The sequence below is a fragment of the Caloenas nicobarica genome, chromosome 2, assembly GCF_036013445.1.
Source record: "Caloenas nicobarica isolate bCalNic1 chromosome 2, bCalNic1.hap1, whole genome shotgun sequence".
NCBI classification, from domain to species: Eukaryota; Metazoa; Chordata; class Aves; order Columbiformes; family Columbidae; genus Caloenas; species Caloenas nicobarica.
In genome coordinates this window covers 63523768-63584715 of record NC_088246.1, presented here as the reverse complement: position 1 = coordinate 63584715, position 60948 = coordinate 63523768, and the positions used below count along the sequence as shown (strand labels likewise).

Genomic DNA, 60948 nt, shown 5'->3' with positions numbered 1-60948 from the left:
GCCGCAGCAGCGCCCACAGAAGTGCCCGTGCATTAAAAAAAAAAGCAAGAAAAAAAAAGCACTCGTTGAAGGGCGTGGCAGATGAGGGAGCAGTCGTTCCTTTCGGTGGGCCAAGACAGTGTTCACCGGTCGCTTCCAACGGTGGGCCTCTGCAGAGAGCACCTTCTGCAGTCTTTTCCGCTGCCGCTAGTGAGGCAGCGATGGGGTCACCCTCGAGAACGCGAAGGCCAGCGGGGTCCTTGCTGAGGCGGTGGCGCCGGCGTGTGACGCATTTTGGCTGCGACCCCTCACTGCGATTGGGGCTGGGCGGAGGGCGGCGTGTGGCGGTGCCGGTGCGGCGGCACGATGATGCCGGGAGAGACGCCGCCGCCGCCGCCGGCCGGGACTGCAGCCGCCGCCTGCACGAACTGCGGTCTTCTCCAGCAGGTAGCAAGGGGCCGCCGTCCCTGTGGCGCTGGAGAGCCTGCCTGGGGCGGGGTTTTTGCTGAAGAATGCGGCCGTGGGACGGCGGGCCGAGCCGCCGGCGGGTGGGAAGCGCTGGGGCCGCAGTCACTGCTCCCGGTGCAGCGGGAGCTCGGATGGCGAGTGGGGCAAACGGGCTCTGTAGAAGGAGCAACAGTGGCGAGCTTTAGCCGGGCGAAACGCCAAAGGGTAGCCGCTGTGTCTGGGCGTGCCCAGCGGGATCCGCCAGTGGATTCTGGGCGTATCCTTTGGAGCTGCTTGGATGCAGTGGCAGGAACGTCATCCATCGTTCACCTCCGTTCTTCAGCGCGGTTAAGCTGTTTTATAGTATAACGCTTTGGGCAATATCTGTTTCACCTTTAAATGACCTGCTGAGAGCTCAGAGGGTGGAAGAGGTCTTCTGACATGCTTAGAATGAGAATCTGGGAAATCTGTAGGTTTAAATGAGCTAGATGCTGTTTATTGGTAGTATTCTACCAAAGCTTAATTTGATTTTGAGATTAAAAGTTATGGGGATTTTAGTTATACACTGAAATCTACTGTAAAGGCAAAGTTTGAAGAGCTTTTATAGTAAACCATCTAAGTATGCATACTTTCTTACAGAGCCTGCATTCTCTATATGTATTTTTATGAATATATCTTTTGTGAATTAGTAACTTGTTCACTAAGAGAGCTGTAAAAAGAAGACAGGTTATTGTATTCTTTAGAATATTGGCAATCAGTTTAGGGGTTATTTACAGTACTGGTTTTGGGAGTGAAACGTCTTTACCAACTTGAGACTCTTCCTTACAGAATATAAATGAATATGTAGCGGCATTAATTGCACTGAAGCAAAAAATGATTGATGGAGAGTAAGTACAATTGCATGAGTGTTTTTTTGTTTGTGTGTTTTAATTTGGTTTTTATAGCTCCCAAGTTCTTTAAGCAATGCAGCAAATACATTTTGTGGAACTAAGTCCCCCTTAAAATCAAAGTAATTTCTTCACAAACAGATCCTAACTCTAGACTGTAAGACTTCTTTAATTTATGCCCTAAAACATCTGTGTGTAGTGTTAGTAAAACAGGGCTATGTTGTGTAGCTGTAATAGCTTATATATTATTACAAATACTAGCAGAAGCAGCTCTTTGAAGATATTTATTTTCTTTATCTGTTGTGAAGAATATAGTATGAGAACTGAAAGTCGAGTACAGGTGTATACAAACCTTTTCAACAGAATTTAGTCCAAGCATTAAAGTGTGAAATGCTATAGGATCAGATATCAGAATACAGAAAGTGAGGCTGAACATCAGTCAGAACAGTAAGATTCTAAAATGCTTCTGATACTTTGCCTTCTCTTCTGCAATTGCTTCCACTTCTTCTCGATAACAATCAACATATAATTGCATGGAATAATGTATTGAGATATGTATAGCTTCATACTATGGCTTAATATCCTTGCTATGTCTCATAATTGTAATGGTTTATTTCTCATGTACTCTTTCCCTGATGTGTGTCAGTCTGGCTTTAGTGAATCTAAATTTCAGTCCTGCATTCTTGTTTCCAAAAAGTACCTAAGAGAGCCTTCACTGTCTTAACTGGGGCACTTTTCTTCAAAGCTCCTTTACTTAGTGTCCTTTTCCTACCTCCAGACTTTGTGTCCCTCTGCTTTTTGCCAGTGCATACATTTATTGTGGGAATTACTTCTCCTTTAACTACTTGTAGCTCAGCTCTTCTTTTTTGCCTTACTTGTTTACTGTTAACTGTTGCAAGAGAGAGTAATGCAGCCCTCTCTGTATTGAAGTATCTGCCATGGTATTTCTCTTTCTCTAGGAAAACATCCTTTTAAGTTTGGGAACTAGGATTTTTTTGGTGATTATTTATGTATTTTTTCCCTTTTTTTTTAAGCTGCAAATAGTTAATGGCTACAAATTCATGTAATTGCCAGTTGTGGTTTTGTTTGTTTGTTTTTCCTATTTTAAAGCAGCCTGATTTGAGGTTTGAATGTCTTAATGAAACAAAAAGGTTATATAGACTACTATCAGAAAATGCAAACCAGTCTTACACTTTCTGTATTTATCTATAAAGCAAAAGAAAAGGTATCCTAAGACCTGATTGTCAAAATCAGGTGAGAAAATGAGTAATTTTGTTTTTCTTGCAGTCGTTTGCTGACAGAGTATCAACAGAAATGCACTGATATCCTTTTTCTACTAGTGTTCTAACAGAATTAGTATATCAACATTTCTTATAAGAGGGCTTGAGGCGTTTTGTTTAAGATTTACGTTAAGAGATGATGCTTCTAGTAAAAATCAGACTGAATAGCCTTTGTAAAGAAAATAAGACTTTGGAATTAAGACTGTCCACCTAAGATCCAGCTTTGTCTAATATATAGCTTAATATGGACTACTTGAAATCTGCGTTGCTGAGAATGACTCAAGTGTTTTCATGTAACAGAAGCAGCTCTGCTTATTCACTTCAAAAATATTGAAATGTTTCAAACACTTAGTTCTGCAAGTCCTATGTATTTTGGGTGGAAATTTTTATTGGATGTTTCTTTACAAGTGGCGATTGGATTGAAATATACTTAAGGATGTTTGATAAACAGTTTTTAATTTCTACCTTAACATGAAATTACAGCTTCAATTTGCTGAACGGTAAGTTTGATTTAAATTGTTTACTAAAGATGCTATGTTCTCTGTGTCTTTGACAGTTTTAGGAGTCTGATGTAACAGCAATGGCCCTGGGTCTAGGCTGAGCTTTTAACATGGTCCTTTCTTTTACCATGCTTTCTAGGCCATAGTTAGCAAAGATACCATTGATGAGGAGATAAATCTGACCTTCTACAATACCTGAGTGAACTTCTTTCCTGGTCCTGTGTTACATAAGAGTCTAAAGTGACTGAGTGGAGATCTTTTGGTGGTGGTTAAATGTAAGCGTGTTTGGGACGGCCCTATTTGTATGAAGCATTTTGTCTTAGAGTTGTGGCTCTGTGCCTTTGCTTATTCTGCTTGATTATAGAGGAAGAGGCATCATATAATCTTTACAGACTCTGTCCTACTTGCTGAAAAATCCCACAGTTGGATTCTGCTCCTATTTCACAGCGCTACCTATGTAGAGACACTTAGTCCTGGCAATTTAGTGTAGGTAGCTGGGCAGTACTCCTGTGTGGCACATGCCATCTGCTTCCATCTAGCTTTAAGCTATTTTTAAATAGATCTTGAATTTTCTTTGAATGTAAAATGGATGGAAAAATGAGAGAACACTTGCCCTTGGGTATCTCTCACAGCATTTTTCCCCAGGGGAAAGCAAAATACTCAGACACTTGCCTGAAGAATCAGAGCATTGAATTTGAGAGCACCCATGTTTTTTGGCAACTTTTTTAAACATTGCACTTGCCATTTCAGAGAGATCTCTGCTCTTCGTTGCCAAGTGGAGCAGATGCTACAGAAAATCGTGCCGCTGGAAAAGTGCCAGGAAGAGTTGAGTTCCTTGAAAGCAGAGTTGGAAGAGAAAAAGGTGTGCTTGTAAGGTTTAAATAACTTGCACTTTTTCTGTTGAAGAAAATGTAAATAATTATTTTTCATCTTAAGGAAACAGGCTTTAATGAGCCCAGTTGTTATTTCCAGCTCTCTGGGACAGGCAGCTCTGGATTTAGATGAAATTAATTACATGGCAGCAGGTTTCAGGTAGGCAAAAAGTTGAGGCTTTTGTAGTTCCTAAGATTTTTGATCAGATTATTGGCTTTTATTTCTTTATTTAGGAAGTAAGAAGATATGTTCAAATTCTTTTGGTTTTCTGTTCTTGTCTTATTAGATTACTGAACTCTGTATGACTTATACTACTAAAGTGTGCAAAGAGGATCTGTGCACATGTGAGCCAACACAGGCTGGCCGTGGGAACAATCACAAACCTCAGATGAAATGCAAAGAGCAAATTTATTTTTGTTACCTTGCCAACCATGGGATCTCTGAAAAAGCACCAAAGCACCCAGGCAGAGGTACACGAGTAGGAATGCAGGCAGTGCAGAGCTCAGTCCTTGCTAGAAGATCAGTGAGCCTGCTGGTTACGCCTATGTATCAGGGATGCATGAAGGCTCAGTTTCTCACACTGATCTTTGCCTGCAGTAGAGCAGGAATTTCAAGGATGCTCGATAAGGTGCCTCCAAGTCTTTCACAGGACTATGTTATCTAGACACAGAGGCTCTAATTTGTCAAGCACACAAGGCTAAACAACAATTAGTGTGATATATGTGTTTTTCTATACCCCATCTGCAGTCTCTTCAGTGTATTTACAGCTCTTCTCACCAAGCTTCTGTTATATTCCCACAGTGCAGAACAGGATTTTGCTTCTGTTACCATTTTGAACACAAGTTTTTACATTATTAGCTATTTGAGTTTATTCCTAATTTCTCTCTCATCCTTTAGTTGAGATTTAGTCTACAGAAGAAAAGCTTTTGACTGTTCAGATTTTCTAAATATATGTATTTTCTAGACATTAACTATTATTTTTACAAAAAATAGCCCCCTCTCTTTCTTGTATTTTTTTTCACACCAGTACAAGGTAGGCTGTGAACATTTGTCTTGTCACTGTACCTAGTTTTTCTTCTATGTCAGAGCCATTTTTTAAATCCTCTTCCCTCAGCAAACATTAGTAGCTGATGTCCTGATGGCACTTTTTCAGAAAAAGCAGGACTGTATGTATGGTGTATAATAGTTATGCTCTTGACTTCAGATTTGAGTTCCTATCCAGATAGGTTTTGGAGGCACGTACTCAAAAGATATGTAGATACAGATTTATTTATTTGTTTATTTGTTACAACTTTTGACTTTAATTACAAAGAATACCCTGACTTTTCAGCTTGCTTGTTTTCTCATTGAATATACTTTTTTGGCTATGTACTGTTTTCATTAGAATAGGTAAAGTCCATGCAATCTTTTTTTTTTTTGTTATCAGTGAAGACATGTTTTAACTGTGCTTTCCTTCTCCACAGAGTTCTCTCAAGATTTATCAGCAGAGCCAACTGGAATACGTTAAAATTAAAGAAGAAATAGTAAACAGCGATGCTCTGTGAGTGATGCTTCTTTTTTCACAACGTTTCTTTCCCCCTATTACCTCATCCAGAACTTGGTCTTGTACCTTACCTAGTTACGCTTTCCATTTTGCTAAAATTTTTATGCTTATGGGTTCTTTGAACAGGGAGTTGATGGAAGAATGGTCTTAAATTTTGTAGCAAACACTTTGAAAAGTGGTATTAGTTCCATTATTATTGTGTCTTGAAGTAGCTTTTGGTGATTATTTAGCAAAGGCTTTTAAGAACAGGATGAGGTTGGAGAAGCTGTAGTTTCTCCAGTTTTAAGTGGTTCTTAGTCTTGGCCTTTCAACAGAAGGCTGTCCGTTTCTGTTGTGCTGATAAGCCTCTGAGGCCAGTATGTAAATGATATTGTTAAAGTGATCTGCACTTAAGATCAGCCCTTAAAATAATTGCTTTTAAAGAAACAGCTCAGCCGGCTCTGAACTGTCCACCTTGTTTGGAAATCGACAAGAGGGATTTGACACCAAAAATGTGGAAGCCATTTTTGCTGCCATAGTGCAAAATATTGTGAAGCTGTGCCTTGATACTTGTCAAAGTTTGTTCTTCCGGTAACCAGTCACTCAAAGGCATCCTTGCCTGGACTGTATGTGCGTGTTATGTCTTAAAGCTCTTGATGTACTCTCTAGTGAATTTGTCCAATTGCTTTTTAATGCTGTTATACTCCTGTCCTCTTCTTGGTTTTCTGTGCAAAGGTAATTATGTTCTCAAAAGACAACCAGCTAATATACAGCTGGGTGTTGTGAGTTTGTAGTTGTGGTTGTTTTCCTCCATGTGCATCACTTTGCATTTATCAACACCAATGATTGCTCTCTAGTCACTTGGAATTCCAAGACCCTTCTGCTGTTTTTTGTAGTCAGCTTTTGCTTCTGGTGTGTTCCAGCATACATCCCAGTGGAACTCCCATTGGTGACTCCTCTCTCGCTTCCTCCCTCCCTTTGGTGTTCCTAAGCTATTTTGGTGTTACCAGCAGGTCAAAGGAGGTGATCATTCCCCTCTACTCAGCACTGTTGAGGCCATACCTGGAGTACTGTGTTCTGAGTTTCTCTGTACGAAAGAGATGTGGGCATACTGGAGAGAGTCCAACAAAGGGCCACGGACATGATCAAGGGACTGGAGCGTCTCTTCAATGAGACACCCCAGTGTCTTTACATGGTTTGTGAAACATGCAGTACTCACAAGCACAGCAGCAGGCCACTATCATCCAACAGATTGTACAAGCAGACTAGCATTGTTGTCACCTGCTGTTGTCGCTTCTGCCAGACTGCCCTGATTTCACATATAGGTACTCTCTTTCACTCTGTCCTGTGAGCTTAACGGCGCTTTAGCACAGCGTCCTATCTAAGAGCAGCAGAGAGCAGCTACCCCGTTGCTAACTGTGTCCAAAGAGGGAACTGACCACCCTAACGTGCTGACATATACTGTGTCAGTGTAGATATGTCACCTGTCTCCTATCTGTCACTCATATCTTCAAGAAGAAGGATCCAGGGAACTACAAGCTGGTCCGCCTCACCTTGATCCCTGGAACAGTGATGAAGCAGCTCATCCTGGAACCCATTTATAGGCACATGAGGAACAAGAAACTCCTCAGGAGTAGTCAGCGTGGCATCACCAAGAGGAAGTCATACTTGACTGACTTGATGAACCTCTATGATGAACTGGTGTGCCTGGTAGCACTAGCAGTGGCTAGTGTCTACCCAGACTTCAGTAAGGCCTCTCCCACCGTCTCCCATAAGAGCCTCACAGCCCCTTAAGCTGTTGCTGTAGGGCCTGTGTAAGCGGACAGTGAGGTGGCATGAAGTCTAGTTGGAAACCGGTAACCAGCAGTGTACCCTGGGGGGATAGGAGGAGTGCCGCATACTCAGTCCAGTCCTCTTTAGCATCTTGGCTAGCGATCTGCATGATGGGACAGAACGTACTCCAGCAAGTTTGCCAATGACGCAAAGTTAGGAGGAGTGGCTGATAGACCAGAGGATCATGTTACCATCCAGTGTGAGCTTGACAGGCTGAAGAAAAGGGCTCTCAGGAACCTCACGAAGTTCAGCAAGGAAAAGTGCAAAGTCCCACGCCTGGTGAGGAACAATGCCACACACCAGTATATGCTGGGGGCCACCCAACTGGAAGGCACCTGGGCAGAAAAGGACCTGGGGGTCCTGGTGGACATCAAGTTGAATTTGTGCCAGCAACATGCCCATGTGGCAAAGAAGGCTACTGGTATCCTGGGCTGCATTAAGCAAAGCATTTCCAGCCGGCTGAGGGATGTGCTCCTTCCCCTCTGCTCAGCACTGGAGTCCTTTGTCCAGTGCTGGGCTCCTCAGTACAGGAGGGACATGGACATACTGGAGAGAGTCCAGGGAAAGGCCACAAAAATGATTAAGGGATTGGAGTGTCTCGCCATTGAGGAAACGCTGAGAGAGTTGGGACTGTTCTGTCTGAAGAAGAGAAGGCTTGGGGATCTCATCAATGTCTATAAATATCTGAAGGGAGGGTGTAAAGAAGATGGAGCCTGGCTCTTTTCCATGGTGCCCGGTGTCAGGACAAGAGGCAGTGGGCATCTTCTGACCATCAGGAAACTTTTTTTTTTTTTTACTGTAAGGATTGCTGAGTGTCCGAGCACTGGCACAGGTTGCCCAGGGAGGTTGTGGCCTCTCCATCGTTGTAGATATTCAGGAGCCTTCTGGACATGGTCCTGGGCGATGAGCTCTAGGTGGCCCTGCTTGAGCAGGGTGGGTTGGACGAGATGACTTCTAGAGGTCCCTTCCTACCTCAGCCATTCTATGATGCTATAGCTATTTTATATACCTTTGACGTTGAGGCTATTTTAAGCAGTAGGTCACATGAGTTCAGTGATTTGAGCTGAGTTTCTTCAGAAGCAGAATTCTCATGAATTGTTCATAAAATGAATGTTGGTCTACAGTTACTGTAAAATAATGTAGGTAAAAATTTAGCTCTCAAGTACTTTGGTCCAATCTACCATTCAGAGCCAGCATCAAAGTTAGGTTGCTCAGGACCTTGTCTAGTTGAGTTTTAATATTTACAAGGACGGCAATTCCCCAATTCTGAGCTTATAACAAGTGTGATAACTTGAGATAAATACATCCACTGTGAAGGAGGTTTTAGATATGAAATCACTTCTACAGACAAGCTCTGAAAGAAGTACTCAAAACATTAGACTGTTCCAGAAGTAAGGTTGCTCACTTAAATTAAAAGGTCACATTCTCTCTAAGGATGAAATCAATGTGACAGACACAGTTGTTGTTTGCATTTATATTTTTCAACCTTTGAGTACTACAAATATAACCACATTATGGTTTTTGTAATCTGGGTAGGTTATAATACTGTATGGATCCTGCTTCTGAATGCAACTTCTGTTAGCAAAGCTTTTCTGAAGTTGTGCATGCATCTTAAAGATCAGATAGTACCTCGAGTTGCATGGCATAAGAGGAGTTCTGCCCAAATGCATCATCTACAAACACTGCTTTTTGTGAATTACTAGTTTTAACATCTACCTATTTTATTTCTTAATGTAACTTAATGTGTTGATGAAATCAGTCAGCATCCTACTGCACATTTAAAAGTAAATATTTTGTCTGGAAATAACATTGCAATGATAAATGTTGGCAGTTAGCGTCTGTCTGGTTATTCAAATTCTTAGTTGTTTGTATCATAGAATTTCTGTCTTGAGTTGAAAGGGACCTGTAAGGGTCAACTCCCTATAAGTTCAACTCCCTGCTCCTCACAAGACTACCTAAAACTAAACCATATGACTCAGTGTTTTTCAGATGCTCCTTGAACTCTGGCAGGCTTGGTGCCATGACCATTTCCCAAGGGAGCCTGTTCCAGTGACCAACCACTCTCTCAGTGAAGAACTTTTTTCTAATGTCCAATCCAAAACTGCACACAGTACTCAAGGTGGGACTGCACCAGTGCAGAATAGAGTGGGACAGTCACCTCCATTGGCCAGCTAGCTATGGTGTGCTTGATGCATGATGACATGGTTGGCCTTTTTGGTTGCCAGGTAACACTGTTGGCTCATATTCAATTTGCCATCAACCCACACCCCCAGATTTCTTTCCGCAAGGCTGTTCTTCAGCTTCTCATCCCCCAATTTGTACATATAACCAGGATTATTTCATCCCAGGTGGAGAATCTGGCACTTGCTTTTGCTAAATTTAATACAGTTGGTGATTGCCCACCTCTCTAGTCTATCTGGATCTCTCTGTTAGGCCTTTCTACTCTCAAGTAAGTCTACAGCTCCTCCTAAGCTTATATCATCAGCAAACTTACTTAATGTACACATTTGCCCCCTCATCCAGATCATTTATAAGAACATTAAAGAGCACTGGCCCTAACATTGAGCCCTGCGGAACCCCACTGGTGACTGGCTACCAGCCTGATGTAACCCCACTTACTAGAACTCTTTCAGCCTGATCCCTCAGCTAATTGCTTACCCAATGCATCATGAACTTGTCTAGCTGTGTGCTGGACATTTTGTCCAGAAGGATACTTTAAGAGACAGTATCAAAAGCTTTGCTAAAATCAAAAAAAAACGACCTACTGGCTTCCCTTAGTCAACTAGATGGGGGACCTTGTTATAAAAGGAAATTTAGTTAAACAGGACTTTCCCCTTGTGAACCTGTGCTAGCTATGACCAATGACTGCATTGTCTCAAGTGTTTTTCAGTAACTCCCAGAATAACCTTCTCCATAATTTGACTTCAGCAAAGCATTTGACACCGTCTCCCACAGCATCCTCACGGCAAAACTGAGGAAATGTGGACTGGATGATCATGTAGTGAGGTGGACTGCAAACTGGCTGAAGGAGAGAAGCCAGAGAGTCGTGGTCAATGGGGCGGAGTCCGGTTGGAGGCCTGTATCTAGTGGAGTGCCTCAAGGGTCGGTTCTGGGACCAATACTATTCAATATATTCATCAATGACTTGGATGAGGGAATACAGTGTGCTATCAGCAAGTTTGCTGATGACACCAAGCTGGGAGGAGTGGCTGACACGCCAGAGGGCTGTGCTGCCATCCAGCGAGATCTGGACAGGCTAGAGAGTTGGGCGGGGAAAAATTTAATGAAATATAACAAGGGAAAATGTAGAGTCTTGCATCTGGGCAGGAACAACCCCAGGTTCCAGTATAGGTTGGGGAATGACCTATTAGAGAGCAGTGTAGGGGAAAGGGACCTGGGGGTCCTGGTGGACAGCAGGATGACCATGAGCCAGCACTGTGCCCTTGTGGCCAAGAAGGCCAATGGCATCCTGGGGTGTATAAGAAGAGGGGTGGTTAGTAGGTCGAGAGAGGTTCTCCTTCCCCTCTACTCTGCCCTGGTGAGACCTCATCTGGAATATTGTGTCCAGTTCTGGGCCCCTCAGTTCAAGAAGGATAGGGAACTGCTGGAGAGAGTCCAGCGCAGGGCCACAAAGATGATTAAGGGAGTGGGGCATCTCGCTTATGAGGAAAGGCTGAGGGAGCTGGGTCTCTTTAGCTTGGAGAAGAGGAGACTGAGGGGTGACCTCATCAATGTTTATAAATATATAAAAGGTGAGTGTCACGAGGATGGAGCCAGGCTCTTCTTGGTGACAACCAACAGTAAGGCAAGGGGTAATGGGTTCAAGCTGGAACACAAGAGGTTCCACTTAAATTTGAGAAGAAACTTCTTCTCAGTGAGGGTGACGGAACACTGGAACAGGCTGCCCAGGGAAGTTGTGGATTCTCCTTCTCTGGAGACATTCAAAACCCGCCTGGACGCCTTCCTGTGTAACCTCACCTAGGTGTTCCTGCCCTGGCAGGTGGATTGGACTAGATGATCTTTTGAGGTCCCTTCCAATCCCTAACATTCTGTGATTCTGTGATACTTTTACCGGCCACCAAAGTGAGACTGACAGGCCTGTAATTACCAGGGTCTTCCTTCTTACCCTTCTTGAAAGCTGGGACAAACATTTGTCAGCTTCTAGTCAACTGGGGTGTTTCCAGACTCCCAGGCCCATTGAAAAATAGTGGAGAGAGGTCCTCTGATAACATGGGCCAGCTCCTTTAGTATCCTGGGATGAGTCCCATCAGGCCCCATAGACTTACATGCATCCAGCTGGAGCTGTGAGCCTTGAACAGCTTCAGAGTTGCTGGGAGTTTATCATCCCTCTAGTCATGGTCTTTCAACACAGGACTCTGAGGCTCCCAGAGCCCGTTATTGGTGTTAAAGGCAGAGGTGAAATGTCTCTGCTTTGCTTACATCCCTATTTGCAAGGTGACTGACCTCATCAAGTAACGGACCCGTATTATCTCTGATTCTCCCGTTGCTGTTAAGATATTTTAAAAAGCCGTTTTTGTAGTCCTTCAGACTACTGGGCAGCTTGAACTCTAATCAAGCTTTGTCTGCATGAATCTTCTCCCTGCAATGGCAAATGGCATATCTGTAGTCCTCCCATGTCACCTGTCCTTGCTTCCAATGTCCATACATTGTAGATGCAGTACTTCTATGCATTGGTCGGAAGACAATCTACAGAGAAACAGAACTGCATTACCTGCTATTCTTTAAAGAACCCACCTTTATTTTTTTCCTGCAAAGATGTTTTATGAGGATTTCTTTCTAAAATTCTCACCTGTTGCTTGACTGTCAAAGCCATCATCTAAATATAGAGTTATTTATGAACCTGTTCGGGCTGAGAAGGCCCAAGAGCATTGGTCTATTACTTTATAGCATAAATGCTTTGACTACTGAACGTGCCAAAGGTGGCTAATCATCCTGTTTGAGTGGATTTTCAAATGTATTCCAGTTAATACCTGAAGTGGTGATTAAAGCTTGCACATCCAGAAAGGCTTAGGCTGTAAATCTCATGTCATTATACAAAGTGATCAGTCAGCATTGGTAGCTTGTGTTTGTGAGGACAGAGTCTTCTACTTGTCACAAGAGTTTAAAAACTGTTTCTGGGATATTGCGGTTTAACAAAAGGAAATAATATAAGTTGTTTGTTTGTTTTATTTTCCAGTTCTTTGTATGTTTTACTTGTAAGGTAGGGTTGGAAATGCTGAAGTCAAAATTGTTCAGGATGCCTCAGTTTTTTGGTTTTGGTTTGGCTTTAGTAAACACCTGGATATTCTGAATAAAAAGCTGTGGGACATAAGTGATCCTGAAGGCTGTTCCTGATTATCTCATTACTTAGGTCTTATTGATTGTAAGCAAGGTTTAATTGTTCTTAAGGAGTAAAACTAACCTGTCTGCATTGCATCATAGAAATGCAGAACAGAAACCAGTTTTCTCGGATTGTGTTTGTAACTTCAGGTTATAGCTGAAGGTATATTTATGTACCTGGATTAGTGGACTGACTCTCTTAAGAGCAAACTCTGCCTGTGTAACAGATACAGCTGTTTGTGTGAGAATGTCACCAACATGCCACTGATGTAAGTTTTCAACTTCAGGGACACATTGGTCTCACAGGTCCTGGATCTAAGAAGTATGTTTTCTCTGAAATGGCTAGATTTACTTTTTTTCTTGGCTTTTCATGCAACATAGTTCTATACAAAAATGATGTGTCAATGCCTTGTTTTTAACAGGAGAAAGAAACTGGAAACAAAAGTGAAGAAACTTGAAGGTAACATTCTACATTGTGTTACTGTGCTGTTGTCCTACTCTGTCTCTTGATTTCTTTTTTATCCAAAAAAGTAATTGCAACTTTCTGAGGCCTCAAGGAACAAGGCCTTAGTCAATGCTTAGTCTCTGAATTACATCAGCCTTCCTGCAAAATGTTTCTTGTTGGGGGTCTTAGGCACATGGTGTAAATGAAGTTGGAAGGGAACTTCTGGTCATGAAAGCCTCAAAGGATGGAGTCTGTCCAGGCAACCTGATGCACTGCATGACTGTCTCCGTGGTGATAAAGCTTGTTCTTAGTGCCAGTTGGAAACTGTTGTTTCCACTTAGGCCTGATGTCTCTGGTCCTTCCACCACGCACCACTGAACAGTCTCATTCCATGTTCTTCATGCTTCCTTGTAGATAGAAGAAAGCTGCTCTTGAATCCCTTCTAAGTTTCTGTTGTTGTTGCTTGTTTGTTTGTTTGTGGTTTTCCCTCTCAAACTAATTAAGTCAAGTTCAATGAGCCTGTTTTCGTAGGGCTTGTGCTCTAGTGTTCTAATAATCTTGACAGCATTCTTCTAGTCATGTTTATAATAATATTTAACTATGTTGTGATCTTGACAGGTTTTCTGATTTTTAAATATTCTGGTAACTGGTTTTTGATTGGTTTGTTTGTTTTGCTTAAGTAGAGATAAAGCATTTGCACTGTGTTTTTCTTGTTTTGCTAGAGAGGGTGGATATTCATAAAGCATTCTGATATTTAACTAGCTGTACTGTTAGTTGTCAAGGCAATTATTTTAATTCATGGCACACTTACAGCTGTGCTTACCACAGTTTAAAGTACAATGAACTGAGTGACTTGTATCTTAGTCTTAGAACTCCCCCCAAATCCTACTGTAAAGTACAGCTACAGGGTGTTTATTTTGATGAGCATTTTGGAGTTCCATTACATGGCAGCAAGATTTTTATATCCTCCTAGCCCTAAAATCTCAAATTCTGGCAGAGCTAGAACAAAACACTGAGATAGTTTGCATTAGGTCCAATTTGAGTGACTAGTTTATCTGTTGTATTCTTTTCTGTGTTCATTAAATATCCCAGAGCCCATATTTTGCTTTGGTATCTTTTGTCAATCTCAAGTTTTTCCGTAATTATTTTTGTCAACCTACAACCTGAGCTGCTTTTTCTTTTGATATGGCCTGTGGCCTGATCTGATCAGCAGGCAAGCTCCATCTGTCTTTTCTCTGCTGTCTGTGTATATATGTCACCGAGCTGATCTTTTAGGAGTTCTGTCAGGTATCCCTCTCACTTCAGAATTTCTCTAGGAACCTCACATTCAATCCCCATTTACCTGCCCTGTACTCTTTAATCCCATGCATCTGCACTCTTCCCAGCTGCCAGCTAGACATTAAGAGATAAGGTACTTTTTTCTGTGCATTAGTCTTGAGTGCTCTCTTTCTAATGCAGATGGCTATGGTGTCTTTATCTTTGAACTAGAACCCTCTTTTAAATAAGAGAATAAACACATGAAAAAAACATTGCACCTCATTCTTTATTTTGTTCCCCTTTTTCACTTGGCGTATATTGTTCTACAGTACAGTATCATTACAATATGACCCCTCTCTTCATTCTCACATGTAAGCGAGGAAAGTAATAAATGTATTTCAGTAGTTCAGAACAGTACTGCAGTGGAAGTTGACATACTTGTATGTATGAATTATTGTCTTAAAGAGCCAAAATATAACTTCAATAGATTTGTATTTCACACTATCTTTTTTTTCCTGCTAATTTGATTTGCAGACTGGTGACCAATACTACTTAAATTAATTGTCTCTTATATTGTCGTTTCTAACTTGAATTTTGGTTCTGTTTCTTGAAGAGGCTGCAACAAAGCATGCACAGGACTTCAGACAACTGAAAACTGAAAAGAAAAAGCTTGAAAAGGAGCTAAACAAGGCGCAAGTAAGACTTTCCTGGTCTTTTGGATGAAGCTTCTTTTAGTATTTCTGGGGGGAAAAAAGGAAGCTGTTAGTATTAGAGATACTGAAATAGTAAAAATATGTTTTTTGTGGATGTTGAGTAACTAAACATAGCAATTCACCTTAAGAGAGAGAAATTTTCCAGCTGAACCATGACCTTTGAAACATTCATTTAGATTTAATGCTAATTAAGAACAGATGCTCTACAAACTGTGTATGGCATGAAAAAAATAATATTAATTAATTTTAACAGGGAAAACTTGATGTTGTACTTAAAGAGAAGTGCAGACAAGGTAAGTTTGCACCTTTGATTGCCTTCAGATTTATGTGTGGTTTTGTTCCATTTGAACATTTCCTTCCCCCCCTCTTCTATTTAATAGTTAAGCATGCAGAGACCCAGAGTTCAACTGCAGATCTTACAACAGATATAGACAAAGGTAAGAGTTTTTGTAAGACCATTCTGTGTGTGGAACCAATCATTATTAGTTTATTGCAGCTGTTACGGAGTTGAGTTTTTGGAAACTGAGGATACTAATAGAAATGCTGTAAAAGCAGACGTGGTTGATAGAAATATGTTACACTGATGAAGGACTAGTGTCATAGATGGCTATTTTCACTTTTGCAATAAGGAAAATACTTGATTAATTAAAATGACTAGTCTACCCCATGCATGTGTGAAGTCAATGGATGTGCAATTATAAAACACAATTCAAACACTGAGAAAAATACAAATCCGAATGTCTTTGAAGCTGATTGAAATCATAAAGGAAGCATGCAAAACAAAAGACACAACACAGGAGTGTAATCTGCCACAATTTCTGTATATGTCTCTGTAAATCAAGTGGAAATCCAGGATGTATACCTGGTTTTTATACTATGGCCTTTTTTTTTTCTCCTCATGATCTAATATGTCTGCTACGAATGATCTGAATCTGTGTAATGGAGCAAACTCCTAAACTTTCTCTGAAGTACTGAGGTCAAACTTTAAGCAAATTTATTTTTTGCATTTTTGCAGTCTTTTAAAATATTGGTATTGCTTTTGAATTGTTTAGAAATTCCGAAGACAATTTTCAGGAAAAAAAAACTTCCCTGTTCCATTTCTTGCGTTGCAGTATTTGTACGTGAAGTTTGTTACCAAAATTAAACTTTTCTGAAAAAAAGATAGACCTTGTCAGTTTTTGTGTATCTTGATGTATTTTTACTGCCTTTTGGATGGTACTAAATTGATACCAAATTTCACTCTTTTTAATTAATGGCAAAATGGGAAAATATAGATCTGAGCTCTAGTTTCAGCTTCAAATAGCAAAAAGGTTTTATTACTAATGAGAAGTTGTTAGTGTTGTTAATAGCTGTCATGCAAAATTTAGCTGTATTTTTTTAATATGTCTCTTCATAAAACAGCAGCAGTTTGCTGTGGTCTTTGACTTACGGAATTGTCTTAAAACCAATAATCTCAGTTCCTAGTTGTTCGATCTGATGATAGCTTTGGCATAAGTAGGTGAGGTGCTCGTGTATTTTGTTGAGTTTTTAGTCTGTTTCTCCCTTTCCACCTGCCCTTCTTATTCTGGAAGTAGGTTGTTTGGTATCAGCTAGCAATAGTGCTGTTAGTACTACAGACAACGTCTACTAAAGTTGTGGCCTGATAATTAATTCAGATACATGTAATGCACTGTCCCTCCTTGGTGAGACTAAGATGAGTTACTGCTGAGTGGACATAAAGAAAGAATGTGATATAAATATTTTCTTCTTAAAATATTTCTTCCCCCATTTATGTTTGTGACACCTGAGTTGTTTTGGAAAGCTGTTTAATTTCACTAATGCTACGTTCAAATTTGCTTTTAAATTTTACTCTAGGGTCTGCTACAAGTTCTTGCCACTCTCACTATAGAAAGGAAAAGATAAAACATTCTGAAGCTGTGTCTTCAGTCTGCTGTGTGGCTATCCATTCCCTCCATGGCATCTAATGTTTCTCTTTCTCTGAAGATAAAATGCCCCCATGTCCCTTGTCTTAATTTTTGTTGTGGGTATTTTGTAATTTGTTATAGGCATGTCTCTGTTCTGAGTAAAAATAAAGAAACATAAATTCTTAGCTCTCTGAGAAATTGAGGTTTTCCTCAATTTATAAAAATATTTATTTTAACAGAAAAAGTAAAGCTCTTGTTAGAAGAACTCTGGATGTGCATTGACAGCGCAACAGGAAAAAGGGAGAATCAGGAAAATGATCCTGTCATAGGTGAGATGGCGTGCAAAGTACTGAAATTTTCTTGAAGCTGTCTCTTTTTCTGACCAAAAAAAAAAAATTGATGTGTTTTTTCAGCTTCTGTTCAGGATAAGGCATGCCCTGAAAAAAGAAGACTGACTGTTACAGAAGGTAGGTTCCAGCAAATGTGAATTTATTAATATGCAGGTGCATTAACTTAGTCTTACTGGGATATCAGGTTTGTATACTGTTTGCATAACACTTCTATGACAGACTTAAATACTCTGTCTTAAATACACTTATATGACAGACTTAAAGACTCTGTTGATTGCCTGGTCAAGTACATCGGTGATTAGAATATTTGAAAATAATTGCAAATATAAATTAGTACAGCCAAGTAAACTGAAATGCTTTCCTAAGTAAAAGCTGTTACAATTGAGAAATCAAATTCTTTTACTATCAGCTGCTCTGACTATTTCTGAGTAGTCAAAACTCACCTTTCATGTTTATACCTTAATTACTGTATCATTATAAACTCTGCAGTATATATGGTGAATTATGGGATGCAAGTGCCCTTTTTAGTCTGAAAAAAACACATGGTAACATAGTTAGATTGTAAAATTTAAGAAGCTGTTATCACCATTTTCTTCATTCCTACCTGCCTGAATATTCATAGGTAATGGTGCATTACTTTTTGTATTTGTGATACAGAGAAACAAAACATAAAATTTAGTGATAGCTTTAATTTTGTTATTTGATGTTCAGTATAACAAAAAATAATTTGAGTAGTTATTCACATGGACATTCACAGCAGACGTGAACTGCTTTAACTTCACATAACAGATGTAATTTTCCTTCTGCCCTCAAGAGGAATAGGTGCCTTGAAACTGCATTACTACTTCTGTAGTTCTCTCTCCAGAGTGTACTTATTAATCTTTCATTTTTCTTCTGTTTTCTCTACTACTTTGGTTTTCTGTAACTCAGGGTATAAAGATATTTTCTGGGATAAGTACCCTGCCTTATTAAGAGCTTAGAAGGTGACCTGTTATCCTGTCTTCCCCGGCCTGTTAGGTCTGAAAATTTGCCACCAGTATAGATCCCAATGAATCTAGTTTCAGATTGTGTTCCAGTGAAATCCACTTAAGAGGTGCCAAAATATAAGGACCAGCTCATAAGCCAGTTTATCAGCCTCAATCCCACCAGTTTAATGCAGCAGATCTGTGGCTTCCATTCCAAAACTGATCTAGGCAGTTGTCTCCTGAGATTCTGAATTTGTTTTCTTGATCAAGGGTCAATCAAATGACAAGACCAAGCACAAGAAACTGAAGGGTTTGAAATATGTGTGATTTCAGGGCTATCAGGTTCTAGTGTCATGCCCTTCCCATCTACCACAAGGGGAACTTTAGATTCTGAGAGCCTTGTCCCATCTTTCCTATTCACATCTCCCTCCCTTTCAAAAAAGGAAGCAATTGTCCATAACCGTCCTTTCTAGTCAGTTCCCCTTTTGCTTTTGTTAGAGTGGCTAGATATTGAGGAAATACATCTTACTTTCTGTTGCTTTGGGTTTGTTTTTTTTCCCTCTTTAAGCCTAGGACACTGTCTTGTGGTTCTGCCTCTCATGAAAGTGGCCGTTACCTTGGATTCACAAGAGCAAAATGCTTATGGTTACAGATGCAATCTTCTAGCAAAAAAAAAAGATCTTGATGAGTTTGCTCTAATTTCTTGTCTCGTATTATAGTGGTTTCATCTTAGAGGGCAAATCAGCTTGTTGGTAGTATTGCTGAAGCATCTTTTCCAGAGAACGTCAGTTCATCCCTGTGCGTGGATCTAGCCTTTCAGAAAGGTGCCTCTTTACATGATTTCTTAGTACACTCAAGTGTGCTGTAAAATATCCAAAACTTTGCATTACAGCCAGTGCCTTCTCTGTTCCACCAAGGCTGATACCACTTTGAATGGCTTTCTTGAAGAACATGCTCACGTATGAAAACTGGAAGACGCATCAGGCTTTACATTCACAGTTTTTTCCAAGAAATGTGCCATTGTGAAAGCCTCATAGAGCAATGAGGTTTTGCCAAACTTAATGTAAAAGCATTTTTGTTTGGTCTTGGTAGTATTGTTACAAATCTGCCCAGAATAAAGTTGACTGTACCTGGAGCTGACCAGCAGACCAATAACCTTAGACCATAATCTAAAACACTGCTGTTTAAGACTTCAGAAAACTGTTTCCCATGTAATTTGAGCATAAAGACACCTATGTTGTCAATGGGCATGTGAAAAAGTATTAGAAGAATCTTGCAGCCCAGTGCCCAAGATTTTGGTAATTTGGATTCTCCAACATGAACTGTTCATGTGCAGGCTTATGGTGAGAGGAGATGAGGAAAGATGGAAAGACCACATCTGGGAGGAGCTGAGCCTCTTCAAGTAGTATGTATAATGAGGTTCTGAGCTAAATTCTTGCTGCTAGAATAACTGTGTAAAGCTGGTATAGTTGACATTATCTTGAAAGGGTTGTCAACTGCTCAATATCTTTCATTGTCTTAGTGGTTCAAAGTCCTTTCTGCACAGGTATGTTGTGGGGGAACCTCACTTCTAATAGTTTTTTTAAGGGTTCAGCTTTAACTAAGTCACAGCATTAAAGGCAAAATCTTGTACAGTTAAACTCAATGTTGAAATTTAAAGAACAAGCACTTTAAAAGCATATGTGTATTAAATCATAAAACTACAAAATGGCTGAGAACTACCTTTCTGTGTTTATGGCAGGGTATAATTGTAACCGGCCTGCAAGTGCAGCTGCTGGCTCAAAGCTTCAAGTTGCTTTAAGCTGAGAATTACAGCCTGAGTGGTGAATGTAACTGCATGCTTGTCCTGCTCTTCCCCAACATCAGCTATAAATCGTTGTGCTGTACAGACCTTTAGTCCTACGCAATATGGCCCTTCCCAATTGGAAAAGTTGGGAAGAATAGTCTTAATGATCTTAAAGAGCTGATTTCTGTAAGGAAAATATTTCTGAAGGTGATGTTAAGTGCTTCTTTTTACTGGTCTATGGGAACATCACTTGAAAAGATGGTAATGCATTCTTATTACTATGTTATATTACCTCTATAAAGATTTTTTTTTTAATTGTTGTGTCTTAGAAACTGTACAAATCCACCAAAAGGTCAGGAAGTGTGATGGCAGAACACTACCATGGCATTCTTCACTAGAAATTGCTGGAAAGCAAAATTCTGTAACAACCATGCCACTTCAAGTGAGTACTGAGCCTTTTGGAGATGACTGTGTGGAGAACAGGACTACTGAAGAATGTCTGTATGGTGGTGAGGATAAAACTGTAGATGTGATAATACAGACAGATGGGGCACACAGCAATTCGGACTTCTCCGATCAGGAGCTAAAGGCCCCAGGTGGAAGTGTGATGGATATACTGAATTGGGCCAGGCCTCTCCCTGCTCTTCTTTCTCCAGTACAGCTTTCACCACTATCTACACAGGTGAGTTTCAAGATGTGTCTGACTGGCACTACCTTGGTCATATAATTACTGCAAAAATAATGATTTTATATTCCTGGGCTTTTTTATTTTTTTGAATATCAATATTAGTTACTTATGCACTGAAAGGCTCTCTGTGTGAGTGTTTAGATCCATACAGATACTCTTTACCTTCTAGCATACTGCCTGTGGAAGGGGGCAAAACATAATTTTCAGAAGTATATTTAAAACAAAGTCATCCATGTCTCAACTGCTGTCATAATTTCTTTTCCCAGTGTTGCAGACTTACAGTCCCAATTCCTGTTGGGCATAAGCATGGCTTTCATAGAAAAATTCCACAGCTTGAAAGCCAAGGGGAACCTACTCAAATGTTGCTTTCCAGTAATCTTAGAATGCAACTAGGTAGGTAAAGAAATCTCTGACTTTTCTCAGAGGTAGTGTTTGCTATGAAGAACAATGATGGAGATGGATGTAATTCTGTTGATCAGATTTAATCTCTCGAAACCACTGCATGTCAGGGCCACCAGTGTATTTGTTTAGAGAAGTAGATCTTAAAACTGATACCAGGCTTTGGAATATTAACTTTGTATTTTACATTAAAGGATACATTGTTTGGAGAAGTCACAGGCTCCAGCGAGGAAGAAGTTGATTGGAGTGCTTCTGCAGTGGATGTTATTTTACAAGAACACCAAGTTCAGCATCAGAGTTGTAATGCATTCAGCCTCAATGAGGAGTGTAACAGACAGAGCAAATCATGTGAGCGTGGTCTTGATGCAGAAATCTCATGTAACCTGAGTTGGAATGAAAAAAAAGTTCTTACTGGTCCAAAGATGTCAAGCACGGAGGAGAGAGATGCTGAAACTAAGCAAGTTGAAGCTGCTACTTTAATTAAAAACATGGAAACTGACAAAGATTGTTTGGAGAAGTCTGAGAATATGGAAACTAAGAAGAGAGAACTAACTGAAGCAACAGTACATGAATTGGAAGCTGTTGAAGAACAGAAAAGAGAGAGCAAGGACGTGCACAGTGAAAAGGGAGGTTCTTCAGCTGATTCCATGTTACACAGTTTCAAGCCTCAGAATCAGATGGAAAAATGTAGTGAGGTAGAGCAAACAGAGGAGAATGTAATCTTAATTAGAGCTGCTAATTATGAGGGTACACATGAAAAGCATGGTGAATTAATGAAAGCAGAAAGAGATGGATTATCAGAGAGAGAAACTCCCAGGGCAGTATCTGTTCCCCTAAATGCTACTCATTTGCCACCTGAGCAATGCATTTTGCTTCAAGGTGAAGATTCTGAGGAGAAATCTGATGTGTTGATACAGAATGAAGTGGTTGAAAATGAATCAAAAAATGTAGTCACAGTAACTAATATGACAAGTGATGTAGAGGAAAACATAAACCAAGTGATAATTGGAAAGGAAATAAAAGCTGCAATACAGACGGAAGGACTCTGTGCAGAGGCAGGTAATAAGAGAGAGCTCTCTGAAAATGTATTGTCTGATTTCAGTAGCTCAAAATCCTTCTGTGAAGTGGAGTGTCTTAAAGACTTAATGACACAGTATGATGGGGAGGGAATAATTATGGAGACTGAGGCAGACACTGGAGCTGTTGAGATGTCTGCACACTCTCAGTGCTCTGAAATAAAACATGACAGTGAAGAGATCCTGGAGAAACAATATGTGCAAACAATAAAAGATGAAGTGGACAGCGAATGTGAAGCAGAGACTGTTAAAGTCTCTAGACATTACTTAACTGTATCTGCTATTGAAGGAATCAGAAATTCATTGTCTATGGATGATGTAGACAAAAATGTAGGTGTGGAGAGGACTGCTTTGTCAGCCTTTCCAAAAGATGATGAACAGCTCAAAGTTGAAGACATGAATGTAACCAGACCTGAGAGTATTGATCTAGCCGCAAAATTTAACAGAGAAAGTGTTCTAGAAATCTCTGAATCATCAGAGCTACTCCATAGTGCAGAAAATGGAAAATTAGTACATAGAAAGGAGGGGGGACATCTAAAAGGCAAACCACACCAGGAAGAAAATAGTAATAATTTAACACAAGGGAAGTCAGACTTGGAAAGTATACTTGCACTACCAAAGATGACATGCATTATTGATGCAGAAAGCGGTGTAGCTAAGTGTGAATCCTCTGTGTTAGATTTTACAGAAATAAAAGGTGAAATGGAGCAACCTCAAAACCTGTGTGGTACATTAGAATGTCAGCTGTCCAAAACTCAAAAGTTTAGAGGCTTTGAATCTAAAGAGACTGAATTAAAAGTTAATCTAGAAGATTTTGGAGAGGAAAGCAGTGACATGTTAGAAAGAGTGGATATGATTGAATCAGTATTAGCAGAAAGTAATCCTACTTCTCAGGCACAGTTTGCAAAACCTCTGAATCAGTTCTTAGTAACTGAAAATGTTAAATGTGATGAAGTAAAACGGAAATTAAATAAACAAAGTGAGGAATTGGTGACTGAAACTTGTTCCAGTTCACTTAACTGGGAAGAGAATGTTGTGAAGAAAAATAATATTTCAGAGATCATCTGCCAGCCTACTTCAGAAATGGATTTTAATAGTGGCTTGACTTTTTCTACTCAAGGGGACTTGGAGATGGTCTGTATAAATACTGAAGAAACAGATTCTTCTGTGCAAGTGGGAATCAGCTTGGAATCCACCATACCTCCTGATCTAAATTTCAGTTTTCAGAAAGTTGTCGGTTTCGTTGAAACTGATTTCAGAGAAGAGGCTGCTTTTTCCCATACATGGAAAAACAAAAGAGATAAAAATTGTGCTAAGGGTACTGCACTTAACTGTTCTTCAGAAAGCTTGGAAGAGGGTGCTGAGGTCCTATCTGCTGAAAAAGACAACATGTGCGAAGAGCTGGACTGCCCTGAGAGGGAATATGTACACAAAAATGAAGTGAAAATTCCAGATGAGAAGGAACAGCCAGTAGATAAAGAACCTCAGGCATCTGTTAAATCACAGATCTTAGATGCAAACTCTTACAATAAGAATACTTTTCTTCAAAAGTTTGATTGTCAAGAATCAGGATGCAGGACTTCTATGTGGGAGGTTAGAACAGATCCTTCTAGAACTGGTTCACTAATAGCTGGAGGAGAAAGCAAAGAATTGACTAGTTTTGAGGCATCTGGGAAAAATACTATAAAAAGGTCTAAAAATGATTTTGATATGCCAGAGCAGAGCAATGAATCTGAAGAGAAAGCCTGTTCTGTACAAAAAGTTAGGAATGTGAAGTGTTCTGAACGTGTTCCCATGTTCAGAAAAGAACTGAGAGCTTCCAGGACAATTGCAGTGGGTGCTCTGGAAACTGGTGCAATTGCTGATTCTGATTACCACATCTGTGAACTTCATTCAACAGTGCACCCAGGAAATACTTTGACAGTTGGTCATCTAAAAGCAGACACTGTGGTGGATATAGATACACACTGTGAAACAAACACCTTTCCAGATGCTGCAAGTGAGTTGTCAAGTGTGGTTGGGGAGGGTTATCCTAAAGACTCTCTCTCTTGCAAAAGAGAGTGTGTACTAATAACCTCTGAAAATACTGAGGGTGCTAATAAATGCATAGTAGATTCTAACAGAGCTGGATGCTTCAATGACAGTGAGGAAAGTCTTTCAAAAACTGGGACATCAAAAGAAAGCCTTGTAATGCCAAATGCTTCAAAAAATAGACTACCACTATGCAAGATGTTAACCAGACTTTCAGAAACTTGCAGACCAACTGTAAAAAACAGTAAATTAAATACAAGAATGTTAGCACTGGGTAATTTCTTAGAAGAAAATGATTCTGAAAAACTTCAGTCAAATGTGGAGCAAAGTCTACTACACGGTGTTTATATGGGGGTCTCAGTGTTTGAAGAATATAATAGTAATAATAGTAAAACTTGCATTGCTTGCAACGTAGGAGAAAATAACACTGATGTTATCCTAGACGGTAGCAGTAGGAAAAAAAAAAAAGTCAAACATCTTCCAAATCCAGCTCTATCTGATGTAGAGTGCAATTGTCAGTCAGACAGGCAGCCTTCTGAGCCACAAAAAACAGTATTTGAGAAGCTCTCTATGTTGGAGTTGGAATCTTGTGAGGATGTTGCTCTCAAAAAAAGCAATAAATTGGAATGCAAAGAACAAGAACCATCTGAAATCTTGACTGTTTCAACCAAGACAGCTGCCCAAGTAATGCATGCCAAGCTATCAAAGAGGCTCTTTCAAGATAAAAGAAAAACAAAGACTCCCAAAGTTAAACAAACTCAGCCAGTACTTGCAAATGCTGATACTTCTATGCCAACAAAATGCTCATCCGAGACTATAAATAAAATAAGGCAAGAGATGGGTCCTCCTTTGCCCCCCTTGCTACCACCTTTGGTTGCTACTCCTCCAAAAGATGCATGTACTGTGTCCCCAGTATTGTCTTCTACTGGTCAATCCTCTTTGCTTTCCCCTCTTGATGACCTTATATCTCCACTACGTGACACTCCTGTGCCTCCTCTCATGTCTCCATTAACAGATACTCCAACAGCAAAATCTGCTCTTTTATTTTCTCCTCCCTCATCCTCAGAAATGGCAGTAGGTAGAAGGATTTGCTCCTCACCTTTGAAATTTTGTACTTCCATTCCAAAGCACGCACTTCCAGTCCCAGGAAGATTTCCTCTGTTTGCAGCTGATAGTGTTGCTCCGGGCGCTCCTCCGGAGAACTCTGTGAAAATATTGGACACTATGTATCCAGAGCTGTCTGCAAGGGCAAGGACACTAAACATTCTGAAAGGAAATATTCAGCTTAACCGATGTGCTTTTCCAGACAGCCAAAGTTTGCCAGGGCCTGTGGCTCAAATAGGCGGGTTCAAAGCAATTGCATCTACATCAACTGCTTTCGTTAAAACTGGGAGCAATTTGAAATCTGACAGTAGCAAAGATCAAGGCAAAGACGCGCAAAATCAGCAATTGTTTTCAAGCTCATCAAATCATCTTGAAGAACGGACGTTATTGCCAATATCTATGCCAAGAAGTGCAAAGAGACTGAGGTTGGACAGTGAACCACCTAAGCTGGAGCCCAGCGATATTGCTGCTATCGGAAATACTAAAAATACAATCTCTGAAATGCAGGAGGCTTTCCATGACAAAAGCTGTGAAACTGGTGATTCGGGACACAGTTCCAGTTTAGAAGCACCACTGTCAGTAAAGATGGTTATTGATCCTGGCTGCCAGAAAGTTTCTTTGGCGTTGAAGAAAATTGCTGAATCCTGTTTTGACTTGTTACCAGTTATTAAAGGTCATGTATATGTCAGCAATATCTCAAAGATTCCAGTAATGAGGGATGAAGAGAAAGAAGTTGTCTATGAGTTTGGTATGAAAAACAAGGTAAGTAGCATAGTTTTTTAATTTTGTGTTTTAATAATGACTTTGGTGCAGGTGAAAAGAGTATAAGTACGTAGTATTTGAATTCTCAGTTGTTCATGCAATCTGCAGTGCTGAAGTCTTGAAAGGTTATCAGACATCTAAACTTGTATAACTTAAGAAAATATAGAAATTCACAAGAAATTACTGTTCAGTGGTGTCCAAGATGCAAAACTGCATTTGAAAATACATCTGTTTTCCTGATGTATGCGTAAAACACTATTTTTGCAGAATTTTTTGTAATGGGTATCATTAACAATTGTAGAAGGAGTTCATTCAAAAAGTGTGAGGTTCAATTACCTTTTTTAGTTTTTTCAATTAAATAAGATAAACTGCATTGTATATACAGTAGTGACATACCTTTTGGTGCCATGTTTACCTTTATTATTCAACATCAAGTTGTTCAAATGAAGTTTATTGGAAAAATCTTTCATTAATCTGTTTCTCAGAACTGACAGCATCAGTGTTGATCAAATTCACTTTGCTGTCTTTCTCGTAGATATTTTGTAGTCTGCAGGAGAGCAATTCACCAATTAGATGCATAGTAGCATTTTGCCCTGTTTCAGTTCTTGGACATAATTAAGTTCTCCATAGAAGTTGCTGCCAAGTTCTCGGGATGTCGTTGTCAGCGGTTGCCAAATCTGGTAACTTCATAGAAGCAAGGCTGCAGCAGCTTTATGTTTCCAGGTCCAGCCAGTGGCAACGCTGAGTACATACTCCTAATAGGCACATGTGCACGTAATGTGTGCCTAATCTTGTTCCCTTCTCTGGCTGATCAGGATGAGAGCCTGGTAGTGGAAAACACATACACACATATACAGATAGTATGGATCCCTCCAGTAGCTAACATTAGACACTCAGTATACCCAGTAGGTGGCTCCTGTTCTCCCCACTTGTATCATGCAAAGACAGACTTACAGACACAGAAGAAAACACATGTCCCTCCAGTAGCTGGTCCAGACCTATGTATGGCCTTACCTGCATCTGACCCTCAGAGCCCTGGGCTTTCAGGTTCTGGTTGCTCATGAAGCCAACACAGAGACTCCTGGTGTCTACCTGGTCTAAACCTGTGGCCTCTCCAGCACCTGGCTGCTAAGCCTCTCATTCTACTCCCCACTTCTAGCCCTCCTTCTAAACATCCTATAGTAAGTCTTGCACAATCCAAATATTCTCCTTCATTGCATCTCATACCGAGTCCCATGTTACTGTAGACAGTAACACCCCCTCCCCACCTCCTGTAGTGTGTAAGGTCATCTGGGGAAAGACTCTGCTGTTGACTAATCTAGTAAGTCTCACACCTGGACAATGGGCTGTTTGTCCTCCTGTGACAGCTCTGAGAGTAGCCAAGTCAGGGTGCTCTATTTGCTCTGATTAGGCTATTGAGGTTCTTCTACCTGTCATTATTCCTCTCCTCACTTTTTGTTTAAGGAAGATAGCTTTTAATCACATAACTAAAGGATTTATATTTAAAGAATAGTAGTACTATTCTGCATCTGTTGAAGGCATGTTTACGCTGGGAAGTTGCTCTTCACTCTTTTTTCTCTCACTGGTTGCCTCTTGTTTACTTTTCTGCATTTTTATATGTATGCAAAGAGTATTCTTGAAAATAAGATAGTAGTTCTTTTTGCTTGTCATACTACTATAATGTATCAAACTTTCTCAAGGATATAATAGTCTAACAATATATTTTGTGCCTTATAGCATTTAGCAAAGTCCTTGCTGCATGCTATTCTCAATAAACTCAAGGCTCAGAAGAATGCCACAAATTACAATTTCAATCAGGCTCTATGTCGAGTCTATATAGGAATTTGTCGACAGTTGGGAGATTTGGAAAGAGCCCGCCTTTTCTGCTATAGCCTACTTAAAGAAGGTATAGTATGGCTTAGTGGTCTTGTATCTTAAATATGCTGTGTGTCTGCTGTAGTGTTCCAGAATTATTATGTTTGTAAAAATGAACAAAAATCCTGTGAAAGTTCCTTAGAACTTTTTTTCTGTTCTAGAAGAATTTTCCTTTCTCACAATTCCTCCACAGCTGTGTCTCAGTTTGGTGATGACCTGTGCTCTTAGTAGTCTACTAATTTTTCCAAAGAAATATTTAGGATCCTTTGTACTTTCATTTTTGCCCCAGCATCTCCAAAATTATAATGTGATTCCAGGGAGTTTTGTACTTTTTGCTTATGAGTATTTTCTTATTTTAACTGAGTAAGCACTGATTCATAAACCAAGTAGGATTTAAAAACCTATATTGGCTTAAAATAGTGTCAGGAGTTGGACAATACCTTGCCAGTACATTTGTACAATATGTCCTCTTTACAGTTATATTACTTCCAATTATCCCAACTCTTGCTTCATTGAGAGGAGTTTTTTTTTGTTTGATTCCCTTTCTCTCTCCGCTTCCTTTTGTTCCTGGTAACAAAGATAATATATACATACTATCACTGTACTAAATTAAGAGTCTGTCATAGTTCTGGAAGGACTTCACTTAGTTTGAAAATACTGAGCCATCCAGGGCTCAAAACAGTATAGTGGTATCTGTATTTCAAATTAAAATAACATAAATTAGGGAGCACTGAGGAGCAAAATGCTACAACTTTTGACTGCTTCAGTTAGTATTTATCTTCCATATAACATCTCTGTTTTTTTTCTTTTTTCTTCTTTTTCTTTTTCTTTTTTATCTGATTAAGGATTGTAATTTTATTTTGTTCTTAATTCACTTTTTTGTTGGGTTGGAGTATTTTTTGTTTTGGTGGGGTTTTTTTGCTTGGGTTCTTTTTGGAATTCATGGTTTCTTATCTGTTTTTCTATCCTACATGCAGTCCATCATAACTCTCCTTTCACTTTTTTTTTGTTAATAGTTTTAATACTGCACCATGTCAGAAACTATTACTTGTCAGAAATCTTTCCTTAGTCTAAATTAACAGTTACGCATTTAGTTTTGCAGTACCTTGGTATATTCCCCTTTTTTTCCTTTCTTCTTTCTGGATAAGGTCCATTTGGTTTGGTTTTAATTTATTTATTTTGATTTTATTACAATGCTTTCATTTTAGGGTTTTCTCTTTCATGTAGCTTCACATATTCATTCCCATCAGAATTATGGCAACACAAGTGTGAGCTGTGTGCCAACCACACAATTGCCAAATTGGCTATCAACAGTCAGTACCATGTCATTAGCCTTGCATCATCTCTTTTAAGTGTTTCAAATTCATGGGCAGGCAATTCAAGTTGCAGCATGTAGACAATTCTAGTTTAGCAACTGTCCTCATTCTGACCAAAAAAAATTCATTCTTCTGTGACGAGGGGCTTCAGAGTGGAGAAGGTACATCCAAGACACTGGATGGAACTCCATAAATTTTTATGCTCAGTGAATCCATTAAAGCTTCTTGATTTGATATATTTTCATATGCTCTCTAGTTCTTAAGATCTTTCTAAAAATGTAGAAGTTATGCTGAAGTAAAGAGAGAAGATACATTTATCTTAGCAGTTATCTTTGTTTTTTGTAGCTTTTTATAGTGACAAGTGTTTCAGTATTGCAGTATTGTATTAATATTTCATGCATAAAAGTAATACCTACTTCTAGCTTATTCCAGTGTGCTTTTTATCGCTTACAGTCTACACACCCATGTTTTATCTTAATATTTTGCCTTGAATATCTCTGCTTTGATGTTCAGAAGGATCTGTTATCTTCCTTTTGATGGCCTGGAACTCTGTCCTCTCTTGCTCATATAGTTCTGGATATATGGTTGTCAGATACTTGCTCTGAATTAATTCAATGAATGAGGTTTCTTCAATTGTATCAGTAGCACACGTTATTGTGTCTATGGAATTAACAAATTTTGACATGAATCATTAACATACACTCACAAGTTCTGTAATTTCCCTGACGGAGCCTGGGAAAATGGCTGAGCAATATCAGATTTTGTATTTGAATTGTAGGAAACGTCTTTGTGAAGTGTTTTTTTTTCTTTTTTATCATGTAGATTTCATAGGTGTATGGGTGCAAGGTGTTAGCAAATACTGTGGATTTGTACTGAAGACCTGATTTTCACATTATTACATGTCAGGATTATTTTTTCATTTGAACTAGCTCTAGTTCGATCCAGTGATCAGAGTGCTCATTTGTGACTGGAGTGTATTAGGCAGGCTTCTGGAGTGCATCTTCCAGTTTAGTTTCATCCTAAAATAATCTGGTTTCAGTGCTCCAAACCCACACTCGTTAGTGAACTAATGTACAGTAAGAAGGATGAAGGGAGACTAGCTTCAAAATGTGAAAGGAAAGGTCCTTTTCCGCTGTTGTTACACAGGAAAGTCCAGTGAAGCTTTTTTTTTTTCCTTAAAAGAGTGAAATTACAATGAGGTGGCTTAGGGAGGGGATTTTTTTTGTCTTGGGTCTTGTTTTCTTATTTAATCTCAGGACTGAGATATTCTAGTATGACTCTACTTCCCTGGGCTGCAGTTGTTACGTGACTTCTATGCCTCCTTCCCGAGTTATCTTGCTGAAGAGCATACTAGCTTTTAATGCCTGAGTATGTTTGTTTGTTTTTAAATGTTAAAAACTTACTTTGTTCTCTCTTCTTTTCCTTAGACTTTCCAGACTCAGAAAAATTGGTTTTGTTTATCACAAATGTATGGTCTGACATATTTGTCTTCCAAGGTGCAATTAACAAAGCTATGCAATTAGTTGTCAGGCGGAGTGCAAGCAATGAGATGCTGGCCTGTTTGAGTGCTTATCTCAACTGGGAACAGGTAACAAATGCTTTCATTCTCAGTATCAGTTTCTATCATTATTGGTCATTTTGCTGGCTGAATCGAATCAGGCAGCTTACTTCTGATGAAGGGTGTGAACATACCCTGTGAATCTCCCATGGACTTTGTACAATTGCACAACTAGTGCTGCTTCAGGCCTTTTTCGCTGTGATTGTCTAGACCATACTAGAACGCAACACTTTTCTTGTTTTCCCTGTTAAATACTAATCCCTCTATTAAACATTAAAAGTAAACATTGTTTTTAAACTTTGACTGGAATGTTCTTAAGCTAGGGAATTCTGCCCTTCTGTGGAACTGTGACTTTGATGTTCTTTGAGGTGTTTTGTTTTGTTGGGGGGTTTTAATATGTATTGGGCTTGTCTGTCTTTCATAGTTTTCTGTGTACCAGGGAATGGTTTATCACAGTTAATTTTAAGATGAGCCTGTCTCTTTTTACTCATGTGAGGTAGACCGTAAGTACTCATTTATCACAGATTTGTGTATTTGCTTGAGGGCTAGGGCCCCAGTTATTTTGAAAACCTTGTATCAGGGGTGTCAAACTCATTTTCATCAGGGGCCACATCAGCCTTGCGGTTGCCCTCAAAGCGAGGCTGATGTGGCCCCTGGTGAAAATGAGTTTGACACCTCTACCGTACATTAATCCTAGGCTTGCTTGATGGAAGTGCTATAGTTCTGTAAATATCAAGTGAACAAAATCGTCTTGATTCATAGCTCACCTATTCCCTGGCCTAACATGCTGCTCCACAACTGCCTTGGAGACTGCAGCTAGACTTACTGCTGTCAGCATAGCCTTTAGGTGTTGTACGCACTGGAAAAAGCATGATGATTTGGACGGTTTTTTGGGGTCTAAAACCAGGCCTTGATTTAATGTGATACCACTGGAATTACAACCCTTACAAACCTCCTGGTTTAGTGCAGGTTTACAGTGGAGTGCGTTAAGAGGGCATAGATTTGTGTCTATTTCTTTTTTATTAAATCATAGTTGTGGTGTAGCATTAAGCTCTGGTATTCAGAGTTATGCTGTGCTGCAGTCCCTGTTTAGCAAATAATTTGCATTCTCCATTCTATTGGGTGACAGTTTTCAATCTCATGCCAACAGAGATGCACATAAGTATGTCTCAGTAAATGTTCCTGGAAAAATTAATTCTGTGCACTCATACTACCTACTTTCTTTATGGATCTCTATGCAATATGAGAGCTGCTGCAGCTGGGGAGAAAAGCTCAGGAATTTCTATATTGGACATAGCAGAAGACATCATCCTATCTGTAAGATGTTTTTTACTTAGGTGGAAGTACAAGGGCAAATTTCAAGTGGATTGTAGTCGACAGTCTGTTATACATATAATTTTATGAGAAGATTATTCTACTTATGAAAGTAAAGCTCATGTGGAATGGGAAGTTAGTTCTTGGTCAAAGTATGCCATTTTAGTGACTTGCACCATTGCAGAATTTGCCAGTTTTATGAGCCTTTGTACTGAGAAGAAATGCTTAGCATCCACTATGTTTGTGTGATAAGCCTAGACTTTTTTCTTAATACTTTAGATATACAAAGAATGTTTGCTTTTAAATTTCTTTGCTTGCCTTAGCTATTTCATTAGCAGAATTACTTCAGATGACATGTTTTCAGTTATTACTACCTCAACTATGGAAAGTACTTGCTTGGAAATTAGCCTGTAATGAACAATAAACACTAACAAATCTCAGAAACAGGAAATAATTAAAACCAAAACAGAACAATTTAGAAAGTGAGCAGGATTAGTCTAATCTTCTTGCATTGTAAAACACTCTTCTGACCTTAAAGCTTCATTGAGAGAAACAAAAATCCCCAGATTGTAGGAGAGAGGAGAGTGGGTGTAGGGTTTCTGGGTTTTGCTGAGTTTTTTTTTTTTCCCAAATTCTCCTTTTCATAAAAGCATCAAGAAGAATACTGACTACTTGAAGATTTTAGTTTATGTCCTCTTTTTGTTTGTGTTATGTCAAACCCAAAGTTGAATTTATGGTGCAAGATGCTGTGAACAATCAGAATCAAATATATGTAAAGAATTGGGTTCTGAGTTGGTAACTTTTCATGCATTAAGATAACCACTTTCTAAAATTCCAGAGTTCCTCTTTAGATGCTGGTGTTATGGTCTCAAACCTGCTTTCAGAAATGCAGTCATGTCCAAAAGTAGAATTCCAACTGAGTGAGCAATATGGAGAAGATCTGAGTGACAATGCTTGGCAGTACATATTTGCTATTGATCTACTCTGCTCTCATCTGAAGTGGGATTGGACACATGACAATGTTATAAGGTATTGTGGCAATTTTCTGTGTGGGTTTTTTTGTGGATTGTTTTCATGTTTGGGGTGTGTGTATGTATGTTTGTTTGTTTGTTTTCCCAAATTTGATACCTTTGACTTAGCTTCTAACATAATAAAACATTGCATAGATACTTAGAAATGGGGGTGTTCTAACCTGAGACCTAGACGTGTGTGTGTGCGTCTTATTTTAAGATAAAATGAGCGGTTGATGAGGCAACGTAGAATTTTATGGAACCGTTCTAATAAACAATTGCTTTTAAAATAGCTATATAGGGAAAATTGTGAAATATTTTGAGATGGATTGTTTGTCAATGAAGCAAAATTATTGTCTTCCTCTGAACTTAATTGTTGGGATTCCCCTCCTCCTCATCACTAGAAAATGAGGGTGGAACTTTTGATGTGCTGAAAGTGAAATGTAACCATACTTATTAGTGTACTATCCTGATTTTGGTCTGATTTTAATTCAAAAATCATTATAATACTTCGATTCAATGCATGGACTGCTACCATACCTAACTTGGTTTGAAAGATTTCATTTTGATACCTATACTTATCTGGTAGTCCTTATTTTCATGTAGAGGTTGTATAACCTCATAGAATCTCCAAAAATATGGCATTTGTTTAACTATGACATAATGTAGTCATTGAGTATAAAGTAAATGCAAATAGCTTACAATCATAATCAAGTCTTTTATACAAGTTCCATGCTTTCAAATACTAAAGAAGTTATTTTTAGTGAAATACTTTTAAAATGAATACAAATCATCTTCAGTGAAAGGTATGTCATTTTAACTAAAGACATATAGAGTTGATTGTCCATGTGGAGTCGCGGTGATAATAGGTAACTAGGTCTATAAGCATAATTTTAAGGATGAAAAAGTCTTATCTCAGGTTCTTTCAGGTTTAAAAAGAAGCATCAGATCCTACTTGTAACACACAAACTGTGAATTTTCAGCCATATAAGAAGCTTGTATAACGCATCAACATGACATTTGAAAGTAATGCGATTTCATATACATTTATGAAGTCAGTAGAGTAAGCCCTTGACTTTAGGTAGAGATGCAGAATGTTGCAGGGAAATGAATGGAAGATGACCAGGAATACTATTCTGAACAGGAATGATCCCTCCAGAAAGCTAGTTTTGGTTGCCTGGGTTTAAAACTATCTTTACATTACTCAGATTTGTGGATGCTTGGAATATTATGAGTTTCTCTAGAAGGTGAACTAAAGATGCAAGTGGAGCCATGGAAATACATGGTAAACAGAAGAACCATTTGCATTCATTATTGTATAAATATTGTACCACCCCTTCATGCAGTATCAAGTTTTCAAATTCATTTGTCTTTTACAGCAAAGTGCTTTGGCCTTCTATGGATAAATGGGCAAAGAATAGAAAGCGACATGAAACTGCTCTGTCCATTCCTGATAGTGTTATAGCATTGACACTAAGGTTAATTGGTAAGTGATCTAATTTCCTAGCTGAACTTCTGCTTTGTGTAAGTATGTCCTTTGAAAGTTTCAGCCTGCCTGGAAAGTGAATTGAAGTATTTTTGCGTTTTTTGGGATCTTGATTTTTTTTTTCACTTTCTTCAAAAATTTTCACCTCAAAAGCCAAACTTTTACAAACCTATGCAGGTATTTTCTGTTTGTCAGCCTGTGGAAAGCATGTACTTAAGTTTTGAGAGATGTTACTCTGATTTCGTGGTAACAAATACCAACGTTTTATGTATTTAAAATTAAATAATCTATAGCTACATATGCTTTATAGGAAAGTATATAAAATAAGGTTTTATATGCAACTTGATAGCTCTTCTTGCAATTTTAAGTTAGGTTTATTTATTTGGGATCTAGATGGCGTTCAAGGTAAACAGATAAACTTTGGATTTCAATAAGATATTTTCAGTATGTAGGCTATATAATATTGTTTGTTAAATAAAAATTGCATTCTTTGAGAGTTTTACACTTACAAATTGTAAACGTGCAGGAGATTGGATCAATCTGAAGAAAAATGGCTTGGGGTCTTTAGTCACAAAAGGAATGGGACAACTGTTGTTCTCAAGAAACATAGTAACAAGAATGACTAATTTTTGTAATTGAAATTTGCATTTTCTGTTAATTCAGCAGACACTCAGTAAGTCTAAAAATTAGGAAGTTGACTGTCTAAATGTCAGATACATAGTAACCTTTTTTTCTTTCAGGTCGCTTGGGCCAAATAGGTTTGAAGGAAGGATATCTTGCTGCGGTGAAGAATATTAGTTCTGTAATTGGAGTTTTTGTACAGCATGCAAAAGAGGAAGGTAATGTTTATTTAGAGAAATTTAGCGTAATATGCACAATATGAAGTTTTGCCAATGTGAACAGAACACACACAAATTGAGACACATGTGCCAAAACACTGCACTGCCCTGGTGCAGCCTCACCTGCAGCGCTGTGTGCAGCTCTGGGCACCACAGGATCAAAAGGATATAAAGCTACTGGAGAGTGTCCAGAGGAGGGCTATGAAGTTGGTGAAGGGTTTGGAGGGGAAGCCGTATGAGGAGCAGCTAAAGTCACTTGGTTTGTTCAGCCTGGAGGAGACTGAGGGGAGACCTCATGGTGCCTACAGCTTCCTCACAGGGGGAGGAGGAGGGGCAGGTGCCGATCTCTTCTCTCTGGCAACCAGTGACAGAACCTGAGGGAATGGCAGGAAGATGTTCCAGGGGAGGTTTAGGTTGGACATTAGGAAAAGGTTCTTCCCCCAGAGAGTGGTGGAGCACTGGAACAGGCTCCTCAGGGAGGTGTCACAGCCCCAAGCCTGAGAGTGTTCAAGAAGAGACTGGACAAGGCCCTCAGACACATGGTGTGAATTTATGGGTTGTCCTAGGCAGGACTAGGTTGGACTCGATAATCCTTGTGGGTCCCTTCCAGCTCAGGACATTCTATGATTCCAGAAATATAGCCTGCTTGTGCAGTTTTATGTCAGTGCATAACAATACAGTTTCCAGTTTGAGTCCCTTTCTGTTCTGAAGTTAATGAAGCATGTGTATTACCTTCTGTTTGAGATGGAGAACAACTCTGAGATAGTTTCAGCCACCTTGGAATTACACTACTTCATGTACCAGCACATCAGCTGCCTCAGAGAACTTAAAGGGTGATCTTAACTTGAGCAGTAATACCTAATTTGTTAGCTGAGGAGCCCATGCTGAAGCTTGCTGCTAGCAAGATGGTTGTACTGGGAGAGGGTTGCAAGACAGTGTAAATTCCTGACTGAGACAAAGCAAGGCAATTGGGGCAGCAGAGATCTGTATTGCTGAATTATTCTGGATGTTAAGTACTTTTTGCAGTGAAGCACTGGTGGATGTTAGGAAGCTGTTTTGAGACACTTGTAATCTTCCTTACAATCTCAAGTTCTTTCAAGTAAGTGGTATATGTCTGTGTCTGTTTCAGACTATGTAAACCTGAGTTTTCATAAATGTCTGATCACCCTTAACTAGAGTAAAATCACTAGCTGCTTAAATCTTGTATGTCCTTTGAATATGGAAAACCTACTGAATTCAGAAAACTGGAAAGTGCTCTAACAGTATAAAATGAGATGTTATGGAATTCGTATGCAGGTTGTCATCTTGCTACTTCATGGTTTTAGGCATCCCAGCTGTTGATGTGTTTTAATTCCAACTCTTGAATGGTTTCTTTAGATTCAGTTTTCCCTGAAACATTACTGCATATCCAAGTTTCTGTAAGCTCATTTGTGTTAACTTTTTGCAGGTGTTCCCTGGGGTGTGCAGCTGGCAGCCATATATTCACTGTTTGACTTGGCTTCAAGTAATCCAGAAGGTATTGTTGAGGCCATCCATGCTTGGAGAACAACAGTTCTTAACAATATCCCTTTTGCTGTCACAAATGGCATAGCTGAAATCACTTCTCTGTGTAAAATGATGCTAAACTAAAAACTAGGGAAGTGGGCTGATGTAAAGGAAGAAGTGCCTTATTTTACTAAGCAGTAGTCATTTCCACTTAAAAACAATACAAAGTGATGTGTCTTCGCAAGCTCTATGGGTTTTTTTTGGCTTTCCTGTTTGAGGGAAGAGTTTTTTTAAAAATAAATAAAAATACTTGCTTTTCCTAATAACTGATCAGTGATCTGAAAACCAGTGCATCTTTGACTCCTGAGATATTTCTGGTTTGATGTCAATAAAAATCAGTAATAGTTTGACATGACAGAAGACTAAGCCTGGCTGAAAACCTGGCTCTATTATTTTGTACTATATCTATAAAGTAAACATTCAGATAGCAGAACTTTGCCCAGATTCTGCTTTATTTTTGTTTGTGTAGTCTCATAAGCTTAATTCAAAATGCTTGTGTAAGACAAGTAGGAATTGACTTTTCGTGTAACAATCATGTATAGAGTAACAGAGATATTAAATCTCTGAACTTGTATCTATGGTATATTCTGATAATGTGTCTCACATTTGATATTATTCCACTTGAGGAATTTTGCTTATGTAAATAGGAGGTTGGTTCAAAAAAGTTCATGTTTCTAAAGATAGCTTCACTACACTCTGTGGTTTTGTATCTTTCATAATAAAAGAAGCAAACGCCGTTGTGGTCTTCTTGGTCTTTTTAAATAACACAGAATGAACTGTTGTTTTTAGCTTATGTAAGTACTACTTTTGGAGGCAGGAGGAAAATACCTGTGAGGTCTTTTCACTGAATGAACTGCCCATAATACTGCAGTTCTGGCTACTGGAAAAACGGTATATTGTACCTCTCCAGAATTTTCTGGTGTGCTTTGGGGCCTGGGCTGGTAGTTTTAAGAATCCATTGAAATCTTCTCTTTTCACCCCCTGATTATAACCATATAAAGGGGTGAGCTTTGCTAATGCATATTCTCATTGTAGTGGGACCTAGACTCTGCCAAAGCTTTGATGCGATGTCAGGTTTTTTTCCTTTTTCTTTTGATCATAAAAAGGTCAAAATGCTTTTAGTCTGTTGAAGCCAGCTGTGAACTTGGATAATGAAATCTTGAATTCAGAGTGAATAGAACATGTAGTTGACACTTAATTCTTTCTGCTATGCACTATGTCCTGGCAGGCACATCTATGCTTTCAGGATTGTCTTCAGTCAGTTCAGTATCTTTCAGTTGCAGGAAGCACTTAACAATTTCTTCTGGTTCTTGTAAACATTTTTGGCATCTGAGAACCAAGTTGTGTTTCTTGGTCCTCTCAACAGTTTCTGAGTTGCTGCATGAGCTGCAGGCTCTCAGCTCTTGTTGATCTTGTGTTTCCTATAGGTTCTACTCTGCAGCATGCTGAGTTGCTCATTAAAGCAAGCAAAGTCATCCTCTTGCAGTTTTTGGTGCTTTTGGTGTTGTCTGTTGTATTGATACCTGTAGCATAAAGTTAATTTAGACACAAGCTTTAGCTTATTCTGCCTTGCCAGTTTGTATTTACATCTACTTCAGATTAATGTCTTAAAACCTAATGGCTGGTTTTGATGTGAATGGAATTTTGTAAAAACCTCCCTTATGATTCCTATTCTAGACTCACTGATAAAGACATTTAAAAAGTAAAATCAATTCACTAATGTTTCTAAATATTCGCTGGACATGTAAAATTCTGGGTTGGAATAGCTGGTACTGACACTTCAAAATTTATAGCAAGATAATATATTTTATAAAATTGTATATTTTGTGTATTTACACAATTTACACAAAATATTGTATAAATATTTTGTTTCTGATCAAATTGCTTTACACTCTATTGTGTATCTGTAGAAGCAAGTTCTTACTTCACACATCCATTCTTCACTTCTGCCACCAGTTAGTCTGTCTTTGCAGTATCTGTGGCTGGCATGTTTTTAATGCTAATTGTGTGATGTAAGGGGTAACATATCTGCTGAACCTTCAGTTCTTCTCATTTCCTCACTGAATTGCAATACTTTGTGTCTGACTCCTTTTGATTATATTTTGATTTCAAAAGGCTAAGGACTAAGATGGTAGAGATAGGCAAACAGCCTACATCTTGTTTCCACCCTAAGTACTCCAGAAAGGAAATGCTCACCATCCCAAAGGAAGTTGTCTGTTGACATCCATCTTGTAGAACAATGATTGTTCTGCAGGTATTTCTGACACATTTCTGTTAAAAATTAGTTAATCCAAAAAGGTGAGGAAAACCCACATGTAGTAGTGTAGAAAAGTCTAGGCCATTTAATGCCATCTCAGTGTGCTCCACTGAGAAGTTGCCTTGATCTCAGGCAACAGCTTTAAGCACTGGAGTACCATAAGCTCCATGACATCTCTCAGACCAATTTAACAACTGCGGCCACCAGAAATGGGAACTCACAAAAGATGAGGGTGTAATATATTCACATTGTATAAGAGATTTGACAGTGAACTATCATCTTGTTAGGATGACTTGTATCAGGAAAAAATCAACTCTGAAAAATACAGTGTATGTCGAACCACAGTGCAGAGTTTATTGGTTGAAGATTTGAATTGGGACTGACTCTGTCAAACCCTGCTGCACTGGAGCGGTTTCTCTGGGAATATCTTCATCTTATTTCTGCAAAGTGCACAGGCCCTGGGAAAAACACAGCCAGAGAGCAGCTTCTCCAGAAACTACTGCTCCTCCTGCCAGTATATAGACCTAAGGTTATTTCTTTTGTTCTTTAATTGTCTTAATAACGACTGTCTGAAAAGACAGCATCAAGGCACAGCAAGCAGCATCCCAAGAGTATTTCAAAATCAAATGAAAGAAAGGCAGTTTAGCTGACAGTTTAGGGAACTCGCGATGTGACAAAAGCACACCAGGAAATCCTGAGCAACCTAGGACAGCACTAGACAACTGTCTCTGCACAGGCTGCATTTTTCCAAGGACTGCAAGGAACAAAGAACACCAGAGGCAAGGGACCAAGTCTCCTGTAGGGAACAGGCATGCTGCACATGGACAGGGAGAGGTAAAGCAAGGTTTTCCCTCACTTTGTACTTCCTTGAACTATTCCAGTCTCTGCATAAACCTCTGCATGCTATGCACAAAGCTGAAATAGCCTTGAGTAAAGGGACCCTGTCTATGAGATGCCCTGTCTGAACAGAGAGCTTCTTCCTCACAACACTTTCGATTGCCCAACCCTTCCTGCGTGGCCTGGCTAGCGATGGGGAAGAGGACAGGCCTGTTAGAGAGCTCTGTTCTACTTTCTCACACGACAGTTGCTTTCCTCCCTCGCCATCGCTTCGCGTTGGGCACAGAACTCGGCCTCGGGGCGGAGTCTGGGCCGGGCGCTGCCAGCGGCTGGTGGCTGCTGCTGCAACGGGCCCCTTGGACTTGAAGAAGACAATTGCCCCGAGACATCAGGGCGGTGCCCATGCAGATGTTTGGATTTGTACATATGTCCTAGGGGTGCCAAGAGGTTTTGCTCTGAGACGACCACTTCGGCCGTCTCTCCGGGGACCGCCAGTGCTGCGACAGGGGATCAGCCCAGCCCAGCCCCGCCGCCGCCGCCACCGCCGGGCCGCAAGAGCCGTATCCGCCGCCGGGCCCGCCCCTGCCGCGGCTCCCGCCCCCGCGCAGCGGAGGGCGGCTGCAATGACTCCTCCCTGCGCGGAGCCCTGCGGCCAAAGGCCGGTCTTTCCCTGATTGACTCCTGCCCGGGCCTGCCCTCGGCCGTGCCACTGGTGGCGGGCTGCGCTGCGGAGGAGGGCGGGCGCCGCCATGCGATTTCGGGCTAAGATCGTGGATCTCGCCTGCCTCAACCACTTCAGCCGTGAGTTTGCCAGGGCGGGAGAGGCCGGGCCGGAGGACGGCTGTGCTTCGGCGATCGGCCGGGGCCCCCTTTCCCGGGGGGAAGAGAAAGGGCTGTGCGCGCCGGTGGCCCCGGCCCGTGGCGGGCGTCGTGAGGCCCAGGCCTCGGGCCTAGAGGCCTTTCCCGGGGGAGGCAGCGTGAGGCGCTTTTCTTTGTCCCGAGGTGTTTGGGAGTTTCCACAGCAGCACGAGCTGCGTTTTTGGAGACAGAATGTTTCTCTCCTGTCCCCCTGGGATGAGGTGTGTGAAGCAGCTCCTGCTGTAAGGTCCTCTCCCTCCCTCAGGTGTAATCAACACAATCGCCAAGTTAGCGAAGACCTGCACCCTGCGCCTTACTGTCAGCAAGCTTTATTTCATCCTCTCCGATAAAGTAGCAAATGGAGGTGTCAGTATGTGGTGTGAGCTGTGCCAGGTAAGCCTGGGGAAATTCAATAACCACATGTCGTTGAAACCAGAGAATGCAGTTGGGTCTGGTGTATGAGGCATTTCTGGTATACGGAGCACTCACCTGACATGTGCCAAGTCTCTCACAGCCTGTCTGGCCACTGAAGGCACTCTGTTTTGCAGGACTGTCTTTTAGTTGCACAGGCCTGTTGTTTCTGGCTAGACATCCCCTTTACTTTGGTTGTCACTTCAGTGTAAAGCTTCAGTGTGTGCTCCCCCACAAAGGCTTGCCCAAAACTGGAAACAGGAAAGCATAACTCATACCCCTTGTTTTGGGGACTGATAGGTGTTAGGGGAGGATCTGAAATTAAAAGGTTTAGCCTGAAGCAGTGGGCCTTCATGCTTATGCAGCCTGTCTTGATTCCTGCAGGTAGGTGCCAGGCAGAGGAAAGCTTCCTGTTGCACACATGCAGTTCCTAGCTTAAGTCTGATAGGTGAAACTTGCACCTCTGTCTTTCTTTTGTTTTCATTTGCTTGATTTTATTTCCCAACTTTCAAAAATCGTAGGGGAACTTCTTCGATGAATTTCAGATGGAAGGAGTAGCTGCAGAGCACAATGAAATCTATTTAGAGTTGGTGCCAGAAAACCTGTCGAGAGCATTAAAAACTGCCCAGAGTGCTAAGGCAGTGAAGATCAAGTTGACTAACAAACACTGTCCCTGTCTCAGAGTTGCTGTGGAGCTAGTAAGTGCAACCCTGCTTTTATCTTCATTATTAAGAAAACACTCTTACAAATGAAGTGCTTTGCCTAGGATCAAATAGAAGCTTTAGTAGTCTTTGGTGCAATTCTAGAAAACTAAATAAAGAAAAATCATGCCATTTTCCTTTTCACTGGCCTTTCCTGTCATCATGGCTCCTAGCACACAGACCGAGCTTTGTATTTTCCAAAAGGCAATGAAGAGGTGGAGGAAGAATGTAAGCTACATTATTGAAACACCTTTTTCTAATGTTTACTTCTCTTCCTTCCCTCATTCTCTACATCTTCTGTGGATTATTGCCTTCTCATTGAAGCCATTAGGTGTAGGAAGTTTCAGTGTAGTGTTTGACTCTTTGTTTTGCTTTTGATTGTCCTGCCATTCCGTTTGAAACTATTGCCTTCTGAATTATTGTTAACACCTCTTTACTGATTCACTTCTTCAGCAATAAAGAATAGCTTATAGGTACTAATGACTGATACCTCACAAGCTCTTTATTATTCAAAAGGGAAGTCCGCTTAATAGTGAACTAATAGGAACAAATGGAAAACTGGAACTGAGTGTTTGAAGCACTCAGTATTTTCCAGAGTGGGTTTGAAAAATTAGAATTTAAGTCCTGTTTTTAACTGCAAGAGCATCTTCTCTCTCCCTTAAGCCATCCTTATCAAGCAGCAGTAGGATTGTGACACATGACATTCCTGTGGGGATTATTCCCAGAAGATTATGGAATGACTTCAGAGAGCCCAGTGTGCCAGACTTTGATGTAAGCCTCTGTTTTTATTTTCCCTACAGAAAGGGGAGGTTGCAAGTGGGATGCTGTTGTTGCAAAGGATAGTATTAGTGGGTTTTAGAGATGAGGTGAAAGGAAAGAAGGGAGGCTGGAGACTAGAGTTTTGGAGAGGAATGGGGCACAGTTTGCATCTTGACAAGAGAGTCCAGAACCTGTAAAAGCTGAGCAGGTGGTTAGCAGTTGTTGCTGTGATATTCAGGGTGGAAGAAGGGAGGAGCAAAGGACTAGCATGGCTTTAGGCAGGAGCAACTCCAATCCACACAAGTTTAGACTTTCAGCTGTTTAGGTGCCAAGTGGCCCAAATAATCTGTTCCTTCTGAAATTCATAGCCCACCTGGCGGATTTATATATATACAGATATATATATGTTTCCTCCTGGTTTTTATTATCCTCTCTGTTTACTTTTTGACTTTTAGCAGAATTTCAAGGAAAGGTCTTTGTGCAAATGTACTCACATTTAAGGTTATGGATGTCTGTTATCCCTATAGCTAAGAGTATTTAAATTCTGAAGACAAATGACACAGTAGAAACTTGATGTGTTTTGTTCTGTTATTTCAGATTTACACTGATGCAATTCCAGAGGTGATTATAGTACTATGGGAATCATGTTCTTTCCTTTTTGGATATAGTAACTATTAACTGTTCAGTTACACAGATGTGGGTTCATGTGAGAATCTGATCTGCAAAAACCTCTCTTTATTTTGAGCACAGACTTGGTATAGTAAGTCTGAAACAGTTGCTAGAGTGGTGGCCTGTTGATGTAATGGGAAAGAGTTCCTCTGTCCCTGAGTCATTTGCCGATTTCAGTTAAATATTTTACTCCCTGCATTCAAGAGATAACTGAGTCCAAACTAAGAATTGAAGGGATAAATAAATGCATCAGATTCCAGTCACACATGAAATATTTGTGCAAATGCAGTTCTTATGTCTTTCTAGGTCAGTATTTACCTGCCAGTGCTGAAAACAATGAAGAGTATTGTGGAGAGAATGAAGAATCTCAGCAATTCCATTGTAAGTTAAGGCACTTCAGGCATGCGTCCCACGGACCTTATTTTATCTTGGACATAGCATGTTTCCCTGCTGCCCTAATTGGTCCCTCTGTGTTATCTCTTATTTTGGGATGCGTCAGTCATTGAACTAAAAGCACCTGAAGACTGTGTAAGGGCTGAAGAGAATGATGGGTTCATTTTAGGATTTACACTGAAGAGCTCGTTCTGGGCTTCTCAGAAAGTGGTGCTCTTTATACTGAATACTTGGAAGAACATCGCATTGTGTTGCTACAAGCCACTCTTTATAGCAGGTATGAAATTGCAGTCCTTCAGGAAGCTGGAGACTTTCCAGGTGATTTAGTTAAAGTAGTGCCTGTTAAGTGAGTCTCGTGTTAGGCATTTGTGTGAATGAACTTTAGGTAAGCCCGAGGTAGGATTTAAAGGAAATCCTACTAGTAGCTGCTGGATGTCAGCCTGTGCTTTAGACTCTGACAAGGCGGGTTTCCAGTCCACCCTGGGTTTCTGGAGTGCTGGTGGGCCTTCCATTGAAAGAAGCCCTCTGCAGTTGGCCAGAAAAGGGGTTTGTTTGGGTTTTTTTAAGGTTTTCCTTGCTCACAGTCACCAGAATTGACTGACATGAACGTTATTAAGTAAGCATTGAACTTTGGAATAGTTTGGTTTGAGGGCTATTCATACCAATTTTGATAAATGGGAAATTTTCTGTAACCTGAGAATTCTGAAACTGGGATAGTGTCGGTCTTCCAAGGCTTAGAAGAGTTGAGAGATTACCCAGGGTTTCTGGCAGTTTTGCAAATGGCAGCCATCCTGCAAATACAAGCATAATCACTTCAAGCTCTTCTCCTTTGTCAGTCTTTTGGGGGTTTTATTTTTTCTCTCTCCTTCCTTCCCCCATATCTTCAGTGGAAGTGCTTACACACAACTAAGCACAGTGTATAACTGCCCTATTTCCACAGTTGAGGATCTCTTCTCACACAAGAGAGCCGTACGATGGGATTCAACTTTGGTGTTCACCAACTCTCAGAAGAGGTAGCAAGCCTATCAGCGCTGGGCATACCCCCCTTCCTAAGTTCCTTACCTCCTGCTCCAAAGCAGGAAAATAAATCTCTGTGAAACAGCTTTGATAGCTCTAAGGGAGGAGGCAGACTACATGCATCCTCTAAAAGATTTCCTGTTATTAAAGAACAAAAACATCAAGTGTCACAATTAAATATTTGTACTAGATGCATCCTGGTAGTAACACTGGTCAAGATCAGTGCTACAAAAGGGGCTTTGAAGTTCTTTCAAACAGTACTTGGCCATTGTTTGTGAGCATTCATCTGTGGGCATCTCACATTCTATAGGGTATTCTGGTTGTGATATGAGCCTCTTAAAATTATTGAGAATTCTTCTAATCACAGAAATGTGCTTAGATGTGCTTTAGGTATCCTTTGATCTGCTCAGTGTTTGTGTTATATTGTATATAGTCTCCTGGTTAGACGCTTTGTCGGGATGGAATTTGAAAGCTTTCAACACTTTCCCAAGATTTCTAGCAGTTCAAAATCCTGCTTGGAGTTACTGTTCTGATGCAGCTGTTGTCTGGTTTTGAGTCTTGGAAAGCAACACTGCAACTGCAGGTCAGCAATTCGTGCATCCCGTTTTCTGCGTGTGTCAATGTGGACTCTGTAGGTGCCTTTCTGTTTGTTGAAAAGCTGGGTAGAAATGCAGGAAATCTTGCATTTCTCCAGCTTCAGTCTCTTATTTCTAAAGCCCTTTCTGCAGCACATGGACTTCCCAAAGCCAGTACCTGTTCTAAAAGTACTGGAGAGCAATTGAATTTCTTTCTTTCCATTCTACCAGGGAGGTTGGTCTAGGATAATTCACACAGGAATGATGAGAAATGCATTTTGTAGCTGAACATTCAAATGTTCAAACCATGTTCAAAAAATACAGTTGAGCTGTGAAGACACTGAAGTGCTTCTGGAAGCTTGTATTCTAACAATGCTGCACTTTATTCTTCTGTATTCTACAGTGCAAAAGTGGTTTGCCTGAAATTGAGATTGATTGTATTGCAGGTGATTGAAGCAAACTTGAGTGGAGAAATGAACTTGAAAATAGAAACTGACTTAGTATCTGTAACAACACATTTTAAAGACTTGGGAAATCCTGCTTGGGGTAAGCTTACCTGTGTTGCTTCTTGTGTCTGTCTGATCTCAAGTATACTTAAGTGTGATGCTGATAACAGTACTTACCTTCTGTTAATCCTTACAAAATAGCATCAAGTACTTTGAAATTTTCAAATGGAACCTTAAAAAGAAAAGTGGCCAATGCCTGTTTTGTTTGTGGGAGCAATCTCTTCCAGTATCCTTGACAAGTTTGTAGGAAAAAGGGGCTTTCTCTTCCTTGCACTGCTTTTTCTGAAAAACAACCCATATGAGTACTAGCTGTTCAGGGATTATCAGCTGTGTCCTTATAGGTGTTGAAACTCCTGATATTTTGGCTGGTTTGTTCTCATGCTTTTAGCATCAGAGGATGGATGTCAAAGTTCTGCTCAAGACAGAGATCTGGAAAGCATGGCTGAGGCACGCATAGACATCAAGAAACTGCAGCAGTTGCTTGCTGGACAGCAGGTCAATCCCACAAAAGCAATGTGCAGTAAGTCCATCAGCTCTGCTTACAAACTCCAGTTAAGGAGGGGTGTTTACCATACCTGTAGTCTCAGAAGAAGAGCGTATCTTCTGTTTTGTCTGTTTGAAACTTGACTATTTTTACTATACCTGAGGAGTTTTAATATTTCTATTTTTAGGCAGTAAGCTTCAGGCCTTAGGTGTTTGAGGAATTAAAAAAAAGAAAGAGCTAAAAAAATATTAAGCCAGGCCCTTTATAAGTATCAAGTCGAATACTCAGACAGACTAATCATGCACCAAAATGCTTTTTGTGCAGCTAGTGTTTCTAACAATAGAAACAATATGTTGTTTCTAGCAGAAGCCTATGCAGGCATTTATATCCTATTTTCATAACTGTATGCTTTTCCCAAGAACATGTGTGTTATAGTTTAGTGCAGATGCTAAGAATTTCCCAAGGAAGATTTAAATAATGAATATAGCGTTATAGGCCTATACATTATGTATTTCCTTTTTGGTATCAGCTTTCATAGACTCTTTAGTAATGCTTCGTAGACCCTCAAGAACTTAAATATTACCAGATGATATGTCTAGTCTTCCTGTCAGAAGTGGTATTCTTACAGTGGCATTCTGTAGATGTAATTTTGAACTGTTTTTTTGTTTGATTTGTTTGTTTTTCTCTTTACAGATATTGTAAGTAAAAGAATTGTCCACTTCATCTTGCTCCATGAGGATGTTTCGCTTCAGTATTTTATTCCAGCACTTGCCTGAATGTTTTGGAATCTTGGTCATTTTCGAACCTGAGGCCTTTTCCACAAAGTCTGAAAACTCTCATGAGTTGCTGGAGTACTCTCATGTGATATGCTGTTAGATGTAGGTATCAGATGGACACTATTTCAACATTTATGAAATTATGTGAAATATTTCCTCATGCAGAAGGCCATTTTTGTGAAGAGTTATATGTTATGAAAAACACAACTGTGGGGAGCTGGCATATCCGAGTGTTATGGAGAGCAAAACTGAATTTTATATGTGCTTTTGTGATGCTTTGAGCTGTGAGGAGGTCAACATAATATTTTTTTTCTTGTTGACAAACATAAAAGTAGAATTGACCTCTGGAGCTGCTGGTGGGTGTGTGCAGCTCCAAGTTAAAGGATCTCCAAGCAAGCTGTCACACCTCTGTGGAACAGGAGAGCCCTCGGGAGGGTTGACAGATTGGTATTTGCCAGCACAGCCCTCCTGAAGTGGTACTGGATTGGCTTCTGTGATGTATATGGACTTGATGCTGCTGCATGTTGTGCAGCGCAAATGTGTCTGAGGCAGAGGAGTTTCCTGTGGCTGCCAGCATGTAACAGGTCATAACAGATGCTAACAGAAGCATGTGTGTGTACCTGGTTGGATCTTTTGATCTGACTTGCTCTAACATACCTATGTTGTTCTGTTAGTGCTTGAACAAATATGTTTAGCTCTTGGCTTGAGAGGATGAGAGAAACAGTCTGAATTCCCTTGTTAATGTGGGCGGTGAAGGTCTCTATCTGTGTACAGAATATCATATGAGGACGTGTGAAAACAGTAATTGGTGTGAAATGAAGGGCAAGTTATCTGTGGATCACATTTTTCCCCTTTCCAGATGGAAAGCATCGTACAATCTGTGTCGTCATGGTGTCAGACACTGTGAGATTGCATCTAAGCTCTGCTGCTGAGCAGCCAAGAGGATGACTGAGTCTGACCTTGACAGCAGTATTGCCCCTGCTTGTCTCCTGAGATCTTTTCCTCCTTATTCCATGTGTGATTGTATTTGTTATCCAGCCATGTTGCATGTAGCTTTTGGTGTTCCACAGGTTTTGAATATCTTGTGAAACTTACTGTTCTAGAAACAGTGAGTCTTTGCTGCCAAAGGGAACTGGGAGTTTCTGCTAGACAGTAACACTTGTCATGGTCAGAAGTGTTGGTGGTTGGTTTTTATGTTTTGTTTGGTTTTTGGTTTTTGTTTGGTTTTTTTTTTTTTCAAGGGGCATATTGAGGTTAAGGGGACAATTAATTTTTCTGTTCTTGCAGATGTAAAATGGTCAAGAGAAGGCTGAAAGAGACAGTGGCCAGGGAATGTTATGCTTCTTTGCCTTCATTCACCATTTTTATCAGACTAACCAGAAAGCATCTTCCAAATCCTGTTACTTTTCATGGCTAGCTGTAATTACCCAAAAATCTGATGAAAATAGCTTTGAAATCTTTGCATTTTCTCCTTTGAAAAATGTGTTCTGTCTAGCCTGATGGAAATGGATTTTCTGGTATAGCCTAAGAACTAGTAATAACGGTCTCACAGCTATGTGAGCTCTATGATTGCTACTTTAAAAAAGAAATCAGAAATTATAATTGCAAGAAAATGTGTTTTGTTTTATTTTTATATAAAAAAATAAATAAAAGTGAGAGTAATGCTGGTACAGGTCAGGAGTATGCAGTGAGATGTCCATTTCATATTCTGGAGACAGGGAGGCTAGATGGACCAGCAGAGGAGAAGTCTCCAGCCCCAGTGCTTTCTTACCCTTCCTACCTAAACCCAGCACGAAGATACAGCTCAGCCCTGACATCCAGTTGACACATACATGCTGATCAGAGGGAAAATAATACTTACTCAGTTTTAAACCTGCTGTCATCTGTGAATCCAGCTGTCAGAGCCCTGAGGGCAATATTGGGCCTTAATGGCCCTAAGCAGCCTTACCAGGGACCCCTGCCCCCCTGCTGTCTATGGACCTGCAAATCCTATTTCAGCTCAGGCTGTGGCATCCTGTACTCCCCTAAAATATGTTGTAGGTGGGCCTGGGCCTAACCCTATTGCTGAAATGATGTTTGAGTTTCCTGGATTAGCTTCAACTGGGAGCTGTTGCTCTCACCACCTGGTTCTGCTTGCCTGGTTTTAGTTCTGTGGGCCTGTGCTCCAGTTGTAGGGGTGCTGCCTAGCCTGCATTGTGGCCACCCTCTGCTCCTGGCTCTTCCTCACTCCCAGAGCAACCTCACGCTTGCAGCTCACTGACACCAACGAGAAGAAACACTTCTCATTAACAGCCCTAGCTGGTTCCACGTGAAAACCCAATTGTTTTATGCCAGAAAATTTTTGTTTTGGCTTAAGCCACCAAGACCAAGCAGAGTTACCAGCCACTGGTGGGACTACAAAATAGTAAGACCATGCAGCTTCTCTCCAACACTCTTCTAGTGCACATTTCTGCTATGAGATGTTAGAAGTGGCCACCACCTCCAGCAGCTCTGGCCTAGGACCTCCTGCACAGCTACTGGAGCCCGGCCCCGCGTACCTGGGTACCAGGGATGTGTGTGTCCTGTGCTAAGGGATGTACCTGCTGCTTTCCCACCAGCAGTCCAATCAGCAGTGAGGCTGAGCTTGTGTCCTAGAAGCACACACAGAGGATACTGACATGTCTGGTCACAGACTGCCACAGACAAGCCATCCATACCTTCTACTGCATCTACATACAGGACCCATGTAAAACAAGCACAGGCAGCCGTATCTGCTTCCTCTTCATCTGGCAGAGGTGGGTTGTTAATACAGGCGCATGCACAATTCTCTCTTGGTTCCCAAGCACACACACATTTGTATGTCCCTCCAGTGCACCTGCCCAGATCCTGCCCCTCTTACCCTCTTTGGGTAGTGGAACCACTGGGTCATCCAGGTTGGTGCTCGCCAGCAAACATGCAGTATTCACACTTGTCCTGCAGGCATCCCATACTCACGGGTACCTCTGGATATAAGGAGGGACCCTTTGCCTGCCTAATACATCAGCCCTGGCCAAGGCCCTCATACTCACTGGCTCGTTCAGCTTTAAGGTTGACAGCTGTCACGAAGGCACCCCAAAATGACTCCAAGCGAATAATAAGCTTAAACCCGCTTGAATTCAGAACCAAAACTGAAAGCAAATGACAGAAACCAATGTAAGTGGGGGTGGGAGGAGGGGGAGTGTAATCCAAAATCAATCAGCATTCTTGGCAATATTTAATAAACTGCAGGTTTGTTATACCAGTTGGGAATATTGTTACCATACGACCACACAAGAATAATGATCCGCAGCATGTATGCACTCATGAAAAAAATCCCTCTCTCTCTCAACGGTACCCAGAAGAAAAAATTGCTTGTCCAGGGTGGGAGGGCAAGGGCTCACTCAAGGATATACCCAGAAGAAAATCACTAACCAAGGAGGACGTGAGGGCACTCAGTCCCAGGAAGCCTCCTTAGATGGTGTCCCTGATCTAAGTGGGGGGCTCTGTTCACAGTCCTGCTACTCTGAGATCACTCAAATGGGGTCTTCAGTGGCAGCCCCATTTTATAGCCTGGTTGAATCCGGCTGTGGTCATTATGAGTGTGGTCCAGAAGCTTCTCTGGACCTGGACACCTCGTTGTCTGTTGACCGAGGGTTCCTGCTCCTCCTGCTCCCCCAGCTGGAGGGTGAAGTGAACATGAGGAGTCGCTGTGCCCTGGGGTGGGGAAATGTGGCTGTTGGCACTGAGCAAAGTGGTACTTGAGGACAGGCACAGTGAGGCACAAAAGATGCTGAAGAGCCACCAGCTGTCCTGTTGAAGGCTCCGGATCTCATCTGGGTGTGTGCAACTGCCACACCAGCAAGTGCAGACCTCATGCACACTCAGTCTGGGGAACAGACAGACACACGTCCCCCTGTCAGCCAGCACCAGGCATGTGGGCTGTGACCTGTGGTCCTGCTGCAGCTGCTGCCACCAAGCCCCACACCTACCTCACTCATGCCAGTCTCCCCCAGTGGCTGATTTTTGGGACACACAGCATTCCCGCCCCAGTGTCTGGCTGGTGGCTGGGACCCTCACATTCCCTCCAGTAGCTGACTTGTGGCAACTACACCCCCGGTCTAACTCCAGTAGCTGGTACCAATCCCACTCATACTGTTCCATCCCGTAGCTGGCACCTAGTCCTTGCAGCACAGACACACAGGATAGAGAGGGAGGTTATGCAGAGATAGTGAAGAAAGCACTTCGAACAGACTGCAGTCACGAGTGTATTGCCCTTTTATATGCCTTTCTGCCTTCTTTTTTCCTCCCTGCTCCCTCTTGCCCTCAACATTGCCTCATCAGTTGGCATATTTCCACCCAGTCCCTCCAACATGCTGGTCCCTGAGGTTTGCAGCTTTATCAGTTTATCAAGTATCATTTTGCCTGTGTTGTGGGTTGACCCCAGCAGGGAGCTTCTTGCTCACTGCCTCCCTAGTGAGATGAGGGAGAGAATGGGAAGGGTAAAAGTGAGAAAACTTGTGAGTTGAGACAAAGCTAGTTCAATAGGTAAGGCAAAAGCTGTACAGGCAAGCAAAGCAAAATGGAATTCGTTCATTACTTCCCATTGGCAGCCATTTCCAGGTGTCCTGGTTTCAGCTGGGATAGAGCTAATTTTCTTTCTAGTAGCTGGTGTAGTGCTGTGTTTTGGATTTAGAATGAGAAGTATGTTGATAATACACTGATATTTTGATTGTTGCTAAGCAATGTTTATACCAAGTCAAGGACTTTTCAGTGAGGACGCTGGAGACACACAAGAAGCTGAGAGAGGAGGCAACCAGGACAGCTGGCCCAAACTGGCCAAAGGGATGTTCCATATGATATGAGGTCATGCTCAGTATATAAACTAGGGAAACATTAGCTGAGGGACAGCTGCTTGGCAACTGGCTGGGTATGGGTTGACAGGTAGCAACCAATTGCAGGGTTTCATCACGCATAACGCTTACTTGGGAAGACAAACTCTGTAACTCCAAATGACCTCCTCTTCCTTCTTTTCCTTCGGCTAAGCACAAATGGGATATCTCTTGGGTCAGCTGGGGTCAGCTGCCCCAGCTGTGTCTCCTCCCAGCTTCTTGTGCAGGACCAGCCTATTTGCTGGTGGGACAGTGTGACAGAGAAGGCCTTGATGCTGTGTAAGCACTACTCAGCAATAACTGAAACATGAGTGTGTTATTAACACTGTTCTGGTCACAAATCCAGAAAATAGCACCACATGAGATACTATGAGGAAAATTAACTCTATCCCAATGAAAAACAATAAAGCCTTGAGTTTTTTGATAGCCAAACAATTAATGTGAATTACCAGGTTTGTGTGGTGGTTGTTTGTTTTGGTTTTGTTTTATTTTTCTGGTTATTGTCTTTGTTAGCGCTAACTGGTCAGGTTTTATATCTGTGTGGTTGTCTCCTTCCTTTTCCTTATCATCCCAATATAGGATGTGGTAAATTAGATAACCTTGCTGGAATAAACATTCTCACACTCCCACATATACTGCCTCTCTTATCATTTGTCCATCAGTTTTGTGTCCCTTTATGTTCTTATTTATGGTTTCCTCCCCTTCTTCTTATCCCTTTTTTGCATTTAAAGGTCATTGATCAGATACCCTTAAGGGAGCAGACACTCTTCTTCCATATACATTTGCAATTTTCAATCCTTTCATCCTTATTTTATCAAAACAGAATTTGGTGATGGTTTATCATACAATATATATAGAAATTATTTTAATTTTTAATTGTAGTATTCTGAAAGTATTAATGCTTGCAAGTGACTGTATACAACTGCTTTCTTGTAACTGTCTGTGGAAGTTCTTTAAGGCTGCAGGTAAATGGGAGCATCTGGCTAGTTCTGGCTCTTCCTTCAGTGAGCTCTCTGGTGCCAGCTCTGGTCTCCTGTCTCATCATGTTTACTCCTGCTTTATGCACACAGGTATACACATGTTCTTCAAAAAACTTGCTTTATTTCCCTCCAACAGTAGATAATTTGTGCTTAGTTGTCACCTAGTGTCCACAGAGTACACTGGATGAAGGGCGTATATGGTTAAACAAGGGGATAAGACTAAATTCTGTAATATGTTTGGCCTAATTCTACTTAATATTTTGTCCAGAGCAATCACCTTCTTCCTTATTTGGTCAATGGGATACCAGCTCTCAAAACTGTGCAGGCACAGGTCTATGTTCTAGGTGTCATTTTGTGAACACATTTTTTTGCATAAATAACATGCATATTGAAAACTTAAAGAGTATATTAAGTCACTGACTTCTTTCTCTTCTTTGTTAGGAATATTTATTTGCATGTGTAGGATGTTCAGCCTCTGGGTTATCAGTTTGAGTGTTTTTGTGTTGTCAGAAAATAAAACGACTTGAGGTGTGACATGAGCATGTGTTACAGTCAGGAACGCATTTGCTGCTTTGTATTGTCTTGAGGTCATGCAGCACTGAACATCAGACAACACTCAAGCCATGGGCTTGGGTCTCAATATTATGTTATTGGCAGGCAGCTAGACAAGATTTCTGCCTCCAATGGCAGAAAATCTTGAAAGCAGAAAACTTGACGTAAATTATCTGGTTATCATCTTGATATTTGCATTTGAGATGAACTGTTGCTGAGTTATGCTTCAGGAGAGATTTCTACCTTCCTGACCTTGTATTTCTGTTAAAATAGTAGTAGTGCAGTAGAAGGCAGGCATTTAGCAGATGAGTAATCTGGAATTGAAGATTTTTGGACTGGTGATGCATATGGAATCCTGATGTGGAATTGTTCTTTGAGGATGGAAAATAATACCAATTTGCCATGCAGCTGTAAAGAGAAGTTTAGGAGCAGTCTTGCCAAGAGAAGTGGCCTTAAAACTGTTTTGGTTTTGTGTGCTAGAAAAATTTGAAACATAGGCATAATGTTCCTGTGTATTGTCTTTATTATCTGAAAAAAGACGCAGGGTTTAAGGTAAGAATGTGGAGAAAAACGATTAACATCTGCTAGTCTAAATCACTGAGTTTAGGTCTTTAGTTTAGGAGAGCTGTGTGATTGGAATAGTTGGTCAAATAGTACAATTTGCATTCTGAAAATCTGGTGAAGAGATTTCTTGGCCACCCCTGACCAACAGCTGCTGCTCTCTGCTTTCCCAGTTCCTCCCCTGAACTTACAAGCTGATTAACTTTTCTTTCTTCGGAGCTGGGGACCTGATTCTGGGTGTTCCTGTCCCTGCCTTGTAAAACCTAGCAGATTCCTTAATTCCTGCTGAAGAGCAAGATCCATAAGGGACAGGAAAAGCTGCTGTACCTCTATGCTAACTTCTGTTACTCTGAAAAGTTGCATCACAAGCTCCTTGGATTCCCTCTGAACTGTGTTCACCTCTGAGGGGCTTTTTCATCCTCTTCCCAGGGTCTTCCTCTGATTTGTGGCTTAAATGTGTGTACAAAGGCCTTATTTTCCCTTCCACTGAGATAGATGTTATTTTTTCCCTCTTCTTAGTGAGAAAAGCCCTCCTCTATACCACAAGGTATTTATTGAAGCCTCTTGTATGCCTGTGCTACCTAAATTTTGCTAAACAGGATACAATAGAAGATTTTTTTACTCTTTTGCTGAAGGTGATGTTGCTGACCTCTTTCTCTGCTGGTGCATACTTCGCATAGTTGCTCTTGAACATGAGTATGTAGTACACCAAGGTTATGTGTGTACTTTTTATACTGGAAGTTTTTAAACTTGAAGTTTATGCCTTAATTTTAATCCAACACCTGTTAGATTAACACCTCTGCAGCTGAATCAAAGCTTTTGCTTTTTATGTCATTTTAAACTGACAAGTTCCTACATTGCATTGGCATTATTTGGTTCTTCTTTCTACGGGAATGTGTCACTAGGTTCTTCTTTTATAGCATTCTACCTCTCCTGTCCTCTTCATCTGATTTGCACCAGGAGCTACTGGCTTGTTGTGATCCCAGTAAAAAAGGCACTTGGAACACTGTAAAGTATCACTTAAAATACTGTTTATTAAAAATAACACTATAAAAAAAAAGAAGGTAGTACAGATAATCTTCCATCCCCTCAGATGCTGGGAGCAGTAGGTTGTGCAGCTTCAACCAGGCCTCTGACCAGTGTGCAGCATGCTGTGCAGATCCCATCTGTGGAAGGCTCATCCCATTCTGGGATTCTTACTATGTTGTAGTATTTTTGCCTGCTTTCAGTGTAGGACTCATGCCTCTGTGTGAGTAGAGAGTGAGACATGTTAGACCTTGGCTGATGAATCTTGGGATGTGCCAGACCTGGCATTAGGAAAACGTGTTGGAAGAGTGCTTGGGTGCAAGGGAGAGTTGACAGCCACACTTTCATGCCTGGGCCTGCAGAAGGGAGCTTGTCTTCTGGCATAGAGAAGATGTGGCATACCTTACTCAGCCCCCAAACTGGAAGAGTGGTACGTAATGTGGTGGCAGGGATATCTTGCTGCAAATCGAAGGCAGGCAGGCAGGCTGATAGCACCCAGTCATGGCATAGCACCCCATCCTCCATCATACCTGCTTCCCACCCAATGGAAGAGTCTTCTTATGTTTTCTGATGAGGTTATCGCCTGGTTACACAATGTTTGTTTTCAAGGGATTAATTAAAAAGAACTATTACTTTTATCCCCATCCCTTTTTATTTGGATGAAATGGGTGTCATGAGAGCTGTGCTTCTCACAAAATGAAAGTTACAAGATAGTGGAGGATCCATCCCAGCACAACAAAGTGTTGTTAAATATTAATGTTTTTTTCTTCTAACGACTCTACTTATTTCTTGCAATCAAAGGGCTTGAAAACCTAGTGCAGATGTAGTTAACATTCAAAAAAGAGGAGGCAAATAAGAGAAATGCTGAATTTATATTCAACTTATGCTACTTTTGCTTCTGTTTTGCGGTAGACTGGCTGGGTTGACTGTAATTCTTCGGATTAATTTCAGAGTAGTGTGATTTGCATTGATCTATATTTAAATCCTAGTATTGTCCAGAAACATCAATCAAAATAGTTGTTCTGGGTGCAGTTCAAACTGGAAGTTATTTATGGAGCACAGAAACAGGTTTTTATAGAAGCTTGTAATGTTCTTCTGTCTGTTGATCTTTTGAAAATTGGTGGAAATCCCTCACTATTGCCATTAGATATTGCCTCAGATATCCCCACCCATTTTGTGTCAGACACTTTACTCATTTCCTATTGCAGGGCCTTGGTTTTCAATAAATCTTTACATGTAAATGTTAACTGTCCATTTTGATACACTACCAACCTCTGCTATCTTATATTCTTTTCATCCCTTTTTTTCAAAGTATGTCTTAGAGGAGCACTGAAGAGGGTGAGAGCATAGAACTCCCTGAACCAACCACCAACTGCTAAGTTAGTAATGAAAAATAATACCTTCCTTTACCAGCTATTTCATTCTCATACTGTGAGGTTAAGACAGAAAATTATTTTCTCAACCATTTCAGATTCTGTTTCACTCCTGGCTAAATAAAGTTGGAGTTCAGCTGCTGCAGTATTTGCTCTAGTCTGAGATTCAGCAGTACTTCTGTTTAATGAAATTTCTTCTGATTTGGAACACCCAATATTCTGTCAGGGTTAGGTAACAAGAGAAGACAAACTTGAAATGTCAAAGGGAGAATTCTAAATACAAACCAGGTGATTTAGACAAGATGTTGACCTTGTTCCACCATTTGTCCCAGGGACAAGAATGTATTATTCATCCATCACATCCAATCCCATCTATCTTGTTCTGGCATGAGCCAATTCTGTGGAGCAGTCTTACACAAGCAAGTCCCCGGTAAGTCTTCTGCCCTGTTGAGAAAGCCCAGGAGGAAGTTAGGTATATGTTACATTGCTTTTGACTTGCTCCTGATTTTTCAAATGGACTTGCTTTTAAATTCACCTCCACATTGAACTCTGTCTGTCCCCAAACAATTTTTGTATCTTTGCACTGAGTCACAATAGCCGTTAAAGAGGTTGGGCCATTCATAACTCTTGGATTTGATTTTTGACTCTGTATATCTTCCGTGGAACTTTATCAAGCTCTACATTTTTGATCTACACTATTTACATGTGTCACTTTAATATTTGGTTATATTCCTCAGTTAAAAGGTAATAAGAGTTAATTCAGAGAGTGACGGCAAGTTTGTGAGTTCAATTGAAAGAAGCATTAACATGCAGCCATAAAAAATGTTCTTGAGCAGCTTCAGAGATTTAAGGAATTTCTAGAATATCCTTGGATCAGTTGTATTTCTTCACATGCAAATGGACTTTGTCGAATTCAAAGTTAAATCTTGCTTTGAATGTGTGGTTTGTGTGTTGGGTTTTCTGGTTCCCCCTGCCATTGAAGATTGTAGCAGATAATAATAACAATGTGTAGCCATTCAATGGCTGTATAACTGTCTGACAAACTTAATCCATTTGGCACTTTTTGTAACCATCCAAAACAGACTTATGTCCTACAAGTTTGGCATTTGAGAAAACTGAATGGATCTTTGGACCTATTTCACATTGTTTATAGTTCTCATACTGTAATACTGTGTATTTTGGTTTCCCGTTTACATTTAGAAGTTTAAATTCTGCAGCTACTGTCCCGGTCTTATTAGACAGAACTTCTGCAGTTGTAGGCTCAACTCTTTGCTGAAGTGGGTAGCAAAAATCTCTTTGCCTTCAAGAAAGCATTTTTGCTTGAGTCAGTGAATAGGTATAGAAACTTACCTGTAACCTGCTCTTGTTTTCCTTGCTTTCTGGTTATACATTACTATATTACTGATCGTTATTTTTATGCTGCTTTAGAAAAAGACTTTGCATACATATGGTTTTTTTCCTTTTAATGCAGCAGCAATTCGAAGAGTGACATTTTGATTAGAAAAAGAAAACAATAGAGGGTGCTAAAGAGCTGTGGAAAAACGTATTACTCTGCCGTCCTAAGAAAAACAAACCCAGGAACAAGCAGTGAACCTCAGTTAACACTTGTGCGAGGGTGAGAGTTTTTGAATAGTCTCTCATAAATGACATTTCTCCAATGGGCAGGATGCCAGTGACTAAATATAAGACTGGAATTGTTTAAACTTTGTAAGCTATCGAAGAAATATTGTTTCTAGAGCAAGCATCATGAATGACCTGGGTCAAATCACTTAGGCACAGACCCTGAGAGATGCTGAACTCAACTGAGATTAGGTGGCTAAATAGTTTACAGGATCTGGACTTAAGCCTCATCGTGCTTCAGTGTTTCATCTGTAAAACAAGAATCTTTGTACTGTACAGCTGGGTACAATATGTGGCGAGTAAATGCATGAAGGATTTCCGGTACATTTGACTTCTCTGATAGAGGTTTAAATCTAAATTCTAGCCTTCGCTTCATAGGTATCTACTGAGGAACATCTTTATTTGCACGCATGTCTCAGTGAATAATCAGGGAAACAAACTGTGAATGTGTATGGGCCGGTGTCATAAATGTTTGGCTCTCCTTTCCTCAGGTGGGAAGACATAAGTGTTCAACTCATAGTTAATTAATCATTAATTAATCTCTCACTTTGTGATGTACTGTTGATGACAATCTGAAGCACAATTTATTGCAATTTACTAAAGGAATGTTGGACTTCCTCACTTTTTTTACTCAGTCATTGGCTAATTAGTTGACTCTTTGTACACTTAACAGATTTAAAGACTGTATTCTGTGAGCTTGTATGGCTTACTGTCATGTCATACAACTATGGAAGTTGCCAAACTGAAGCTCCAATTAATTTATTCTGGCATTCAAGGATCAGATAGACTTCCAAAAATGGCAACTGGGATACTAAATGTCGGGAGTCTTTTCCAAAAATGAAAACAGACAGGAAAAGTTGTCTTATGTTATATAAGCAAAAGTTAAATCACACTCAGATCTTAAATCATTTTAAGTGATGTCCAGTCATGTGCTGGCACTTGTACAATTTGCAGCAAAAACTGGGAACTACCTTAGCCTTTGTTTCACTCAAAATAACTGACAATATTAGTAATTGCCAGAAAAAAATTACTTACCACTGTCACTTGAGTGAATTTGTCACTCCTCAAAGAACATAGAAGCAAACTAGCAACTCAAGAAATTCTCTCTAATTTTGTGAAATAGTATGGAATAATTTGTAAACGGGACTTAGACTTCTGAGCAGCTCACAAGTATCTGTGGATTTTTAGTGACCAACTCTCAGCTGGCATAAAACAGCTTCATTTATTTGAAACCAGTCGTTATGCCAGTGTATGCCAGCTGAAAGATATGGCTCTGTGAAGCTTTCAGTAATTTAGCTTAGGGAGGTAGTCTGCCCCCTGGCACAGGAAGCATCTTTGTAGGTCTCATAGGTCACATTTCTTTTGGAAGCTGAAAATAAATTCCAAATTCCAGTCCCGACATTTGAATCTCCAGAAAAGACTGACATTTCTGATGAAGACACAAACCTTGACATGCCATTGGCATGGGGTTTTGTTTTGATTTGGCTTGACTTCTACCTGGCCAATGGTAGCTATTTGATTTGTGGTGTCTGTGAGCCTGTGTGGCTTCAGCACAAGACAAAATATTAACAGAATAGAGAGCACTTCATTCCTCTAGAGCAAAATTAATCCTCATGGCAGTTTTCATAGACAAAAAAGTCACAGAGCACTTGCTTTGGGCCCAGGCCAGAGTGCCAAACGAGATCAAGCAGACTCATGGTTACCAAATGTTTTTCCACTGCTCTGAGGCTGGGCTTCTTCTCAGCAGCTGGGACTTGATAAAGTGCTTGTTTTTCAGGAGGTGGTACTGATCCCTTGTGCTGGTTTGACTAAAAATGAGTTAATTTTCTTTGTGCAGTTAGAAACCTTTCTTTTTCTTAGCTAGCAGGGTCATTATTTGGACTTAGTTTGAGAGCAAGAAGATATCATCCTGGGACAAAGTTCAAGTTTTTAATTGCTCTGATCTGAGAGCGGAGGATGTTTTGAGTGCTCTGCCCACAGGTGTGAGGCATCAAGGAAGGGGGGCAGAGCTTGACTGACATCCAGACTGATCAATAAGAGTATTCAATCCCATGAGCATCATGCTTCATATTTAAGGAGAGTTGGGATCTTCTGGTCTTTTTCTTTCTCTTCTTCACCTTCTTTGCTCTCTTTGTCAGAGCCAGAATTGTTTGGCGGAGTTCTGTTTGGGACTTTCATTAATTCGGCCTTTTGCCATCCTGCTGTTTTGCAGAGGCCTCTGGACATTTCTGCCGTTTTCCTCTTTTCTCTTTCTGTGATCGGCTGTTGGGACCAGGTACGGTGTCCTGGGACTGGCTGCTCAGTGTGGACGGAGTTCATGAGGAATTGCATTGAGTATCTTTTATTTTACGTTCTATTTCTGTCTTATGTATATATTTACTAGTAGTGTATTAGTATTTGTTATTTTATTAACCTGTTTATCTCAATCCAAGTGTCTCCCTTCCCTTTTGATTCTCTCCCCTATTTGAGGGGTGAGGAGGGGCATGAGTGAGCGGCTATCGTGGTTATATTGCTAGCTTGGATTAAACCACAACATCCCTAAAAAAGCTTGTCTCTCTAGAGGTCATTGAGATTGATAGAGTCAGAGATTCAAGAGGGCATTTTGGATGAGAGGGATGCATTC

At 40.5% G+C, this 60948-nt stretch overlaps 2 protein-coding genes across 2 annotated transcripts; both read left to right on the top strand.

The window, feature by feature from the left end:
• Nucleotides 1-306: 306 nt before the first annotated feature.
• Nucleotides 307-37779, top strand: ICE1 (interactor of little elongation complex ELL subunit 1). Its single transcript, XM_065629868.1, has 20 exons — nucleotides 307-426; nucleotides 1255-1313; nucleotides 2601-2636; nucleotides 3076-3093; nucleotides 3844-3955; nucleotides 5430-5506; nucleotides 13084-13121; nucleotides 14977-15059; nucleotides 15330-15369; nucleotides 15457-15513; nucleotides 17220-17309; nucleotides 17394-17447; nucleotides 20411-20763; nucleotides 21363-26141; nucleotides 27879-28047; nucleotides 30760-30920; nucleotides 33043-33233; nucleotides 34594-34700; nucleotides 35441-35539; nucleotides 36987-37779. Exons 1-20 carry the CDS (start codon nucleotides 346-348, stop codon nucleotides 37166-37168), a joined length of 6786 nt encoding a protein of 2261 aa, XP_065485940.1. The 5' UTR covers nucleotides 307-345; the 3' UTR covers nucleotides 37169-37779.
• Nucleotides 37780-40776: 2997 nt separating this feature from the next.
• HUS1 (HUS1 checkpoint clamp component) lies at nucleotides 40777-49423 on the top strand. Its single transcript, XM_065628521.1, has 8 exons — nucleotides 40777-40979; nucleotides 41302-41429; nucleotides 41969-42145; nucleotides 42812-42919; nucleotides 43883-43957; nucleotides 46008-46107; nucleotides 46456-46587; nucleotides 47245-49423. Exons 1-8 carry the CDS (start codon nucleotides 40928-40930, stop codon nucleotides 47325-47327), a joined length of 855 nt encoding a protein of 284 aa, XP_065484593.1. The 5' UTR covers nucleotides 40777-40927; the 3' UTR covers nucleotides 47328-49423.
• Nucleotides 49424-60948: the final 11525 nt, after the last annotated feature.

Bases quoted from the DNA above. Each gene is read 5' to 3' on its own strand.
- HUS1 (XM_065628521.1), top strand. From the start codon at position 40,928: ATGCGATTTCGGGCTAAGATCGTGGATCTCGCCTGCCTCAACCACTTC. The intron at 43,958-46,007 runs GTAAGTTAAGGC...ATTGTATTGCAG, and splicing joins AGAATCTCAGCAATTCCATT to GTGATTGAAGCAAACTTGAG. The intron at 46,108-46,455 runs GTAAGCTTACCT...TCATGCTTTTAG, and splicing joins CTTGGGAAATCCTGCTTGGG to CATCAGAGGATGGATGTCAA.
- ICE1 (XM_065629868.1), top strand. From the start codon at position 346: ATGATGCCGGGAGAGACGCCGCCGCCGCCGCCGGCCGGGACTGCAGCC. The intron at 1,314-2,600 runs GTAAGTACAATT...TTTTTCTTGCAG, and splicing joins CAAAAAATGATTGATGGAGA to TCGTTTGCTGACAGAGTATC. The intron at 15,370-15,456 runs GTAAGTTTGCAC...TCTATTTAATAG, and splicing joins TAAAGAGAAGTGCAGACAAG to TTAAGCATGCAGAGACCCAG.